The sequence below is a fragment of the Vigna umbellata genome, chromosome 1 (genome assembly GCF_029865625.1).
Source record: "Vigna umbellata cultivar VRB3 chromosome 1, Vumbellata_1.0, whole genome shotgun sequence".
Lineage (NCBI taxonomy): Eukaryota > Viridiplantae > Streptophyta > Magnoliopsida > Fabales > Fabaceae > Vigna > Vigna umbellata.
Genome location: NC_142165.1, coordinates 72671423 through 72743511, shown reverse-complemented (window position 1 = coordinate 72743511; position 72089 = coordinate 72671423). Strand labels below are relative to the sequence as shown.

Genomic DNA, 72089 nt, shown 5'->3' with positions numbered 1-72089 from the left:
TCCCAGGCACAACACTAAACCCACACTTTGCTCTCTTTTCTCTCACTTCCTTACATTTAGACTTCAATCTAAAAGAAAATACATCAAATTCTAACTCCATATAAAACATCCACTCTCTCACACTCACACACATCACTACAAACTCACCACCCTTCAAACTACTTTTCTATCCCTCGTCTCCATCGTGATTTTCCACCCACACACCATTGCATATTTTTCAACCCCACATGCATAACCATTTATAATATTTTCCCACGTAAATATTATACTCCTAAAGTTTCTTTACATTTCCTTTTCTCTTGTAACCCCTAAAACCTCTTCAACGAATACAACAACTTAAATATCATGCAACACGAAAAAAAGCACTCATTTCCCATTCATCATTTAAAATTTACATACATATCACCATATACCCAAGCTTTTTTTCTTCTATATAACATAATTGTAACTCTCTCTTTCACACACTCAAACTTACGTAAAAAAAAATCTCCATGCAACATCTTCTATCTTTTCTTCAACTTTGCTTACCTAAAACAACCCCAAATACAACAAAACCTAAAACTACCGAACCTGAACTCATACCTAATACATAAAATAGAGCATAATATATAAAATAACAAATATTAAAAAAAAGTATCATACAACATAATACATAAATTACAAAATATTTTAAAAAAATGCAGTACAAATAATTAAATCAAATTTGGAAGTGCGGATCCCCTTAACCGTAGCTCGAACTTCAGTTGGGGACAACCAAAATTTGAAGTTTGACACTATAGAACCGACATTCGGACGCCGTTGTACCCTTAACTGTAGCTTCAATGCTGGTTAAGGATGTTTACGTGAAATATTGAACTAATCTCGATGAGCTCTCTATCACCACCTTCGTCTATAATGAACTCTGATAACAATGCAATAATAAGGAAATAGATGGAAGAAGAAAGCTTTATATTGTCATATGAAATATGAAATCTGTCATATAAATGGAAATGATAGAGTCAAAACCTAATAGTGTAAAAATAACATAATGGGCAAAAGAATATCCTAAAAGAGTCAAGAGAGAGAAAGACACAATTCAAATCCTGCACACCCTTCTCATGTAGCAATATCTTTTCTTATACTCACGTAGTGCTCCACACAAAATCTTTCAATGTGAAATTGGCTATTCTTTTCCTGACACTTTTGCGGTTGCTCTTGTTTTCCTCCTTCTTTGTCATGTGTCCATTGGGTTCCACGTCACCTACCTGCTCACTACCCGTACCATTCATAACATTTCTTTTCCCATCACTACAAGAAAAATCACTATTACATACCGCCAAAATCCGTATATAACATCAAAAATCCGTATATAAAATGATTTTACATACGAATTATATACGGACAAAAATCCGTATATAAAAAAGGCGTAGCTAAATTACATACGGAAAAATCCGTATATAAATTACATACGGATATTACATACGGATAAATCCGTATGTAAATTACATACAGATATTATATACGGATAAATCCGTATGTAAATTACATACGGATATTATGTACGGATAAATCCGTATATAATTTACATACGGATATTATATACGAATAATTCTGTATGTAATTACATATAGTATGTACATATGTATCTATTGTTTATAACATATTTAATTAGATTGATTTTTTCTAATAGTTATATAATTAATATTAAAATTTTTACACATTAAAACTTCTCATAAAATTATAAATAATTACTACCAGATTATAAATGTTAAGAATTTATAATATATAATTGTGTTGAAAATCAAATAATTAAAACATGAAAATTTTATTTCAATACTCTATAAAGAGAGTTCAAAGAAATAAATACAACTCCTTAATATTAATATCTCATAACACTCAAATTTAATTTTTACAATAAAATATAAAATATTAAGAAAAATATGAAAAAGAGAAAAATATCTAAAAGAATGTTCATAACTACTAACACTAATATTTCAAAACTCCCCACCATGTCTTCTTGCTCTTCTAAGTAGTTGTTATTGATTCATTATGCTTCTCTTGCACATCACCATCTGATGTTGGAAGGAAAGGGCTTGCACCATGAAGAGAAAAAACTGAATACGAAAACCCTTTAACTTGTTCAATCATTGCCCCTGGTCCCTTCAACTCCCCAAATCTTAAAATTGTACCATCCATATAGAATTAACCTGCAGAAAATAAGTATGGTCAAACATGTTATGTATCAATTCGAAATGGCACAGAAGCATTAGAGAATTTCAAATAGTTGTTACCCGTTACCAAAAAATACACCATATTAAGTACTTTTCTAATTATTAAGAGAAGAAAGACAATTAAATCATAAATATATAACTAGAAAGTAACATGAAGGAAGATTACTCACCTGTTCTAATTACTTTTCTTAATAATCATGTTCAAACACAAAAGGAAGATTACTCACCTGTAAACTTGCCACTCATAAGGTGACCCTTAATTGCAACCCTTCAACCAGTTCTTTGTTTCTACAAACAAGCAAGGAATTTTTAGTAATTAAATACAAATGCAACACAAAAAGATGACAATCCCAAAATATTAAAATTAATAGTTTATACATATAACTATAAAACAGAAGTTAACATGAATAACCCAAAATATTTTAGGCAAGCATAGACTAAAATGGTAATATTCAACTAATATTTATATTATCCTAGGTTTTCTAGAGCTAAATACTCAAATCAAAATTCTATATTATCAGTAAATGTTAAGTGCTGAAGGTAAAAGCTTTACCATCTCCAAAACATAAAGAAGCTCCATAACAGTAGCTTTGAATTGGCGAGACAACATTATGAAATCTGGATCTTGTTCCAGCTCTAGATTATAAAAATGGAAGCAACTAGTCTTCAAAGATAATGAATTATATTTTATCAATGGTTGATTCATCATGAAAGAATTATAAAATTCTTTTTTTCCAGGTTATCATAATGCTAAAATGCCATACTATTAAGCTGAAAACAACAACAAAATTCTTAATTCATTAAACTATGTCAACTATATGGATTACACCATTGGGTACAGTCAAAAAACAAATCCTTAGAGAATTATTCCCTGTGACATCCCTTTTAACAACTTCTTCCAATGTTCTTCATGGTCCTCTACCCTCTTCCTCCAAAGAGACAAAATACCAAGTAATGGGTATTCCCTGTGCATGCACTCACACTCCTCTCCATCCATCACAGTGCACCTAATTTGGAGGGGACATCCGCAAAGGTAAAAGGAAAAGGTTAATATTAACCAATATAGTCTTTTGAGCATAACAGAGTAACCTTAATTAGTTAACAAGATTTAGCTACTTACCCAACTTCCACTATCTGAAGATCCCAAACTTTCTTGCATATGCCACAATAATGCTTTGATTTTGTTAACTGAAAAACAAAGTGATTTTAGAGACTGGAAAAAAATTCTAAACAAGTCCAGAACTTGAATTATGATGTTTTAGTTCCAGAACTAAATACAATCTATGAGAAGAAAATGATATACAAACTCTTTTATGTTCTACATAGGAATTGGCCCCCGACCCTTAAATCCTTTTTCTTCTTTAACATCTTATAAGGAATGTTCAACCCACAAGCTTCACAAGGCCACATCTCTTTCTTCTCAAATAAATCCTGCAATGGAATTCAAATAAATGAACCATTGAACTTTGGCAGAATTCGTTATTTATAGAGTAGTAATTACACAATCAAAGCTTACAGAAAAAGCATGCCAAGTCCATTTTGGGACTACAAATGAGAAAAAACTAACAGTGCTAGAGCCAATTTTCAGTGGAAAAATAAGTACTCTGAATTTACAGAAAAAGCATGATAAGTACAAATTTCAATTCTAAGTTTAAAATGTGAGAGTATACCTTTGTTGCTACTTCTACTAGATTACATAAAATTGCAAAGTGGTTTTGAATCAACATTAAAATCATCTTTTTCTAAATAAAATATCCACAAATTCTAAGTTAGGCCAAAAACTATCTTAATCCCAAAGCTTGTCACAGCTTAGTTAGAAATTGTTTGGGTTCTTGATCCCGAGGTATCAGAATTTTCAAACTATCTGAGAACTTTGCTTAACAATGAAATGTGCACATGTGACTGCCAAATTGTGAGATAACATCAACAAACTTTGCTTAACAATGAAACTTTGCTTGATGAAATTCCAACCTTGGTTATTTTCTGATAAATCATGCTTAAAATCATATTAAAAAGTCATGCTTAAAATCATACCAGATTGCTTGATGAAATCTGGAAACACCATTCCAAATTGTTTCATGGAAGTAGCTCATCCCTGGTCTCATCTCATCTTGTGGTCTTAGGGGGGTCCTCTTGATTTCATCTGTACGGAAGGCAGCTTGAATCTGCACAACATAGACAAAAGTAACAAAAGAAAATTGTCAACAATGTCATTGACTCAACGAAGCCTTTGTTTCTTTTCACCTTGAACATTTCTTCTTCTGCAGAATAAACTCCAAACAAAGGCGTGGTTAATGCAGTTTGCTAAACCAACAAAGATAATCCTAGTGTTTTGATACTTACTTCCCTTAGCAAGGCATCATCAAGCTCCTGCTTATCATCAGGAGTTATGTCTTTGGCATAAAATTTAGACAGAATTCCTTATCCTACAATGCAGATCAAAACCAGAAAGCTCAATTTTGGTGTCCTGAACCAACTTAAACAAAGAAAGTATAAAATTGAATAATGAAGCTGAAAAACACTATACTTTTGTAACAAACCTTGCGTGCTTTTGATGCAAAGATCTACGAATTCATTGAGTAGGATGAGTAGTAAGAACCAGATCAACAGTCTGGTTTTTCAGTGCATCAAAAACTTCCCGAGGAGACTTCTTCAAGCCAAATACAAGTTTCTTGAGAGTTTCTTCAATGTTTGATTCTGTAGTTGCATTGTTCTCATCTGCAAAATGTCCTTTCTTCACCTTTTTCCTTCGACGACGAGAAATCTGGACCTCATCAGCCAAGTTGGCCAAGTTAAGCATGTGGGAAAAGGACATGGCAACAACAATAGAGTCCCCTGCATCCAAACTAGTTATCATATTTCCAAATTCTTCCAGTTTCTTAGGGTCACGCTTTTCTTCATACTCAGCTGAAATTTCGTACACTTCTTGAACCTGCACAAAAACATTTACATAAATGTCGAAGAGAAGAGAAAGAACATAAATTCCGGAATATTTTCTGATAAATCACTATAGCCTTCTCCATCGAATCCACCGATTACATCCTCATTTTTGCACCATTTCACCGATTCAGCCGTTGAATCTTCCTTTTCCACCGAACACGTGACCTAATTCGCATTTCTCACCCAACAATCTTTCTATTTTTCACTCCTCTCCGAACCCTTCCCGCTCCTGGAGTATTATCACGAACCTAGGGTGGATGAAGGTACTCTCTCAGCGTCGAACTACGACTCCGAAACGAACGATGAAGGTGATTGCTTCATCAACGAAGGACAACGACATTGCTGTGTTATTATGCGACGACAGTTCGAGAGAGAAAGGGGGAAGAAGCAAGGGTTCGAGAGAGGGACAGCGACAGTGAAGAGGGCTCGGGAGAGGGACAGCGAGGCGAATAGGGCTTGAGAGAGGGACAATGAGAGCAAAGAGGGCTCCAGAGAGAGATGTGAAATCGTGAGGGTTTGAGAGAGAGATCAAATAGGGTTCGAGGGATAGAGAGAAGATCAGGGGTTTTGAGAAGAATAGGGTTCGAGGAAGAGAGAAAAGCTAGAGGGTTTTGAGAAGAATAGGCTTTGAGGTTCGGTTGGCTTCATTTTAATCAGAATTTTTTTAAGTAAATCATTTTTCCGTATGTAACATTGGTAGCTAAAACGTGGATAGAGTTACGTACAAATAATTGGAACTATATACGGATCTATCCTTAGATAACTTTTTCACCATCACGCGTCAACATTATATACGACTTTTATATACGGATTTGTCGTATGTAAAAATCCGTATATAATATCCGTATATAATTTTCTTTTTAAAATCCGTATATAATATCCGTATGTAATATATATATTATATACGGATTATAATCCGTATGTAATAGCCATATTTCTTGTAGTGCATGGAGATCAACCTTGTCCTCAAGGTTGAAGTTGGGATGCTCAATTTGCAATGTACGCACATCTTCCCAAGTAGCTTTGGAGATATCGAATCCTTCCCATTGGATCAGTACTTGAGGTATATGTTGATTTACGCGTAAGATGACTCTGAATTGTAACACCTTAAGCGATTGAATGAAAGGGCCACATTCATTAGTGAGAAAAGGCAAGGGCAAATATGGTTGTTGATTTTCTCCTTTGAATGGTTTCAATAAGGACACATGGAAAACTGGGTGGATCTTTGTTGTAGGAGGCAATGATAATTTGTGAGCAACAAGTCTAATTCATTGCATTACTAGGAAGAGACCAAAATAACGAAGGCCAAGTTTTTGTTTTTGTGAAGGGCTACTGAATGTTGCCGATATGGTTGGACTTTCACAAGCACAAGGTCTCCCACTTGGAACTCCACATGAACTCGTTCATGGTTCGCATATTTCTTCATTAGATTTTGTGCTTTCGCCAAATTCTAGTTGAGACATAGTAGTTTTTAATCACGATACAACAACAATTCCTATAAAGAAGGGGGTTATGTAGCATCCTTCACATAATTGGGAAGAGTAAGGGAGTCTCTCCCATAAACTGCTTTGAAGGGTGTCATGACAATGCTAATTTGGAAGAAAGTATTATACAGTATTCTACCCATGAAAATCTTACTCTAGCCTTTCGGGTCATCAATTGTGAAACATCTTAAATACATTTCCAAGCATCGATTAAGAGCTTCAGATTGACCATCAAATTGAGGATGGTAGGCATACTCATCCCTAAGCTAGTTCTACTGAGTTTACAAAGTTGTTGCGAAAATTTACTTGTAAAGACTTTGTCACGATTTGAAATTATTGATTTTGGTATCCCATGCAACTTCACCATGGATCACATGAAAACTTCAGCTACTTGCTTGCTTGAATAATCTACCTTAAGTGTGCAAAAATGTACATACTTAGAGAGACGGTCAATGACAACCATAATCACGGAGAAACCATAAGATGGGGGAAGGCCAACAATAAAATCCATGGTCAAGTCTTCCCAAATGTGGTGAGGGATAAGGAGGGGCTGTAAGAGTCCCGTGGGCAAAGTAGTGGAAGATTTGACTTGTTGGCATATCAAACATTGTTGTACATAAGATTTAATATCATTGTGCATACCCTGCTAGTAAAATTGAGAAGAAACACTTGTCAAGGTGCGCGCAATACCCAAGTGGCCGCCTATAGGAGAGCTATGGAACTCTTGTAAGATATTTTTAATCAAGGGATGTTGAGATGGTACCACAAGTCTATTTTGAGCTAGTACCATAAGTTTGTTCTTCCATAACAACAATTGATTATGAATGGAATAATGAGGACTTGGGGGGTTGCCAGCATTGAAGTCTGATAATATCAAAGAGTTGTGAATTTGAAGCAACTGCATCATGTGAGTTTATGATGAGATCCCACTTAGGTTGAGAAAAAGCCATGAAATAGGATCCAGATAAAGCATATGCAACTAGCTTCTCCGTGCCAAGCTTATACTCAATGGTAAAATATACCTTAATAACTTATGTAGCCAAGCTTGTTGCTCTAGAGTATGAATGACTTGTTCCATGAGACATTTTAAGCTTTTCTGATCGGTGCGTATGACGAACTTATGGCCAAGTATGTAGTGTCGGAATTTCGCTATAGCCTCGGTGACTACATGGAATTCTTGTGTATAGGCATATTGCTTCTACATGTGTGGTGACAATTTCTTGGATTAGAAAGCAATTGGGTGTTGGGATTGACTACTAATGACACTGATGTCTGTCCTTAATGCATCAGTTTCCAATATGAATGGATTGGAGAAGTTCGGCAATGCCAACACAGAGCCTTGGTGATGGCTGTCTTGAGGTTATCAAAAGCAAGATTGGCTTGAGAATCCCAATGGAAATTAGACTTTTTAAGCAAATTGGTTAAGGGAGCTGCGATGGAAGCATATCCCTTTATAAATCAATGATAGTATCCATTCAATTCCAAAAATCCTCGTAACTGCTTCACCGTTGTTGGGATTTACCAATCCAAAATTTCCTTCACCTTATTGTGGTCCATCGAGACACCTTACTCGAGACAATATGACCAAAGTATTCCACCTCTTGTATACCAAAATGACACTTGGACAATTTGGCAAATAACTGGTGTTGTTGTAAAATTCGAAGTACAACTTCCAAGTGGTGTAAATGAAGTGGCCAAGATACAATATAGATCAATATATCATAAAAAAAAACTAACACTGATTTTCTCAACAAGCCTTGAAAAATTGGATTCATTAAGCTTTGGAAGGTAACGAGGGCATTGGTGAGCCTAAAGGGCATAACTAACCAGTCGTAATGGCCTTGATGAGTTCGAAAAGTTGTTTTGAATCTATCCTCTTGTGCCACCAAAATTTGATGATATCCTGAGCAAATATCAAGCTTGGAAAAATATTAAGTGCCCCTCAATTCATCAAGTAATTCATCAACCGTAGGGATGGGAAAGTTGTTCTTAACGGTGATGGTGTTTAGAGCCTTATGATCGGTACAAAACCGTCATGTACCATCTCTTTTCTTGACTAAGAGTATTGGTGAAGAGAATAGGTTGTTGTTAGGAGAAATGATGCCTTCATTCAACATCTCAGCATTCATGTGCTCAATCAACGCCTTATGGCTAGGTGGATACCGATACGGCCAAACTTTCACAGGATTAGTACTTGGCAACAAGGGAATCCGGTGATTATGAGACCAATCAGGTGGTAAGCTCGAAGGTTTGTCGAAAACAAATATGTAATTATATAGGAGAAGGGATAGATCCAATTGTAAGTCAGTAGGGAAGTCAACCCTTGGATCCTTTGGCATCTCAAGAACTTGAAGTTGTAAAGTATATCATTCAATAATAGGATGTGTGTGAAACATTCTCCGTATATGATGGAATTGTGCTGGGGTTGGAGTCAAGATTTATCACCATGGAGAGTAACAAATTCACCATTTAAGTAAAATTTCAGAGTCAAAACACGACAATCTGAAATATGAGGGCCTAGTGTCGCCATCCAGGATGCGCCCAAAACCAAATTTGCTCCAGAAACCAATAATAAATAGATTGGAAGAGTGAATGTATGGCCTTGTACTGCCACCTTGAGTTATCTGATCAGGCCTTCCACTATCAAGGAGTTTTCATTTCCCACCATAATAGGAAAGCTAGAGATGGGTTCCACCAGTAATTTCAAGTAATTTGTAAGACGAGGTTGTAGAAAGTTATCGGAACTGTCATTGTCTAACAAAATATGAACAAGAATACCTAGAATAGAGCCTTGGAACCACATGCATAACCACGCCGTGAGAGCCTTTAAAAGTGTTAAAGGAGAGATGATGGTCCAAAAGTCCTCATCCTCCTCATATTACAGCAAAAGGTACTGTTTATTCAGACATCTATGGTTAAGGGTGAATTTGTCATCGCAAGTATAGCATAACCCTTTCTCTCTACGACTTTGCATTTCAGTTGGTGTGATGTTTTTAAAAGTGGGTGGTTTGAAAGGTTGACTAAATGGTTTCATGTTCAGTGGGGGGGGGGTAATAGGGGTGATAAGGCATTTGGTTTCAATTGTTGGCTTGTAATTGGTTTTGTGTTGGAGGGTTTAGGATAGTTAGAGGAAAATTAAGGTTTCGGTTGAGGAATGTATTTTTCTTCAAAAAGTTTGGCTAAGGACACAACTTTAAGAATATAATTAGGTGAATGAGTCAACACATCTCTTCTTATTTCAAGTTTGAGGCCACTCAAGAAATAATCCAATATGGCGTCGATTGTAGGTCCTGTAACACGATTAGCCAAAGCAATGAACTCTACATAATAATCACTTACAAATCCCAGTTGTGATAGTTTTTAAATAGAGTAGAGCATGGGCATGCATAAGGAGAAGGACCAGGTTTGAGTTCTAATACCTTAGTAAAAGCTTCCCAAGATTGGAAGGGGTTGTTTTTTTGCATCATCTGAAACCAGGGTACAACATCCTTCTCTAAATGGATCGCAACAATAGTGAACTGTTGGAGCTCAGGAATGGAGTAATACTCAAAAAATTGTTCAGCGTTAAAATTCACTGCAAAACATTTGTACCATCAAATTTAGGAAACTCAAGCTTAATATTCGTAACCTAAAATGACGGGTTGCTTCTAGAGTTCGAACCACCAGGATTATATTTCTTGGAAACGTCCTCGAGTTCCAACTTAAGCTTCTCAAAACGTTCAGTATAATGGAGGTCACGTTTCTCCATGAGGTTGAGGATTTTCTTCATGTTGGCGTCAAGTTCCTTAAGCTGTGTGTTTTCGGCCATGTGGTAATGAAAGCACCAAAATGTAATGAACTCTGGTAACAATACAATAATAAGGAAATAGATGGAAGAAGAAAACTTTATATTGTCATATGGAATATGAAATCTCTCATATAAATGGAAATGATAAACTCAAAAGCTAACAGTGTAAAATAATAGAATTGGCAGAGGAATATCCCAAAAGGGCCAAGAGAGAGAAAGGGACAATTCAAATCCTACACACCCTTCTCATGTAGCAATATATTTTCTTATACTCACGTAGTGCTCCACACAAAATCTTTCAGTGTGGAATTGGCTATTCTTTTCCTGACACTTTTGCGATTGCTCTTGTTTTCCTCCTTCTTTGCCATGTGTCTATTGGGTCCCACGTCCCCCACCTACTCACTACTCGTACCATTCATAACATCATCCTCCACCTTTCTCCTTCAATAACCAACACCATCACCACAGATCACAATCACCACTGTATAAGCTCTCGACTCTTAACTCAGGAAACAATCAAACAGTGAAAGTGAAGAAAATGTTACTGTAAAGAAAGTGAAAAAATGGAAGAGGAAAGGAGGTGCATGTAGGGTTTATACAATCAAAGGGGATTTAGGGTTGTTGGTTGTTAGGAAATTATTAACTCATCGTTAAATTTGTTTTGACTTTAATAAATGAAAGACAAATATGTAAAATAAAAGGTGTAGGATAAAATAGACGAGGGGCAGAAAACAACTTTCAGAAAACTTTTATGATTCAATTATTTTACTAACCAAACTAACAACTAACATTTCTCATTAAAAATATTTTTTATAGTAGGAAATTATTTGAGAGTTACTAAAAATCGAGGGTACTAAACATAATACTTTCGTGTATATGAACATACGTTTTCGTGTATGATCTCCAAGGTACTAAAACGTAATTTTCTTCTTTTCTGGATTGTCTACCTTGAAAACAAAACCATAATACTTTCGAATTGTTTAATTGAAAAGGGGAAGATGATGTTTAGGTAGGATTCTAAAAAATTTCTAGAAATTTTGTTTAAAAAAATGTTAGCCCATAAAATAAATCTTAATATATAAATTTTAATATATAAATGAATATAAATATCTTATAAAAATGTTCAATTAAATTTAAAGTTTATTAGAATGAATTGAAACCTGAAATCTATATGTAGTATCATAGTTACTTATTTTAATAAGATTTCTTATTTTTAGATATATTGATTTTATAGAATTAAATTAGATTTAAAACTAATTGTTGTTAAAAACTTGTTTCAATAACTTTATTTAAAAAATCTTGTTTAATAAAATTTATTTCGAAAGGTTTCGTAATAAAGAAAACATATCACAAAAATTAAAATGGTCATTTCAAAAATTATAGAACAGCAATTAATAATTGTGGGTGCAGCGAGGAAAAGCCTGACACGTATTACTATTCATAAACAATGTGCAGAAAGATCTGGATCACTCTTAATTTTGGGACAATTAAATGCTCTGTAATTAAGTTTCACACACCACCATTTATTCAATGTGGTTCTGTACGTACCTACATTTTAATACTTGAAAAAAAATTATATTCATTTGACATAATTTTTTATTTTTTTACTTTTTTACAAAATTTTATTTTTTTATAATTATTTTATTTTTATAATGTGTGTCACCAAGAATAAAAAGTGGGTTAGCATGGCCTTTGGTAAAGTTATAACATACTTGAGTGGTTGTCTTCCAAGCATGGTAAATGATGATCACTTTTTTGTAGTTTCATGTATTGAAGCTTACTTACATTGACCACATGCAAATTTTTTAAATTGGTATTGAAATTGCTTTCCTAGAAAGGTGTTGATTATTATATAATTAACATTTTAATAAGCATTGTTACTAGTGTAAATGTAAGAGCCTGAATATAATTTTTAGTATGGTATTTAAGATAGTTTTATTAAGGAATCTTTAAGGTAGTTGTTTAGAATTTAAGCAAATTTACTATGCATAATGAATTGAAGTGCATAATTATGAAAAAATATTTACACTTTCAACACATATATTTATTCTATAATTAAATGTTCACTAATTTCATAAATTAATTCACATGTTTGTCAATATGTGTATTATTTATTTATAATTAAATATTCATTAATTTGATGAATTAGTTCACAATTTGTCATTTGTCAATTTACTTGCCTTTTGAAATTTTGGCTAAGCTGAATAATTCTTCCAAAGATATAAAACTATTATGCATGATGCTTAGTCACTTTGTTCTATCTATATTGTAAGGAGTTATTATTAAAAGGAGTTATCATGGTTGTGTTGATAATGTGGCTGCTGGTGAAGTTTTCAAATAAAAACTAGAATGTTCCCATTACAGAGTGTATGTTGTGAGAGACTCATTGTGGTGTTCGTCTTCGTTTTCCTTCACAAAGTTTTCCAAGTCTGAGTCTCAATGCTGGCTAAAGCGTGGTGTCAGTGTTGGATGAAAAAGCCTCAGCTTCTCTCCTTTCTCAGACCCATAACAACTGTTCCACACACGTTTCTTCCCACTGATTATGTCTACCTAAAGAACCGCGAACTCCACGCTCTCATAAAACGCAGGGACCTCAAGGCTGCACTTTCACTGTTCCACAACATTCCATTGCGTGACACTGTCACCTACAACTTGATAATTTCCGGGTTCCGCGAGCAACCGGAACACGCTCTTCGTTTCTACGCTGAAATGGGTTCGCATGGAATAGGAGAAAGCTCGACCACCTTCTCCTCTGTTGTAGCGGTTTGCACCAAGGCCGCTTTTTTCAGAGAGGGTGTTCAGGTGCATTGCAGGGTGGTCAAGCTCGGATTTGCATGCAACGTGTTCGTTGGTGGTGCACTTGTTGGGTTTTACATGCGTATGGGGCTATGTGGGGTGGCACTGGAATTGTTTGATGAGTTGCCGGAACGAAATTTAGCTGTCTGGAATGTGTTGCTGCGTGGGTTGTGTGAGCTGGTTCGTGTGAAAGTAGAAGACTTGTTGGGGTTTTACTCTCGGATGCGTTTTGAAGGTGTGGAGCCAAATGGGGTTACGTTTTGTTATTTGCTTTGGGAGTGTGGTAATCAGAGACGGTTGCATGAAGGAAAGACGATTCATGGGTGCATTTGGAAGGTGGGTTTGGTGGAATCGAACGTTTTTGTTGCCAATGCTTTGGTGGATTTTTACTCTGCGTGTGGGTGTTTGGTTGGTGCAAGGAAGTGTTTTGAAGCCATAGAAAACGAGAATGTTATTTCGTGGAACTCGTTGGTTTATGTTTATGCTGAAAACAGTTTGTTGTGTGAGGCTTTTGAGGTGTTTAGTATCATGCAGTTATGGGGGCGAAAGCCATCAATTCGTTCATTGGTGGGTTTTTTGAATTTATGCAGTAGAAGTGGAGAGCTTTGTTTTGGGAAGCAGGTACATTGTCTTGTAATGAAGATGGGTTTTGATGAAGGGAGTGAGCATGTTCAGTCTGCTTTGATTGATATGTATGGAAAGTGCAGAGACATTGAGGGTTCTATGGCTGTATTTGAATGCCTTCCGAAGAGAACTTTGGAGTGTTTCAACTCATTGATGACCTCTTTGTCTCATTCTGAAGCCGTCGAGGACATGGTTGAATTGCTTCGTTTAATGGTCGATGAGGGTCTTGTGCCGGATGAAGTAACCATATCAACCACACTGAAGGCATTGTCAGTGTCTGCTTTATCAAGTTTTACGGGTTTCCAGTCACTGCATTGTTATGCATTAAAATCTGGACTTGGAGGAGATGCTGCAGTTGCCTGTTCCCTCATGGATGCATATTCAAGATGCGGGCATGTGGATCTTTCTCATCGAATTTTCGAGAGTCTTCCTTCTCCAAGTGCTATTTGCTTGACCTCCATGATCAATGCGTATGCTCGAAATGGAATGGGAAAGGAAGGAATTGCAGTGCTTCAGGCTATGATTGAGAGGGGACTAAAGCCAGATAAAGTTACCTTCTTATGTGCTCTAAGTGGTTGTAACCACACAGGACTAGTTGAGGAAGGAAGGGTAGTTTTTGAGTCGATGAAATCTCTTCATGGGGTCGATCCAGATCGCCGCCATTTTTCTTGCATGGTGGATCTTTTATGCCGCGCAGGACTTCTCTATGAAGCTGAGGAGTTGCTTCTACAGGCACCAGGAAAAAGAGACTGCTTTATGTGGAGCTCTTTGCTTAGAAGTTCCAGGGTCCACAAGAATGAAGAGGTTGGAACAAGAGCAGCACAAGTCTTACTTGAGCTAGATCCAGATGATCCTGCAGTGTGGTTGCAGGTTTCTAATTTTTATGCTGAAATAGGGAAATTTGACGAAGCAAGGCAAATCAGAGAAGTTGCTCTAGCAAGGAAGATGTCTAGGGAGATTGGTCATAGTTTAATTGAGATAAGACAGTGACAGGAAAATAGCGTTCCTGAATTGATGAAGCATTTGGCACATTATTCACACACGATAAGACAATCATGTCAATTTGCTGAACTGATGGAGATGTTTCCTGGGATAGTAAGGTCTTGTCTATTTGGGAAATCCTACAATCTAAGGGAAAGGTTTCCTTTGGGAGGAGTTCTTGGTGTGAGCATGCCAAATAAATGAAGGTCGGCATTTGCATTCCCATGTTTAGTGTAACTAACTGGCAGCTTCCAAAAATAGAAAAATATTTTCCCTCTTTCGTGTACCGCATGTTACTATGCCTTTATACTAGAGCAATTTGAGACAGTGGAATATGCAAAATAGAATCTTAGATTATATGTCATTCACTTCTCTTTCAGGGCGGCAAAGTGGGATAGTGCAACGGTGAATATTACTTGTGGCTTTTGTAATTGGTTGATGAGTAAAGCAAAATACTACAAAAATATTTTTCCTTGTACTTTAAGTGTGGGCATGTAGAAATTGTTGCACGTTCATCCACTTTCAAGCCAAGCCATAAAGCCCCTCCAAATCCTTCATTTTTCAGAGCTAATCTACGCGTATAAATTATAACCAAAGTATTCATTCGCATTAATCAAATCAACCAATCCTTGCAATACAACCAACAGGAGCAAAACATGGACAAATTTTTCCTTGTTTCTTTACTCGCTTTGCTCATTGCAGCTCATGGAGTTGCAGGAAGCATGACGTGTGGCAGCATTGGCATGCTTGAAGAACTTAAAAGCTTGGAGTCCTTTGACATAGAAGAAGAAACTGAGGTAGAAGAACTTTCTGACATCCCTTCATGGAGAAGCGAGCATGGTGGTAAAGTTCTTGTTAATATTGATAGCTTTGGTGCTGCTGGTGATGGAGAATCTGATGATACTGAGGTAACTTCTTTCATTACAGTTGTTGAAATATTTATTGTATACCAGGTCTTGCAAATGCATATCACTATTTTTTACTCTTCTGTTTTGCTCAAGAAGCACTTTCATTCATTTGACAACGTTGAACAGAGACAAATTGTTTTGTTGAGCTAATCAATCAGGTCAGGCATTATCGCAGACCAGACTAATCATTCTGTAATTATGTTTTGTCCATTGCTTTTCATGATTATCAGGCTTTGCAAAAAGCATGGGGAGTTGCATGCTCTACACCAAAATCTGTTTTGTTAATTCCTCAAGATCGCCGTTACCTAGTCAATGCAACAAAATTCAGAGGGCCTTGTGCAGACAAGCTCACCATCCAGGTAATCAAACACAAATATATTATAGATTTAACAATTGTCCTGTGATTATTGATGTAGTATCTGCATTTCCAGATTGACGGTACATTGGTTGCCCCAGATGAGCCTAAGAACTGGGATCCAAAACTTCCACGGGTTTGGCTTGATTTTTCCAAATTGGATAAAGCTGTTTTCCAAGGTTCTGGAGTTATTGATGGCTCAGGAAGTAAATGGTGGGCAGCATCTTGCAAAAAGAACAAATCAAATGTAATTTTTTGCAAAACGTGGTCTTGTTTATTTTACAAGTTTATGAAACCTTAATGATAACTTTCTGATTTTCCTCCTGTGTTTTGCCACAGCCTTGCAAAGGTGCACCAACAGTAAGAACCGCTTTCTTAACCTTGCTTGTAATCTATTTTCAAAGAGAAGGTTTTGCAAGATGTGAAATCAAGTTCATAAAATAATAAAGTAGTTTAACAGTGAGGAGATCATTGCAGGCGTTTACGATTGATACAAGTACATCCATAAAGGTTAAAGGACTGACAATCCAGAATAGCCAACAGATGCATTTTACCATATCACGATGTGATTCGGTTAGAATTAATGGAGTTAAAGTGTCAGCACCTGGAGACAGTCCAAACACTGATGGAATTCATATTAGTGAATCAACAAATGTCATAATCCAAGACAGTAAAATTGGAACAGGTTCTGAACTCGGTGTTCTTCCTCATCTTAAAGTTCCGTTTTGCTGAACAATAGAAACAGTAGTGTGGTTTACCCTTAACAGACTTTGAAACAAAGAAACAAAGTAGCTAACTTGGAAAAGGAATTTTAAAGACACAGAAAAAGAATAAAGAAAAATGAAAAGTGAACTTTACTCTTGTCCTTAGATTTCTGCCATTTATATAAAAATTAAAAACGAAGGATACTGACCAGTTATGTTTTTGCGCTTTCATCATAATCGCACGTACTATATTCAGGGGATGATTGCATATCGATTGTCAATGCCAGCTCTAATATCAAAATGAAGAGAATTTATTGTGGACCAGGACATGGAATCAGGTATCATCTATTCTTCATGCCCCCATTTAATTTAAAATTACACGGCACTCTTTCTCTGCTACATTGAAGTTTATATAGTATGGTTGTATAGCATACCTTCATCCACAAAATTGTCATAACCTTTTAATGAACAAATGAACTTTCTCTATCTATCGTTTCACTTTTCCCTTGTCTCTTGGACAAGCGTGAGTTACATGAAACATACATGATGATTTCATTATTTCAATCGGTTACGTTAAATATTTTTCCTATTCTTTCTTTGATCAAATCAAAGTGTCTGGAACACTTTAATGAGTAAGGTAGTTTATACCTTTTTCTAACTCTTTCTTTGTTTTTCAGCATTGGAAGTCTTGGGAAAGACAACTCAACTGGCATCGTCACGAAAGTGATTTTGGATACAGCAGTTCTTAGGGAGACTACCAATGGTCTCAGGATTAAGACTTGGCAGGTAAGTAGTATTCTTAGGTATTTAGATGTCAAAATGAATTTTATTCATGACCTAATCTAGCTTATCACATGTTCTGGTAAAAAAAAAATTAATTTTTGTAAATGTAGCTCTAATTGTATGTAACTCATTTAATTCTCAGATTTAATCTATTTTGATTGTACTGTGTTAAATATATGAAATAAATAAAATATCATTTGGTTAACTTATCAATTCATTATGGATCGGAATAAATTACAAAATTTTTAACTCATAATTAGGTTAGACTAATCCACTTTTAGCCCAACACACAGTAACCAGTCCGTGTGAGCTTCACTCACTTTTAACACCCCTAATTTCATAATAAAATTGTTTTAATCTTTCAATAATATTTTAATTTTTCTCAAGATTTTTTTTATTATACATTATTATCCTTATTTTTCATGTAGATATTAATTAATTGTCCATTCTAATTATTTAAAATTTTGAATAAAAATTGCAAAGTAATTAACCTTTGATACTTATTTTCATTTTTTTTGTAATGTAACCGTAAACAAAGCTGATAATTATCAATTATTAGTTTAGTAATATTATTATAAATGGTATGTCAGTTCCATAAAATAATACATGTGTGTATATACGTGCTTCAACTTTTATAGAAATTTATCTGAATTTAAGGACAGTACGTAGTCAAATTTAGAGACCAGGATTCTAAATTTTTTAAACCTATTATTTGTATATTTATTATTATATCTTTTGGTGGTTGCCAAGGCAATATGAAAATTAATAAAATTAATAGTCTTATTTGATAAATAGTTTTATATTTTTATTTAATCAGAAATAATGGTTAATATAACTTTTAAAATAATTATCACAATTTTTTCTCTGAAATGTCTTCACTCGGCCAAAAGAACAATGGCAAAAAAGCCACCTAACTTCTTTCGGAATAAAAGGAGTTAAGGGAAAAGGGAAAACAATTGATAATTTGATCATGTGACCTTAGTATTGGTAAGAGATTCTGAAAAGGAAAGTCAGTACATGACCTACAAAACAATTGATATTTTTTTAGAATAAACATTAGATGCATGCAAATATATGCGGTGGGAAAAATCCCCCTGCATTTGGAAATTGTGGAAAATACTATATTGGAGAATGCTCACTGATGTTTTTCTTTATTTTGCTGCCACATAGGGAGGTTCTGGATACGTTCGAGGCGTGCGTTTTCAGAATGTGAGAGTTGAAAATGTGTCCAACCCCATTCTCATAGACCAATTTTACTGTGATTCACCATCCACTTGTCCCAACCAGGTTTCAAAGCTTTTTATTTATATGCCAAAATTACACATTTCATAGATTAATTAGACTAATCGTATCATTATGAAATGATAAGTCACAGTTATGAACTGTTTGTGCAGACATCAGCTGTGGAGATAAGCGAGGTGATGTACCAGAACATTAGTGGCACTACAATGAGTGCTAAGGCCATTAAATTTGACTGCAGTGACACAACCCCCTGCAGCAATCTAGTCCTTAGCAACGTTGACTTAGATAAACAAGATGGCACTGTTGAAACTTATTGTCACTCGGCTCAAGGCTTTCCCTATGGGGTGGTGCACCCTTCTGCCGATTGTCTCAGTTCCACCGACAAAATCTCTCAAGTTGCAGACTCAACTATGGAGGAGGATATTCCTCACACCGAACTATAAATTTCGTATCAACCTCTCTAAACATGCATTATACTGTAACCCTTTTATTCTTATAATTTTATGTCATATGGGGTACGTAAGAGGCTTGTTTTATGTCACGTAGCAGTAGTATATGTGGAGGAGGCTTGAGGTGAGATCATAGACAAATCAAGGGATGTACTGGTTATTAAATAATTAGACATTATAACAAAATTGATTCCTAAGAGACATCGAATTTATAATATTGATTGACATTTTATCTTAACAGTCTTGTGTTCCATAGTGATGTTTTATGTTCTCTTGTTTCAAATTTGTCACTACTCTGTATTAACATGAATTTCTTTTTTCTTGGTCCTTGGAGGAAGTAAATATTTATAAATAACCACTTCAACTAAAAAATTGTGAACCTTTCATAAATGGTAGTAAGTCACAGTCTTCTTCTTTAATTATAGACAACTTTGTCCTTTCTCTGATTTAAAGATGCCAAAACTAGTTTACTTTTATATGATTTTTTAGAATACGCTCTACGTGCTTCGTAACATAATTAATAACCCTTATATCACATCTATTATTATCAAATAGTAAGTGTACGGTACATACTCTTATACCCTTTTAGTTAATAAGTTAAATTATCCATAAACCATTCACTTGTATTGATTACTTTTGAGCTGATCATCCATCATTATTGAGTATCATTATTGAGTATCATCGTTGGATCAATTATTCTTGGATCAATGACTTTTGGATCAATCAGTTAGAGCCTAACATTTTTGGATCGATCAGTCTGACTAAACAATTACAGAAAAAAAAGTGTTAGATAAATATTTAGTCACAACGAACCAACCAACTAATACTAATTAAAATATAATTGAACTGTGATTAAAAATAATAAATAAAAATTTATAACAACTGGTCTAAAATTATTCATACATATATCTAATATCCTTATAAGAAGTCACTTACTTTAACATAAGAATATCTAACCTTTTTAATATTAGACAAACGAAAACTTCAAAAACCAAGAAACATAAATGACGAGGACAAAACTAGCCAGAAATTAACAGTACTAGACCCGGGCACCACCGAAACAATAAGAAACCCTGTGATGACTGGCATGGACAAAAATAATGTTCATATTCGATTTCCAGTCACTGCAAAACGACAAACACATGAATTCTGCAGAACAGTTTTTACATGCCTGCAAGTGCAAGGTGATGACAGTGTGGTCCAAAGATCATGCAAAACAATCGAATGGGACAAAAAAGATACTGAAACGGGAAAAAGGCAAAGACGAAATTATTTGTTCATTACTCTCCGTTATATGGCTTTATTGATTTCTTTGCCAAGGCTATAAGCAAAAAGGCCAAGGGGTGCCGTCCTCGAAATAAAGTTGATTCTTTCAGTTGGTTCTCATAGACAATGGCATATCTATGATAGCAAAATGATGATACTAATAGAATGTGTTGTTGGTAGTGCTTCAAAACTTCAACTTTTTAAAGTCCCATGTTGTCCCAAAGAAAGTTCTTTTTGTTTTTTGTTTGATAACAAAAGATGTCCCTTGACATTCTTTTGTAATGTAAACCATTTCCATGGTATGGGCCATTTTTTATTGTGCAGGCTCTCGAAGGATATATTAATTTATTTTTTAAGAGTCTTATTCTTTTATGACAGAATTTCTTCTTTTTTTTTTTACTTTGATTTAGTGTCTTAAATTTTATGTGATTAAATTCATAATTTTGAACATGACTTTACAATGGAGATGAGACTAAGAAATTACCTTGTGTACGTTAAAATTTTATGATTGTGTTTATGTAAAATGATTGATTAGTTTATATGAATTACATTAAAAGCATTTGGTATAAAGTAGTGTATTTTTCATCAACAAATAAAATCGACTTAACCATAATTGTAGTAAATAAAAAATGTGATAGCAATTGTGTAATATGTGAGGAAGATATTATATCAAATTTACAACATTCTTTGTATTAATATGTCAGAACATAAAATCAATGGAATTTTATTTTAATTCAGATTTTGTATCGGTTGGTACAAACGATCGATATAATATATTTTTAAAACCCCAAAAATTACATGGGGCGCCTTAATTTTGTTTTTGCAGCTCACTTGTCTTGTTTTATATTCGAAATTGCAATTTTCTTTCTCTTAAGTTTTTTTTCTTTAGAAAATAAAGGAAAATAATTTAGTATAGTTTAATCATACAAGGCTTACATATTAAATACTCAACAAAAATATTGTTATTCAACGTTCATCTCAAGTTTATATCTACTAATATTTAACAAAAGTATTATTACTTGTATTTTTTCTAGTAAGATTTCCTTCCAATTTTTCATAATAGAATCGAAAATCTTTTCATATAATTTTTCTAAACAAAATTACAAACTATTTTCTACATACAAAAGATAAATTAGTTGATAGTTATAATATCCATGAATTATGTGTTAGTTATATATAAACATGGAAGGAGAGGAAAAGGGAGGTGAATTTTTGTAGATTAATTTTTAACTCTTTGTGAAAGAAAACCTTTGAAAGTGATAATGTTCTCCTAATTTTTGTTCTTTTCATTATATTCAATAAAAAATCTTTATTTTCTTTGTTTTTTAACTTTTAGTTCTTGACACAAACCTTTCAATGATACATGATTACTCAAGTCTTCAATATATCAAAGAACTTATTGAGTTGTCGTAACAACACTCAAATAACATATTATTTTTATAATAATTTATTAACTTTTACTTCTTATTAATTGTTTCTACTGGAACGGGACGAGAATGACTCCCTCGTAGTACTCTTGTCTAGACGAGCGTGCTCTTCCTCCGTGCTTGGGTGACCGATCGGTTTGAGGGAATGATCTATAAAAAACACTTTGCGCTTAAGTCAGAATTTTTCTCTGAAAGTGTAAAGTAATTCAATTATGAAAAATGTGTCTTTTACCTCGACATTAAACCTCTTTTTATAGAATTTACAAGAATCTGACCAATTAATTTACCTCTTAATGGTCATTAATGAGTGTCTTAACTAGTCATCAATAATAGTTACAGTATTGATTACACTTTAACTCTGTTCAACTGCTGTCTTGACCGAATGGTTATGAAATTTATTTTCGTATCCTGACCGTCCGATCCATTCTACACAGCCCATAGTCATACTCGATCGGTGAGGTGTACCCCTGTAGTAACATTAATCAATGTGAGATTTTGGTAACTAACTACTTTAGAACCAGCATATCCTTCTTTCACCAAAAGTTAAACATATAAAGAGATAACAACTTGGTATTGAAGTTTTATCATTAAATTTGGCATTATCCCTTCTTTTCATGCTTTGAATCGAATGACTAACATACTATCAATAGATTCACTTGAACCACTCTTCTCATCGGTGGCCTGAATGGACTCATTGATGGCAACAATGTTTTATTTGTCAATCCTTATCACCTTGTATATCACACTTATTATCGACAATTTTGCATCATTGTTGTTGACAAATCACTAATACTCAAGGTGAAATTTGTCACCACACTATCCCAATCAAGTTGAACCCCACCACACATATCAAGAAAGTCGTTGCTCAAAAAGTGATCAACACTAACTTTTCTTTAAAATGTGTAATATGCAACACTTTCTCAACATACAAAATTGTTGTTGTCTTCCCTTAATTAGAACCTTAGCTTTAACATTATGTAATAGTAAGTTAATATCTTTTAGTAAAAGCACACTTAGAAATAAAGCATAAAGTAGTATTATTACTTAAATGCCTCTCAAGACCTAAATTCATGAATACTAAATAAAGATATTATTACTCAATATATACTTCAAGGCCTAATTCACGAATGTTGGAGTATTATTACTCAACATGCAATTTTTCTAGTCAAAACTACAAACTTCTCGCACAATTTTTTTGAACAAAGTTGTAAACTTTCTCATACAATTTTTTTGAACAAAACTACAACCCCTTTAATGACACACAATTATTTAAGTTCTCCATATATACTTAAGGATTATTGATTTATGATGATAAAATTGAAATCAACTATTCACCTATATAGTACTTACTTAGTTTTCCCTTCTTCACATCACTAAATATGGAGCTTTGGTGAATAAACACTTTAGAACTAACATTCTTCACCATCCAATCCTGCCAATTTCGTAATGACAAACGTTAAATCATTGCTAGTTTGTCGTTCCTTGACCACTATGTTGCAACTTCGTTATAATGACACAATAATCCACACCACGAATTCTCACTATTGTCTCTTTGTCACAACTATCATCCCCTGTGACACCACCACTGTTGTTCATAATGAGATTTCTAGTGCAACCATAATGAGATTTCTAGTGTAACAACATTCAATTTAATAACATATTATATATATATATATATATATATATATATATATATTCTTGATTGAATTAGCAATAATTTTAATTAAAATGTTTATTAAAATTAGAAATAAGATAAGAATAATATTAGAAACACTAGTGCAGCGAGGGGCTTTTACCGCGGTTATTTTTGACTATACATCGCGGTTTACGAACTGCGGCATATTCAGCCGCGGTAGTAAGTCAGAGACTTTAGGCCGCGGTTATGACCGCGGTATATAGGTTGCGGAATATGCCGCGGTTGTCCAAGGAACCGCTGCCTAAATCCTTTTTTTTTTAAAAAAAATTTTGTCCACTATATGCCGCGGTTGTGGTTACAACCGCGGCATATTCCCCTGCAGTTTTTTAAAATTGCAGGTCTGTTTTTGTGATATCCACTACCACAAAAACAGACCTGCATATAAAAACATGTACACAAAAACAGACCTGCAAAAGAGAATTCATATTAATTAGTGTATATGAATTCAACATTTGGGAAAAAAATCAAAATTTTTTAAAGTTACCAAAACTATAGTAATTTCATACATTACCAAAACTATAGCAATTGTTATTATGCAAAAACTAATGAAGAAATCATGTTAAGAATGCAAAAGGGCATAAATACCTGGAACAGGGGCGGCGAAAAAGCTTGGTGCAACAAAGGGAAATGGCAGCGGAGAGGAATGACAGGCGTTTCAAACGATTTTGATCGGCTAAAACTGTTTCTTATCGTCAAAAATGGGAAATGACCGAACAATTTTGAGTTTAAACGGTGAAGAAACGAGGGAACTGAGATGGGTGGTCGGCGGGAGAAGAAAACTCGAAGTCCAGCGAGCGTCTGCGTGAACAAGACGATACGGTTCCAAAGTTTTATTTTTTAACTCTGACTGGGGAATCTACCGCGGTTCACTACTTAACCGCGGTATAAGATGGCATTTTTGAAATTATTTTTAAACTATATGCCGCGGTTCGGCGGGCAACCGCGGTATATTCCTCTAAATATTTCAAATTCATTTTAAATTTATTTCAGGTAGGAGAATAGGTTGCGGTTACTTTGAGAACCGCGGCATATACCCCTGTAACTTCTGAAATTCTCTGACTCAGTCAGCCCCTGCAATAAATTGGCAGGGGTATATGCCGCGGTTTTCCAGAGAACCGCGGCATATATGCTGTTATTTAATTTTTTTTTCAGACGTGGCGTCAAAGGGGATGGTTGACTGGCGTCAAAGGGGATGGTTCAGAGGGGAACCGCGGCATATTCCTTCGATTTATTTACAAAACTGCCACCGCGCACCATTATGCTGCGGTTTCTAGTGAACCGTGGCATAATGTGCGCTGTAAAAACCCAATTTTTTAGTAGTGAAATTATTGTAATAACATTAGATTTAAGATTTAAATCAAAGATTAAAATAACATTATAAAAATAGGATTATAATAACATCAACATTAAGATTAAAATTAATATAATTAGATTAGATTAAATAGTACAAAGATTATTAGTAATGTTAATATAAGTTATATTCTATGTTTAGTTATATTTATTTGGTTTTACTAAAAGTTTAACACTAGTGCAGTAAGAGGAAATAGCACTGGTTATTATTGTTTATAAGCACCGGTTTTGCAACCGAGACATTAACAGATGAGGTAAAAAAGATAGGTTTTATGCGTCGGTTATGAACTGAGACAAAAGTGGTAAGTGATAAGATTATGCCTCGAATTTTAGGTAACCGAGGCCGTAACATTTGTTTTTTAATTTTTTCTTACAGACAGCAACTTGGTAAACCAAATTTGCATATTTTGAGCTATCTCATCAAAATTTGTTTCAGTAAACTAGGTGAGTTGATCAAATTTATCTCTTGGAAACACTGAAAATTAAGAGGATTCATAACCCCTATAGAGGTCTTCAAACACAGTTCAAGCAATTACAGGCAATTACAGGAGGACCTATGGCCGAGATTGACAAAAAAGCAACTGCAAGAAGCAAAATCAGAGCAACAACCTTTGATCTCACTGTGAAACGTGGTTTTGGCAATTCTTTTGCTTCACCAAATATTTCTAGCATGAGAGTCTCCTTAACAGGACTCGATTCGGAGATTTGGCCACACTCTTCTTCCTTTACAATTTCATTCGAAGAAACATCTCATTCCTTTTGAGAGCCAGAACACTTTCCCTTTCCGCTCCACAACCGGACCACCATAACAGCAACCCAGAACCTAATTTGATTTCTTCGCGAGTTCGTCCTCCTTAATAGACGCAACCAGAAAGCAAATCACGCCTCCATGATTCAATCTTCTCCACCCCAACCTGCACACAGAAACACATAAATAATGTTCACAGCAAATCGCAGAAACCAAACGGGCTGGAGACGCTAGCCAAACTCAAAAATTGTAGAAACCAAACTCAAGAAACGCTTTCCCCTTTCCCCCTTTTGAAGAACCCTAATATGGACGCTAGCCAAGACGCGGGCTGGAGACGCAACTCGAGAGGATGGTAGGAGAGAAAATGGAGATGGTGAGGGAGATCGAGGAATTCTCGCCCCCGTCGCGTCCTTGCCGCCACCGCGTCCTTGCCGTCATCGCGTCCTCCCCGTGTCCACCGTCGTTGCTTTCTCGCCGCACCGTTGCACGCTCTCACCGTCGTCGCACATCGTAGGAGAATAGGAGATGTGCTAGGTTTTTGGGGAAAATTTTTCGCTACCCAGAGGCTATGTTTTTTTGGATTTAAGCTCCCAGTCCATGCTCAGTATGCCTCGGGTCCATCTGTCAACCGAGGCAGTATGATTATTGCATGAGGTTTATGCCTCGGGTTCACCTTGGCAACTGAGGCAGTATTTTCTTTAGACACCGGTTGCTTAACAACCAAGGTATAGTGTTTTTAAAATTATGAAACTGTCACTATGTTTTGATATCCTTCGGTTTCATAAAAATCGAAACGTAATGTACGAGTTAAAAATGTAATTTTTTACTAGTAAATTTCTTTAGTTAATTTGTGTTTGAAATATGTCAACATATATATTTACTAATATCTTTTGTTGTAATTTGATATTGTTTGTGATATGTTGATTGTAGCGGTAATAGGTTTGAAGGTGTTTGATTCTAGACAAATTTTAATATTTAATTTTAGAAGTTTAAATTTTAAGAGTTGTGTTGTCATAGGGAAATATATTATATTGATTTAACCTTAGTTTTTCACTTCAAGTTTGATGCAAAGATTGATTACTATTATGAGTATGAATTGTTCATATTTTCTTTTAAAATTTTGATGACAATCATTTTATTGAATCTTAAATCATCTAATTAAACACCTTAGGAAGTTTAAGCACATTTTTATTGCCCATTAATACGTACATGTTAATAACATTATATTTTTTTTATGAAATTTCAGCTGATTGCATTTTGTATTAATTTTTGGATACATAGTATCATTGTTTTAATCACATAAGTTATAGTACAGGGGCATGTTTCAATTAGAAAAATAACGTGTTTCTTAGTTCATCTTAAATTAATGATTTTTCTAGTGTTATTAATGTTTTAAATGATAATTACAATTCTTATTATTTTTTTCATAAATTAACTTAGACAAATTTCATATATCAGCAACAACAAGAAAGCTGAGTGTGTGATTCATATTATGCATTAGATTTGAATCACAGTTCATGTCAATATTATTGATTTTTAAAAACATATTATAAATTACTTCAAATATTTTGAAAATAACACGTATTTCAATTTTATATATGCTATTATTAAAAAATAATAGTTATTCTCGATTGTAGTTTTTTATTCAATGAGAAATCATTGAACACAAATACAATTGAAAAAAATTGTTATGAATGAAAACAACTATTTTTTACCTATTGTTGTTTATTTGTTTCTTACTTCACAAACACAAATACAAGATAAACACATAAGCATTCAGTTTTGAGTGGAAAATAGGTAAAATATTTGTCAAAAAATGATATAAAAGAGTGAAGATTATTTGTACCAAGTAATAAATATAATTTTATGATTTTCTGCTAGTTACCAAGTAAGATGGCAAGTAGGATTATTACTTATATACATATTTGTGGTAGACTCTTTCAATACAAGAATGTGAGTGTTTATGTTGTTGTTACTAGCATTGACAACATATCAAATGTAGGAAGAGTATGTAAAACATGTTTTACAAAATCACTTCCACCAATGGTACCGCATAAGAGGAAGAACAAACATATTTTGTTATGTTGAAGAACATGTATGCATGAAAACTTATCTAATGTTTATTAGCATTAGTAATACTTATACTAATTTATGTCTATATTAAGATGAATATAAAATATCAAAGAAGGATAGTTTTATCCTTTAATCCATTTCACTTGTAAAACTAAGAGTATTATGAATTTATTCAATGTAGATACATAGTTATAAGGAAGGTTGTTAAGAAAGCGATTATTGAGATTATAGAAACAACATTCAAGGAAAAAAAAATATTCAGATGGATGTTCAAGCAAGATGAATGGAACATGAAAATGACTTTTTATTGTTATAAAATAATAATAATTGCAAAAGAAAAGTTAGTTTTAAATGTTAGATTTCTCATTAACGTTTACAAGTGTGCAATTTTTTTCTCTCATTAAAGTTCATAAGTGTCAACGATCAGTTTTTATTATTCATTATTGTGACAACGGTTTTTGATCAAGTTTTTCTCTATAAATAGAGCATTACCTACATTCCAAAAAACACATCAAATCAAGCTATCAAGTGTAACATTCCAAATATAGCATAAAACCATATACAGGTGTCATCATTTAATAATATGGTAAAACAGTTACTAGAAATAAAGTTAACCTTACAGTTATTTCAAAATAACCATAAAAGTTCAAACTTTACAATAATTCTATACTATTACAAAACTAGGTACATAACCGAGCGGTCATTTCAAAACTAGAACTATAACCGCACGGTTAATACAAAACCACTCAGCTCTAGTACCGAACGGTCTTAATCTACACAACAAGATCCTCGTCATCCAACGCCTGCTCCAAAGAACACCCGTCTCCCTCTGCTCACACCCACAAGGTGATTATTGTAAAGAAGAATTTCCGAACAGAAAGAATAACAAAAGAAGGGTAAGCTAGTGTAATTTAATTAATCATACAAATAAAGCAAATACATAATCTTATAACCATTGAACACTCAAAGTTACAAAACCACTAACCACACAAGCATGCAATGACCGAATACTTGACTTTTACCATCCGGAGTGTATAAATTATCGAGTTCTAAGGATTTGTGCACTGGTGTGATGAAGTACTGGAAACTCCATCAACCATCACACCAGGTTAGTCCTACAAACGCCCTCTTGCCATACAGGCAGTTTGGACTCAAACCTCCTGCTATTCTCACCACATGACTCATCCCACTCTACTTGAGCATGGATAATCATTTAGAATGTCAGGATAAATCCCAACAAAACTCTGGCCATTTATACAGTAAACCACAAAAACAATCACCACCATGTAACCTCTCCTTGAGGATAATATTAATACCTCTATCAAACATACTTTTACTTTAACACCATCAGGATCGTGTGTACACATTCATCAAAGCAATTTGAACAATTAATTATCCTACACATTAGAATAAATATAAACCGAACCAAATTAACCAAACACATATGAATAAAACCGACCACTATATGTAGGCTGGAAACCGAACGGTTTCTAACTTTCCAAAAGACAGGATCGAACGATACATAATATATAAGGCTGAAGAATTGAACGAACGCTATTAAAAATTGCTCACTAGACTAGAAACCGAATGCTACCATCAGACCAAGTACTAAACTTAAACCAAATACTAAAACTCAAACCGAACACTTAATGTAAGACCGAGCATCTTTCCCTATCCACATAACAGAACCGAAAGGTCCATACTAGTTAATAAAGAGGAAGTAGCCGAACACTATTAAGGACCAACCCCCAAGAAAAGACCAAACACTAATACAAATACAAACACTACCAATACAATTACCCACATAAGCCGAACACCCTTTAGCTTAGATCTAACACCTAATGTCTAGGTCAACACTGAGAATTTATAACAAATGTTAATCATCACTTATTCAACACCTATCCTTAACCAAAACACAACATTCTCACCAACTTCTATATTTTTCCAAACTTGTATTATACTCCCTTCCCTGTCCAAGTTTACTGACCCAAAATAGAAAAACAAAAACACTCAAACCGATCACTATACAGAAGATTTCAACCGTTCCCCAGGTTCTAGCCGTATACAGAGTTTCAAACTCAATTCAATCAAACATTCACTTATTCATTCATGCAAACATCCAAACAGAAATTCCCAACACCGAAAAACATAATTAAATTACTAACTTCCCTTACCTCGAATAATCCAGACAATTCTACACTTCCACAACCTTGCCTAACCCGCAAATAACTTCTAAGGCAGCCTACAATTTCTGATCGGTGAAAAGGAACCAACCAGAGAATCATAGACAGAAAAACAGGTTCAGAGGAGTAGTTGATGAACACATGCAAGCTGAACAGTGCTTGCATGTAACAAAAAATGTAGAAACCTCAAAGAACGAAGGAATTGAACTTATCAACTCTAACACAGCAACTTGATCGGTGAAAAGAAAAGTTCTTGACACCAAGAAAGCTCAGGCACGACCTGATTGATGATCAAATGCAGAAAAAGTGAGAATTTTTAGAGAGAATTTGTAGAGAGAAGGAGGAGAAAAGGAAAACTCATAATTCGGAGAGAAGAAGTGCATGAAGAGAATGGCACGAAATTTTGAAAAGTTCATTTATATACTACTGTAAAAAACCGATCGGTCCACTCAGATGCATACACGTGTCCTCCCCACTTTCTTTGATTTTCACGGTTCTTACATCAAGCTTTATCTTATCCTTTCAAAAGGAAACTTTATTCCTCAAACTATCTTCTTAGTTTTTCTTCTTTCTTTTCTTATTCTCTTTATATCCTGAATTTATTCGTTTACTCTCTTTAGAGTTTCTTGCTAGTTCTGAGATTCTCGAATATTTTGAGAAATTCCTGTTGTATCTTAGGATATTTGCACAATACACCGCGGATAAGTCCTTAAGGACAATGAATTTACGTGCCTAAGAAAATACGATTATGTGATTTAGTTAGCAATTTCTACAACACTTATTACTAAGGTGTTACTTGGAAGAATGCATATTAACTATATACTAAGGTGTTACTTGGAAGAATGCATATTAACTACATACTATTAATTAAACTTAAAATAAATTATAAAACATGAAGTGAGATTAAATATTGATGATTGTAGAAAAAAATTAAAATTAAGCGTTGTCATATTGTTGGTATTTTAAAATAAGAGAGTTAGTCAGAAAAAAATATATAATATGAATATTCTTATGCTTAGACTTTATCACCATAATCTCTCGTTCTATTATCCTGTAAATTAAAGTTTTCTTCTTTTTCATTTTCATCAATTTGTATAATAAGAAGTTATACTAAAATCCTGAAGAGAAAACCACTCAATAGGATAAACTTGTATTATGTTGAAGAATTTAAAGATAATAAGTAACCATTCTCTGTTTCCATATGAATGATTTAGGGATTATGTTCTCTTAAGTCAAGAACGTATTCATGAGAATGTGAAGATTTCCATAGTCACACATAATGTATGGATGCAGCGGAATGATTAAAAGAAGATAAGGTGTTGGTGCAGTGGAATGTGAAAACAATGGTGGTGTGAGAAAGACTGGACCTATCTAGGAGAAGGCTTTAAGAGCTCTCAAGCAGGTGACTCTTGAAAACAAGAGGGGAAGCTTGGGCAGGTACATAAGAACTTAGCCAAGTGCAGAAGAACTCGTTAGCCAAGTGTAAGAAATATTTTGACATAAAGAAGTTTTCCAAACAAATCCGTAGCCTATATGTTTAATAATATTGTCACCATTTAGATAACATCAACAATACATAAGTTAATTTGAAGATGCCTTAAATTATTTAGAGTTATTTAATACTCCTTTTTAAGTAAAGCACACATCACAAAGCTAGTTTAATGATCTATAATGTATCCTAAAACTACCCTTACAATGCATCATTCACAATTTCTTTCTATTTTTTGTCACATCATATGGCCTATAGGAAATAAGAAGTTCAGCCATGACCGAAGATTCCAAGCCAACATGAGATTACTTAATAGAAACTACCTTCACAGTTCATCAACATCTCACACCTACAGATATTAGAATCACCCTCCTAATTTGAGAGCTTCTTTAATCTTTATAAAATTATTAACGTGAGCAATAAAATCAATATTACTAATTACACCAGATCAATCCTAAGTTTGGTGTTTGGGTTATGTTCTTAATTATGTGTGTAAAAAATGAAAAAAAAAAGTTATAATTTACTGACATATTTATCGAATCGTAAAATTATAATTTTGGTTTTATTTACCATTAATAATGAGACTGACAACAAATTGACGGTATATGATTTTTGATTTCTACCACTAGAATCATAAATTGGAGACATGTGATTAAAGAAAAGACTCTCGATTTAAGAAAATTTGAATTTCCCAGAGCATTTTGTCGAAACTGCAGCATTTGCTGACATGTGTATAGCTGCACTGGTTAGGCTTTAAAACCCTGGCCTTGGCTCCTCAGTTTCCAACAAAAAGTTTGTTTTGTGGCTTAGTTTTGAACTTTTGACTGAGCAGCAGAAAGCTCAAAGCAATAGACTGATGAGGCCTGAAATGTCCATGGTGGTCCCAGCCACATGGGTTTTCAACTAGATCCATGCTCATCGATTTGGGATCTCAGCATCTTCACTTAGGATCAGATTGGATAGATATGGCTGCACAGACAAAAAATCAATATTCCATGTGAAAATTTAAGGGTCCAGTTTTCTGTAACAGACGGATGCTACTTAGCTTTTCAGAATACCTTAGGGAAATCCTCTCTGGCTTTTTGACCACTTTATTTATATACACTTTTAATAATCCAGGTAGCAACTCACCAGCTAGAATGCAAAAGTATAAATCTAAATTCTTTAGGTTCCGAATATTTGAACACAGACTAGTAATTGATTCCTCATAAAACCAAACAACGAAAAATTTACAAACCTGTTCTCCTTTTTTTAACACAGATTTTTGGTTATTATTAGTATATCACACTAAGAGTCTAAAACTCATGGTCCCCTACTCTTTTCTTCTATAACAAGGTTTAAATCAGTGATGTAGGTACACTATGGTTTTAAAACAGAACAATTTGAACTGGTATGGTAGGTAAGTGTCGTATCCATGATTATTATGTAAGAAATGCTGTTCAACAGGACAAAAATCAGTATTAGTTCACAACGAGAAAGGAAGATATATCATTGATTAAACAATGATACCATGTTTTTTGTTAAAAAGTTTTGTTAATAAAAGAAGGCATTGTTGTTGTGCAGGTTCTTGAAAACGTACGGCATTTTCCTTTCTGCTGCATAATTCTAGAACATATGTTTGATGTCATACTTTACTTATTATTTATTATGGAAGCTTTATGATCTAAAGTGACACAATGAACATTCCACGGAAGAAAAACTAAAAGGGCACATGGATGTGCATAATGCACAGTGATGATAGCGAAAATGAAGTAATTGTGGGAGTGAGAGAGTGTGAGATTTTGAGCCGTGGGATAAGGGTGATGTTACAGGCCAAGAATTAAGAGATTAGATTTGCCTTTATGAAATTATTGAGAAAGGAAAAAGGTTTTGGGGCTCAAAGTGATCCGTGAATATATATTGCTAAAATAGCTTTTTGTATTCGATGAACAACACCGAGGCCTATTCGGATACAAACAAACCGATGGGGACAAAACACTTTTTTGTCTCTCCTTTTTCTTTTTTTATTTAATTAATATTTCCATCATCATTCACATGGACAAACCAGGCTTTCTTCCAACTAAAAACTCACATGCACCACAAACTATACCATCCCCACCAACACCTATAGGGTAAAATTAATACATTTTTCTTCCTATATTAAAAAACTTTAATATATTTTAAAAAGTTTAATTATGTTTTTAGTTTATTAAATCTTTTATATTTATTAGCTATATGAACTGAAGAGGTTTATTTGGAGACACATTATTAATAAAATTTAAGTTCAATCACATCAAAGATTAACACTATTTTTAATTTAAAATTTTAAAACAATAAATTTTTAAGTTTTTATATATATTTTACTTTCTCATTTTTATTTAGTATTTAGACTTACGTTTGAATTGTAAAAATATTTTGATCCTAAATTCTAAATCAATCGTATTAAATGTTTTTTTATCTTATTAAACTATGTTCTAAGTTGTTATTTGAATTGAAATAAATTAAATAACTCAAATTAAATAAAAAATTAAGAAAATTATATTTAGTTATTTTTTAAGTTTTAAAACCAATTTATATTTAAAATAAGTACAAATTTTAATTTTACTTAAAATTTAAAATGTAAAATCATATTTAATTATATTTTAAAATATCAAAATTAATATATATATCAGTGTATTACACAACAAAGAACAGTCCAAAAAGCTTCATCAGAAAATCCAAATTCTTATAATTTCAACCAGGATTGCCTTCTGCATTATATCTGATTTTTCGAAAACCAAATCGATTTAGTTAGTCTTCAAATTCTAGAAAGATCCGTGAAGCAAAAGCTAGAAATGGAAGTACCTTAACCGTAGCAAATATTACACAAACTTTTGCATTCGTTGTTTAGGGAATAAGGAATCGAATTGTTGTTATGGTGAACCGATTCCTGCGGTTTCCTTCTGAGAAAACCATGATCGCACCTTCATCTAATTAAGAATGATATTATGCATGAACTTTCCACATCTATGTATTTGGTTTCTTAACCAACCACACTCTCTGCATCCCAAGATCTTGGAAATGCAATGCTTACTAACTTTTTGTTTTTAGTTAATCAAATTTCATACCATGTTTTTAACACCATCTTAATTCTTGAGAATCCAAAACGAGTAGGTAGGGTGGTGAAAAGTGAGAAAGTTGAAAAAAAAAAAACAGAATGGAAAATCAAATTGTTTATGTTCAATAAAAAAAGTGGAAATGAGTAATAATTTTACTTTGTTTATTAATTTAATATCACTTTTAATTATTTATTATTATAATAAAAAATATAAATATTAATAGGGAGTGAAAAAAAAAGAGTTTTTTAAGATAGAAAATGGTATTGAATGTCATTATGATTTGCATTGATTGATTATGTATTGTTTAAATTCAAACAATAATGTACAATCAAGATCCTATAATTGTGATCATATAGACTAATACTTTTCTAAATAGGATACTGATGAATAATTGCAATAATTATTGTAATATTAAAAGCCATAAATGATAAGATATTTAATAGGATATTTGATTTTGTCTAACTTCCCCTCTCACACTGGTGGTGACACTGGTAGTGACATGGTCATGTTAAGTTTATCTCTTAACAAGTTGAATTGTGTATGAGTGAGAGGTTTAATCAAACAGTCTGCAATTTGATCAGTAGTAGGAACATAGGCCATAGTTACTTCATTTTGTAGGACTTGATCACGTATGTAGTGTACATCTATCTCAATATGTTTAGACCATGCATGCATGACTGGTTTAGAAGCAATTGACTTGGCACTTAGGTTATCACACCACAGAATTGGTTTTCTGAGCATTTGTAGTTTTAGTTTTGTCAACAAAGATCTGATCGAAGCTACTTCAGTAGCAAGATTAGCCAAGACTTTATATTCTAATTTTATGCTTGATCATAACACTACCTTTTTGTTTTCTTGAAGAATAAGAAACAAGAGTTTCTTCAAGAAATACACATTGTCCTACCGTGGATATTTTGTCATCAGTACTAGTTGCCCGATCTGCATCAGAATATCTCATTATGTCAAGATCATTTGAAAGTTTTATGTGTAAACATAGGTTCATTGTGCCTTGAAGATATCTTAGTATTCTTTTTATTCCTTGTCAGTGATCCATGGTCGGTGTGCTCATGTATTGACTAAGTTTGTTGATCGTAAAAGCAATGTATAGCCTTATGTTGGTCAAATATTGCAATACACATATGGCTTGTCAGTACAAAGTAGCATTGGTCATTGGTTCCCATTCTGTAGTGAATTGTCACCATTAGTGTTGGACAGACACAAATTGTCTCCATGTTGAACTTTTTCATAATATCTTTTATGTACTTAGTTTGCCTTAGGTACATTCCACTATCATTTCTTTCTACTTCGATGACAATAAAGTAGTGTATATGCCTTCCAGTGAGAAAGCAACATTCAGTTGATTGATGAATGTTTTTAAATATTAGTAGATCCTTCCTGTTATAATAATGTCATCAACATAAATAAGAAGGAACGTGGTATGATTTGTACCTCTAAGAATGAATAGAGAAGAATCACTTTTTGTGTTTTGAAAACCCCAATTCAGAAGCGTGTCTCAAATCAAGCCCTTAGTGCCTGCTTCAAACCATATATGGTCTTGGACAATCTACATATATAATTCGGTTTGGTTGAGTCTATGTAGTCTTCAAGTTTATACATAAAAATTATTTCCTTCAGATTTCCATTTAGGAAGGCATTGTTTATGTCAAGCTGACTAACATCTCAATTGAAATGTATTGTAATGACTAATATGATTCTGAAAAAGATGGACTTGATCACAGGACTGAAAGTTTCATCAAAGTTTATGTTTTTTGTTTGCTATAAACCTCTTGCAACAAGTCTTGCCTTTCTTCTTTTGATAGAACCATCTATTTTATACTTGGTTTTGAAGACTCGTATTGAGTCTATGAGATGTTTTCTTGACCCTTGAATGATATTAATGTACAAGTTTGATTAGACATTAGAAACTTGAATTCTGCATCCATGGTTTCTTTCCATTTTGTCTTGATTAGAGGCCTTTACTTTCAGTCTTTCACCATTCCTAACAAGTAAAGAATTTGTACCATTATTTTCACCAATTTCTTGAATTTTTTCACTTTGGTGAGTGATGAGTCAATATTTTATCGATTCACTTAGCTTATTGTACTAGATTTAATTAGGGAATTGTGTTTGAATGTCCATTATTTCCTCAATTTTGCTAATTGTGCTTAATTTGACTAGAAATTCTTATTTTAATTAATTTGAATTATCTCAGCCGATTTATTTTCATTATTAATTGTAGGGAAATTTTTGAAATATTATTTTGGGACTTCAAGAAGGAGACCATGTCATTTGCTGCATCATTTTCGTTCATCCACATCAGCATTGTAGTTTAAATTAAAATGTAATTTCATTTTTAGGCATTTTTTGGGCATATTTAGGGTTAGGCCCATTTTAGAATTCTGACCTAGTTTTGTGTGCAAAGGGGGGAAACCCATTCACTCTCCTTCATTATGCATATTACGTTTTCTTTCTTCTTGGAGAGCTCCCATGGAGGTTTTTTCTTTTTCCTTTTCTTTGTACTGAATTTGTGTTTTAAATTCTCAATGATATTTCGTTTCTCTTTTGCTTCCACTAGCCATTTTCGTTTTCTGCACTTTGGGTTATCTTCGATTTTTTTTTTTGTTTTGCTAGCTTGTTGCGTTGGTGCTTGTCATTTTGTTTTCCTCTTTTCAATTTGATTTCAAACTTAAGTTTCGTATTGAATATGAACTTCTGATTATAGTTTTGTTGGTGTGTTTTTGGGTTTGCATAATGATTTCATTTTTGCATTCATTTTGGTTTGTAGGTTGCATTTGGTTTTGCAAGTAGGTATTCATTTTCCAGTGCAGTTTCGTGCTTTTCCAACTCTCTGTTTTGCGTTTTTAATGCTTGGTTGCAGTTTCAATTCATTCATAATGGTAGCTTAATCGGTTTGGGTTGGTCATTAGTGATTTTGCAATGTTTTCCATTAGATTTTGTGTTGTTATTGCGATTTTGTTACTATCACTTTGCATCACATTCAATTTGTTGTGCACTTGTGATTAGGAAACGCTTAGTGGTCTAATTTGGGTTAATTATCGCTTAGTTAATTAATATATTCGGTGCAGAATTGATTGAACAAGGTACATTTCGTTTGCTTAATTCGACTTTAGGAAAACCTAATTGATCTTCGCTTAGTTGGTTGATTGGTGTTGGAATAGAGTGAAGCAACATTTAATTAATTGTTAATCAAAGATTGGAAGTGTTTTAATTGAGCTGATGACAAACTTGTCTCTAGTCAGTGTTTTAATTTAGTTCGTTTCAAGTCATAAAATTGTCACATAACCACCTCCACCACGTGTTCGACCTAATTTCTGAACCACATTTGGTCCTTGAGAGACAACTTAGGGATCAATTCACCTAGTATACTGCACTTTAAATGCACATTAATTTGATTCGGCTACGGCCTCCATTAGTGACTCACATGGTTGTTGGCTCCACTGTCAACATACAATTCATAATCTTGATCTTGATTAAGTGAAGCTATGAATGCACTGTGTGTTCCTTGTTTTTCACTTTCAACAGATTGAGTTTTCCCTATATAGGACTTATCAAATCGATAATAACATTGTATAGTAGTGTGATCAATCCTTCTTCATACATGATGTACTAGTTTTGACATTCTACTTCTTCTTATGCCACATCTCATGCCTCTGAAATTAGAGTCTCTCCAATTACCTTGGGATCCAAAACTGTTGTCTTTGGACTCCTTCTTGGCAAAAAGTTTGTAGAGACATTCAGGTTAAGGTTGCCGAAATTATTAAGTTGATCTAATCTGCTTTCAAAGGTTAACAATTGAGTTTTCAATTCAACCAAACTAATGTTATTCTGGTAAGACAGCTTGACAACCACTGGATTGTAATCAAAATCCAAACCATATAGTGTTTAAATCACTAAATCAAAGTTAGAGATTGGTGAACCTTCCAACTTTAACTTGTCAACAAGATTTTTCATCTTGCCAAGATATTGCTCCATCTTCATGTCTCCTTTGCGTATGTTGTGAAATTCAGATTTGAGATCGATGATTCTAGATCTGGTGTGTGCATCAGCAAGACTTTAAGCTTCATCCCAAAGTTGTTTGGATGTTTCACAATAAAGCAATTTAGTTGCAATGTCAATTGACATAAAATTCATCAGCCATCAAGATTGACTTTTGTTGTCATGTTCTTCGTAACAATGAATTGGTCTGGACATTCTATTGTCCCTAGTATATAACCATCAATTTTACATCTTCTAACCATTAGTAAGACTAGAGATTTTCATAATGAATAATTGTCTCTGTCCAACTTGACAGAGATTGTAGAAAGTAGGTCATTTTTTTATTGATAATGGATTATATGATCGTTGTGGTTATGAATAAAGAGATGTTTGTTTGAAAGCTCTGATACAAAAAAAAAATAGTATTAAATGTATTGATCATATATTGTTTAAATACAAAGAGTAATATACAATCAAGATTATGTACTTATGATAATACATACAAATACTTTTTTAAATAAGATGTTAATAAATAATTACAATAATTACTATAATATTATATAATAAAAGAATAATATAAAAATAATAATACTATGAATCTTCAAAGTTAAGAATAATAAATAAGATATATCACATAATATTTGATTCTGTTTAATTTTTTATTAATTTTTATAAGTAGAACAGGATTAATTAGATTATTACCTTAGAAAATCTTTAAAAGAAAGGAAATTTTATGTTAAAATAATACATTTATGATTAAAGCCGCCAAATTTGTCACATTATAGGTTTTTTCTGTCTCGAAATTATGTATTTGGATTACCCACCAAAATTAAAAACAAAAGGTTGGTGGAGGTATATGTATAGTGTCTTTTACCTTCTAATTTTCTTCATTAAAATTATTGTGCATTATTTAGGATAGAAAACGACAACGTGGCCCTACCATTAACGAGTTGCACAGTATCTAATGAATATGTATATATGTATACTATACTTAGATGCATAATTAAAAAACTTCAACCCAGGAAACAATAAGAGACAAAAATTTTATTTTTAATATGTATGTGTGCATTATATTCAATTAAACGACATATTTTTGTTAGAAGGATACGAACAAGTTGTACTAAATTTCAAGAACATTAACAATTAAAATAATTAATAGCAGTTATGAGTGTTAACATACTGTTACTTAATTAGTTTTAAAATCTGTTTTGGTAATAGATTTGAGTATTTTTCAATGTTAATTTATTCAGTACTTAAAATATTCATATTTTCCAATTAAGATTTTATTATTTAAATGTGGGTGATATAAGTGTAATATTATCCTGTTATCTCTATAATCAAGTAACTCTTTTTTCACAATCAGATTATATTGTTTTTAAAAACAATAGAAATTATATTTGTCTTACCTTAACTGAAATATCATTTTATATTAAAAAAATTATTTGTTAACATATCACGTCAACCAATTAATGATAAATTAAATAATAAAAACTCAATAAAAAAAATACAAAAGTTTTAAACACTTAACATTTACAAATTTTAGTAAAAAATTATTGAAAATATTCAAATTTATTAAGTCTTAAAACTTAATTAAATAAATAGTATATTATTTTATCATCCTTAAAGGCTGCATGTAGCAATTTCTAAGTATTTTAATTAACTTAATAAAGTTATAGTTTGTTAGCTTAATATTCCTAAAGTTATGTGAATGAATTATTAATTTAACTATTGAATGGGTGATGGAATGATAATTGAGTTACTAAAAATCAGTCTGAGTTAGTACTTAAAAAGTATAACTTTAACAATGAAATGATCTCGCCAAAGTTAACATTATAACTTTTACATAATTAAGTTAAATTTTCCATTCTTATTAAATTGTATTGTTCTCTTACACTATTAAAGTACATTTATTTTTTTTTAATTTAACCTGTATATTTATTTGTTTTAAGTTAATTTGTGGTATATGAAATTATCTTATAGATTTAAATCCATTTAGAAAGATCTAATAGTAATATGGAAGTAATAATATTAATAAAATGGGTAGACATTTGACATTAATTTAGTAATAAAAAGAAATTAGTTTATAGGCATATAAGTTTTGAAGAGGTTGGTGAAAGGTGGTATGGGAAGGAATAGAAGTAGTATTTTGTTTGAGGCATATTATGAATGATAAAGGGATGAGGAGAGTTGGAAGCATGAAATTGTTTATATATTGAGAAATAATGGAATGGAAGCAAAGCTAATGATGAAGTTCACGAGAAGACTTTATAGTTCACGAGCACACAACTCACAAAAGACGGCTAAGAATCTTATGTGGTACTCCTTCTTCCCTCCTCCCTCTCTCATCTTTCTCCTCACATATAAATTATCTCCTTTTCTCACCACAGATAATACAGCTCAAAATAAATGCAAATATTTACAAACTAAAATTCAAAATTAACATAATTAATACTAAGTCTCACTTAGATATATAACATATCTTTATATCCCACATGCCATCTCCACAGACATAACTATTAACAATTTTTACATACAAGACCTTATCGAATTTCAAATTATATAATAAAGATTCAATTTAGGTACGTTAATAATGTGAGATTGTTCTTCGTATTTAAAGGTTATGAACAATGTTATTGTCGTAGAAAACTACAAAAACATTTGTTTATCTCCTATTGTATATAGAATTATTCCTCTTTTTCTCACAAAATTTTTTATAACCATCTTTTTCAACTATGAATACGTTTAAGATTTGCACTTCACTACAAAAAAATAATTTAGTAAATATCCAAATTAATTCTTAAAAGAATGAGTGTGTTAAGTTATTCGTCTTTGATTAAAATTTTTATGTCAATAAGTCTTTGATAAATGTTTTAAAAATAAGTACTTACAAATTCAATGAATAATTTATCAGTCAACACATTCATTTCTCATATGTTTTGTATGATAATATTTATTGATGAAAAAAAATGAAAAGTTTAAAGTAGGTTCAAATATAATAATTTATGCATTTTACTAAATGTTTAAGTAATTAACACTTTGAAAATAACACTTCTCTTACAATGTCCTCATGTTTAGGAAACATGTTACAATTGCATACGAGGGCACAGTCAAGTTGTGCATTTTGGGTATTAGTAAAAAAGTAATATATTTTTGCGGATAAAATAAAAAATAAACAGTTGAAAGTTTTGAATTTTACCAAAGTATATATATAATGCATATTTTCGAAAGCAGCAAAAATTTGTCACCATAGTTGGTGATGGTTGAATATTATAATGTGGTTGAACTCAAGTTCATTGTGAGTTGTCAAATAGGAGAAATGTACCTAAGTTTTCTTTGCTTATATTATACCTTTAGTTTTTGGGGTCATATTGTTTGTAGAATTTATTCACAATGTAAGTTCTTCTGCATTGTCGTTATGTCAGATGAATTTTCATGTATAATAAGATCATTCGTTTTATAATAATAATTTCTTCAAAAAGAAACCAAAACTGATTAATAACAACACATCAAAATTTAATCTCTGTTTATCATATATTCAACAGTGAATTAGTTAACTTAAGCAATACTGATTGATGAAACATTATAAGATTAAATGGTGATGTGAGAATAAAGAAATGGTTGGAAGCAAAAGAATACAAGTTGTGGACGAAAAGGTCAATGAAATCACAGAAAAACACTGTTGAGTAACATTATGATGTGGTGGTATTTGTGTAAATGTGTCACTGCCAGTTTACTGTACAAAGAAACTCACAGGGAATGAAGCAAACACATTTAAATAACAGAAACCCATATTTGATGTTTGATGATTGCATATGATAGTCCAATGCACCTCGTGCCCATCATTGTCACCCAAAAGAAAAAAAACATACATATTTTATATTCTAATTTTGATCCAAACGTAATTTTTAATTTATCAAATAACTTATAAAACGGTATACCAAATGTGGTTGAATGGTAATTAATAATATGACTACAGTAACATAATATTTCAGTGCACTTGTTGCCAAGCATTCTCAGTACTTTACTTCAATCTCACTTTTCACGTGACTTTGTAGTTTACATTAATCAGAATTTTCCCTTACACCCAGTTAAAGATACGCAGAAGATAATTTCTCTGCTATGTGACTCTTGCTGGTTATGTAAAGTGAAATTGATCCTGAATTATCTTTGCAATGGTAACAGTTTACAGACTAAAATTCAATATAAGTGGAAAAGTGATTATGCAGAAGAGGTAGAGATGGAGGGTGTGAAAGAAAAAGAGAAAGAGAAACTTGGGTGGTGTAGTTCCTTAAATTGAGCAACAGTGAAAACAAATGAATGAAAACTGATTACCAGATCCAACTCTGAATTAGGTTCAGTAATTGATACATTAAACTAATGTGACCCCCACTCACATTGGGATTTTGACATATGATCTAATGAAAGTGAATTTTCTTGTTCACTTGTCTGATTTTAGTGAACCTTTTTCTATGCAATATATTTCACTTTTTGCTGTTTTGGGGGCCTCAACAGATATGAGAACCTCACGCACAGAAATTCGTGCAGGAGGAGCATGATATGGTACTTTTTCTTTTGTTGTTATTCATGTGTGTGTACAGAAAATGTTGTCTAGCATAAACATGAAAAAAATGCTGCAAATCAGTGGGCGTGAAGGATGGTTTCTCACAAATCCATCCTTGCTGGTACAATGGCTTGCTTCTTTTTATTTTATTCATTCACTTCACTTCCCTCAATCTCTCGTGCTTCGGCACAATTTTTTTCTCTTTCGGTTAAATAAGGAAAAGAGAAACACAAAATTCTTAATTGGAGGGTCTTTCTGACCACAATAGCTGTGGCTCATGGCTTAACAAGACAAAGTGACAGAACTCTTGGCCCGTGAAGGTTGCACGTGATCATAAAAGACCTGTGACAATTTGTGTGCCATTGACACCTTATAGACCCATTCACGTGGAGTTTTTTGGTTTGGATTTCCACAAAATCTTGATTTATGACATTAACAATGATACATGTTAAAAAATTAAAGCACAATTTGAGGGGAGGAAGAATCAAACAAGTTGAATGTGATTGATAATCTCCTAGACTCTTACCATTGAAAAAAAAATTTGAGAAGGGTGGTAAATAAAATCCACATCAAGTTCTGAACTTTATCTTTGGCTGGTGTGTGAAGCTCCCATCTACCTTTAACTTGTCTGGTTACCTAGTGTCATTCTGTGATGCTGAAACATGCCGAGGAATATCTTTGTTTGTGTTCACTTTTGTAATTTGGATTCAATCTAGTCACAATAATGGTACTGTTATGAGGTTAAGCTAAGAAAGTTTGACAGATAGAGCAGGTAGATTTGGCCTGAGAGTTTCTCCTATAGAGTAATAATGAAGGGCATGCACAAGCCATGGTTAAAAAACAATATAGTCCCCTTAACTGTCGCTTTGTATGATCACATGCAATGACATTGTTGTGTATGTGGCAAGAGAATAGCAGCTCAATAAACAAATTCTAACCAAAATTCACAAAAAGGAAAAGAGACTAATAAATGAAAGATAAAAGGAAGAAGAATGGGGAATGAAATCATAAATGCCTGACATTTTCAAGAATATTTTAATACACTTGTTTTTGCCTGCACAATTATTATTAGCCTTCAAGTGTTCTCCTTATATAAACAGAGCCGTCACTTGTTTTTTTGGCAACAACACAAAGAAGCTCTCTCTGTTGGTCTCTCATCTCTCTCTCTCTCTCTGTCTCTCTCAGCCCTCTGCTGAATTTCTATTCACATTTCACCAGAAGCTACCAACATGAGTGCCTTGAGTTTCAGGGGCTTCACATACATGTTTCTCATTGTATTTCTCATTTGGTCTTCCAATTTTGAAGCCTGCATTGCAAGAAGAGGCAAGCACTGGAGACATAGTAGCAGGGATGCATCGGCTGCTTTGTATAAGAAAAAAGGAAAAAGTTATGGAAATGGTCACAACAAAAACCATGGTGGAGGATCAAAACCAAAGCCTCCATCACATAAAGGCACCCCAACATTACCAAAGCCTCCACCTCATAAAAACATTCCCTCACCACCGTATCCACCACCATCAAACGAAGATAACCCCTCAACTCCCCCACCAAAACCTTACATTGGAGGCCATTCTTCCTCCACCACCTTCAATGTGCTAGATTTTGGTGCCAAGGGAGATGGGAAAACTGATGACACAAAGGTAACTCTTTCAACCTCTTAATGTAACTTCTGCTAACTGGTTAACATGTAAGACTGAGAATTTTCAGTTCATTACAGAATTCAATGTTCCTTGTAGAATTCAAGGAACATCATAGTATGATGAAATTTACTGGAAAAGTGAGTAGAGGCCAAGGGGGATACAGCTTAGGTGGTTTGTGGTTAAAATTTTCTGAAATATTATGTTATTCAAAACTACTTTTGTGCTCACAGTTATGCTCATGTAATTACAAATGTCAGAAAAAGTGAACTGGCCCAAGTACTAATAATGCAGCAATTACATAAATCTTGAAAATTAAGGTTATAGATTTCAATTCGAAACCTTCCCCATTTAACAAGTAATTTTGGGATTTGACTACGGTTTATGTGAGAATTTTCCTTTTTCTAACTTGAAATGATCTGGGTCCAACTAAACAAGTTCATGGTAATTGGTAAACATAATAGGCCATGCGGAGCATAGAAAATTGCTTTCCCTGTCTTTTCTGTTTGTGATCTTGCTCTTCACTCTTCAGTTAGTAATATACCCATTAAACAAAGTTTACAGTGACGTAAAATTAGAGCAAAATATATAGTGAAAAATACAGAAAAGTGAAGACGCCAGAACAAGCCAAATGGGTGGGACCTACTTAAAAAATTATTCTCGTTACGACAGTTGAATCACATTTTCTACTATAATTTTTAGTTTATAGAACACACACACCAGTGATCACAATTCCACCTATTATTTAATATAGTGATTTTATTAACCCAGAGAAAAATTATTTAAATTTTGAAACTATTGAGTTAAAATTCAATAACGACACACATTAATAAAGTTAAGAAAATATTATGAATCCATCAGAAATCGTTCAGGCATTATGACATTTTTATAATGTTAGTGCATTTTAATTAAATTGCTATCTTGAGTTGGTAGTCGAAAATATATATATTTTTATTATACTCATTATTTTATGTGGAAGTTGGTCCTGTAACTGAAACAACTATACATTGAAATTGAATGCAGGCATTTCAAGCAGCTTGGACTGAAGCTTGCAAAGTAGAGGCATCAACCATGGTGGTTCCATCGGACTACGTCTTCTTTGTGGGGCCCATTTCATTCTCAGGCCCATACTGTAAACCCAACATCGTTTTCCAGGTAACATATCTACATAGAGTGAAAGTAGCAGGAATGAACAGAGAGAAAAAAAGAGAAAATAACAGCAAAATAAAAAAAAATGGAATTAAAATGCCAAAAAAAAGTAAAAAAAAAAAAAACATGATACCCCACTAGTATGTTCATGAGCCGAATGTGATGTGGCATCAGAAAATAACATCAACATTTCTGTCATTCTGGTAAAGACAGAACACATGCCTGTCATTTTCGTATGTTGTAAATGTAGTTAAAATTAAACAAAAATATACGACCATGATGATGAAGAAGATATATGTAGTTTATTTAAAAGAGTCAAGAAAATTAATTACAAATAACATGTACATTTTCAGGAAAAATAAATTGAGTAGTTTCCTGGAGAGTTGTCTAATCAGTTTCGAAAAATAAACAGAGTTGATTTTTCGAAAAATTATAATAATTGATACAACTTGTAAAACTTTACATTCGTAAATAAAACTTAAGTTAATAGTTATGAGCTTTAGCCAAGAAACCGTACATATGATGGAAAAATATGGTTAAAAAGCTTAGCATAAACGACAGAATTATGTGACCTAGGACAAACTCTTGACCACCACCACAAAATAAAATAGAAATAAACTGCCTCTTACTTTATATCTTCACAAATTTACCTTTTCACGTGATTGTCCCTGTTTATTATGCATACTGTATCAACCGACAATTCAGTTGAAGTGATGCTAATAAGGTTTGTTATGATGTGTCAGCTTGATGGCACCATTGTTGCACCAACAAACCCCAATGCCTGGGGCAGAGGACTACTACAGTGGTTAGAATTTACCAAGTTGGTGGGAATTACCATTCAAGGAAATGGTGTCATTGATGGAAAAGGCTCTGTGTGGTGGCAAGATCATCAATATGATGATCCTATAGATGATGAAGAAAAGCTCATAGTCCCTTTAAACCAGACAGTACCAAGTCCCCCACTGCCGGTAATTTGTAGTTTTCTGTAAATTTTAAGTAACAATATGAGAAGAATGCCTTGCTAGTATTGTTCATACAGTTCTTGCTTTGTAATTTCTTACGTTACAATTTTGTTACTCACCTGACCTGAGCCTTTTATAATTACATGATTGTACTAGATTCAAAGTGAGCTGGGAGGAAAAATGCCATCTGTCAAGCCAACTGTGAGGACCATTTTAAACCTTTCACAGAACCAATTTGATTCATGTTTAGGAGTTATTATTGGAATATAATGGAGGTGATTTCTTTATGCACAGGCACTGCGCTTCTATGGGAGTTTTAACCCAACAGTTACAGGCATAACAATTGTAAATAGCCCACAATGCCACCTCAAGTTTGACAACTGCAATGGGGTCATGGTCCACAATGTTAGCATATCATCCCCTGGGAACAGTCCTAACACAGATGGAATTCACCTTCAGAACTCCAAAGATGTACTGATATATGGCAGCACTATGGCATGCGGTAAAATTTCATTAACTTGTGCCACATTTCCTTTTCATTTGAAAATTTATTAAGAGGACAATGTGGTTGATAGGGACAAAATTAAAGTGAAAATGAAAACTCAAGACAAAAAAGAAGAAAACTAAAATAACAGTTACATGCATGTTCTATGATTCTTAAAAGAGCACGGCATTATCTTATCCTATCCACAACCAGATTGGACACGTAGCTACAAAAGGAAAATACCAATGCCTGCTAGTCATAAGCTACATGGCACGTGTCAACAGCAAAATCCACACTGCATCATCCAATTGTAGAGTACTCAGTTCCATAAACAAGAGCTTTTTGTTTTTGCAGTTCTTCCATCACTCTTGTCTTATTGGAATTATAACTTCTGCCTCACATTCCTCTTCAGTCCTCCACACACAATTTAGGCTGGATGAAAATAGCATATCGAGTGGTCCATTACAAGCTACCAAAACTTTGGGGTGGGGAGGGGGGATGATTGCAAATGGACAAAAAACAGAAGTAAAACAAACTATGTAGACTTACTGACATATATGGTCCAAGTTGGCTCACTGTATTTGAATTCCAACTATTGTGCAGGAGATGACTGTATTTCCATACAAACTGGATGCTCAAACGTTTATGTTCACAATGTCAACTGTGGACCAGGGCATGGAATCAGCATTGGAAGTCTAGGAAAGGATAACACCAGAGCCTGTGTTTCGAACATTACTGTCAGGGATGTCATCATGCACAACACAATGACTGGCGTCAGAATCAAAACATGGCAGGTAAAATATAAGAAACCCAATGCACTTTAGCTCACAAAACAAAGTATATGTTCCTAAGTCAAACGGAAAACTTGACTTCAAAATCATTTTATACCATGAAGTGGTTATCATTTTAAAGAATGGTCATGACAGTGAAATCAATAATCTGTTAACTGAATTACTTCTGGGAGCATAAATGAGTACACTGGAAATCAATTTTAAACCTTCAACTGCATTTTACATGATTTTTCAGGTAACATGAGAAATTGCCAAACTTAATAGCTATTCTAAGATGCAGTGAAAATTGTCTTTTCTTGTAGCCTACGATCCAATTGAGCAAACACTTGTGTTTCTTTTAGCAACGCTGAATATATCCAAGTTCTGCCATCATTTCCAGCTCTAGAACACGATGAAAATTATGATCTCTTACAAACTAACATGTACATCTGCACTGTAGGGTGGGTCAGGCTCTGTACAAGGAATACTATTCTCAAATATACAAGTCTCTGAAGTTCAATTCCCAATTGTGATCGATCAATTCTATTGCGATAAAAGAACCTGCAAAAACCAAACATCGGCTGTTTCTCTGGCTGGAATAAACTATGAAAGGATAAGGGGGACATACACAGTTATGCCAGTGCACTTTGCCTGCAGTGATAGCCTTCCTTGTGTAGATGTTTCTTTAACCTCTGTTGAGTTGAAACCAATTCAAGAACAAAACCATCTATATGATCCTTTCTGCTGGCAGACTTATGGTGAATTGAAAACTCCAACAGTCCCACCAATTGGTTGTCTACAGATTGGGAAGCCCACAAACAATCGGATTCAGACAGATCATGATGTATGTTGATCAGATATAAATTAAAATGCTTAGCCTGCTAGATAAAGTATGTATATTGTAAAAATCCTACTATATAGGAAATTTTCTTCATTAGGGTGATACTGATTTATCATTGTGAGAATATACCGGCCCTGCGATTAGCAAGAGGTCTAGAATAGTATAATAGGTAGCCTTGTAGCTGTGGCATATGCAAGAGCTTGAGATATTATTATACGAGTGTTAGCATTTCTGAATAAAACTATCGTTTTTTATACAATGTCAGCACCATGGAATTTCAATCAGAGGACAAATCAATAAAACATAAAATGCTGCAGTCAATCAGTATTTTGTGTTGCAGTCCAAAATACAATTGCGTGCGCAGTTGCCAAGGTTACATTGGCCATATTTGTCTGCAAGTTTTCACAAATTCAAACTACGGCAGCTAAATACAGATTTAGAAATACACTCACTCAGTTTTCTGAAGTGTTTTTAAAGCAAAGAAAAATTAGTCATGCATAAACAAACACGCACAAATAACATCGAACATGAGTAGTGCATACTTAGAAGATTTCAACATATAGAAAAGGAGGTATCTTTCTCTATTGTAGCATATATCTGCTAAATAATTAAAATTTTGACCTGAAAACATATCCTTCATTTGGTTCTCCTTCCTTCCCATGCTTCTCTTCTTTTCCTTCCTCCAATGAATGTGAAGAGGTGTGATGCCGCTGGTACAGGGCTTGACATGGAGGAAGAAAGCGAGGTTAATATTGTCATTTCATCAAGCTTATAGGGTGCAGGAAGAAAAAATCCCTCCACTGTTGCCTTTAATTTTCTTGGATCCCAAATTTGTCCTCTTCTAACAAAAAACCTATACCATTGTAGTAAGAACGTCTCAAACTCAAATAAACATTTTTATAAATATTTTTCTTCTCTAAATATTTAATGATTTAGTTTTGTATGATTTAAGGGTATAAATAAATATTTGGAAATTACATTAATTGAATACATTTAATTAAATCTATTATTGTTATGGAACCATAGAAATTCCAATTACTTTCTACTGTTGAATATTGAACATGGTAACATTTAAGGTTGAAATATTATTTGCAACCTTCATAGACATTGGTGCATTAATTTTGCAGAAATTATTCCCTGTTTGACATACATTGTGAATAGTATAGAAATTGAAAATCACCTTCTTTTATTTACATATCAAATAAATAATCTATAAAAATTAATTCGTACATAGTTGGTGTTTTATTATTATATTTTTTTTCATCTTCAAAGTGTATATTTTATATTAGGTTTTATCATTCAAGTGGTTTTCATTTGTTGTTGGAAATAGTATATCGGTCTTTCAATTTTTTTTTTCAATTTGAGTTTTTATTTTAGAAAATTTGAGTTTTTATTTTAGAAAATTTGATACAATCAAGTTCTTATCGTTAATTTCATACTAACCCTGTTAAACATGATGTCATGTGTTAGTTCATGATTTTTTTTATTCTTTTAAATATTTTTTTTTATTTTTTATCTTTTTATATATTAAAAAAATTGTCACGTGTCAAACTACATTGTGTCATGTGACAATAATAGTGTGATGAGGCAATAATAATACCAAGTGTCATTGGATTAGTTTCAATTTGGTCTCTCTATTCTTATTTTGTTTCAATTTAGTTCTAACTTTTTTAAAATTAAATAATTTTATTCCTTTTCAAATTCAAACAAAATTTAATTTGTACTTAAATATTATATAAATATTTTTATCAAAATTGATTATTTTTATTAATACTTTTAACAAATTAGAGAAAATTTCGTGGAGAAAATAATTTAACCTTTAGTTTTTTTAGTAGAGTGCAAGCATGTAAACTATTATTAGTTGATAGGATTTAAATAAAATCATTGTTCAATTCAATAAAAAAGTTAAGTTGGGTAAAGTTTGTGTAGTTTTGTGATTATTAATAAAATTGGATTGCATTACTCAATTGAATCACATCTTTTAAATATTTTTATTAAAATTTGTAACTTTCAAACTCTTTTAAATTTTTTAAAAGATAAAACATATTGAATAGTTTAATATATTAGAAATGAAGTTAATTAAATATTTTTAACAAAGATTAAGTGTACTTATTGTTTTTTCCACATAATTTACTCTAATTTTTTAAAAATATTTAATAAAAATATCAATTTTAAATTTATATATTAATTAAAGTCCGTTTGAATTATAGAGAGACAAAATTGTTTAATTTTTTAAGAAGTTAAAACTAAGTTTAGATAAAATAAAAATACACAGATTAAATTGAGACTAATATAATGACATGGGGTATAACATTCACACGTAGAACTACCACTGCCACGTCACACTGTCATTGTCATGTAGTATAATGTTAATTTGATACGTGGTAAAAAATATTATTTAAGAAAAATAAAAAAGTATTTAAAAAAAACTCTTATACATTTTTAATGATGTTAGTATGAAACTAATGACAACCCTAATTGTAACAATTTTTCAAAATAAAAACTCAATCGAGAAAAAAAATATTAAGAAACCAATTTGTAATTTCTAAAAAATTATTATCTTTTAAGTTATTATTATCTTTTGTTTTCGGTTAATAAATAAGTTGAATTGAGAAGGAAAATACTATATATTTGATTCTTTTCAGTCCATTCTTCTACCACCATCACACATGTTAAACAAAGTCGTGTACATCAGTTACGACTTTTTATTTAAAAAAATAAGAAAAATACGATTTTTGAGAATTTTTTCACTGGTTAATTTGTTTTTGAAATGATGTTTCTCAGTTGATTTTTTAAAATACTTATATTCATGATTAAGTTGTGTCGGTTGACACAACTTTATTGTAAAGAAGTTGTCAGCATTTTTTACAATTTCTGACTTGTGAAATTAAAGTTGTGAAAGTACATAATGACTTTTGTATAACTATTGAAGTGGCAGAGATAAAAGACAACTTCTATTAGGATTAAATGTAATTAGTCGTACACTAATCAAAATTGTGGAAGGTTTGAACAATTTTTAGTGAATCAAAAGTTGTGTTTAGGTTAAGTGACTTCTTCAAAAAAAAAACCAAGCTTCCATAATCGTATAAGGATTGAATGACATTTTCCAAAAATAAATTATACTGAAGTTGTAAAATGCTTTTACAATTTCTACATAAATGAGTTATACTTACATACACCGAAATCATACAGACGATTTTCATAAAATTATTAAAATAGAAATGTATTTATATGAAATAAAGTAAATAAATTTATAATATAAAAAAATTGAAAAAGTTAAAATGATATGTTTTAGGTACGGCTTTATTATAAAAAATAAATAAATAATAAAAAATCATACTTAAAACATACACTTCTAAATATTTTTAATTGGTTTATATTATAAATTTATTTATTTTATAAAAAAAAGTATGTGTATTAAGAATAGGAGTTTTCAATGTAGTATATTTTAGAACGAGTAAATTTTTACTCATTTTTATCCTTTTTCGCTTTGATCTATGACCTGTATGGATCTATGACCTGCATGGAACCTCTTTTGCATGTATCATTTAGCTCCTTTTCTTGTTCTTGGTGGATTTAGAGTTCTAAGGACTTTGTCCGTTTCCAATTTGGTGTCTCGTAGGTTCGTCTTGCGTTTCAAGTGATTTGCGAAACGTTTCTGAGTTGAGTTGTTATTTTGAGATAATGGAAGCTAGACCTTGTTTTAGTTGTGATTGTAGTGTAAATTTAGTATTTTTGTAATTTATAGACGTTTAAGTAAAAATTGGTGTGTTTGGGTAAATTGGATGTATGTTAAATTAGTATTTTAATGCTAATGTAAACCATATGAGTGAATAATACGAAATGATTATATCGTAATAGTTTATTTTCCTTTCACAACTTTACATTTTCAACATATAACAAATACGAAACTTGCTGAGATCACTGAAGCCACTCTGAATTTGTTGAATTGTTAAAAGATCTGCGTAATTATGGTTTCAATAAGGATTGGCTGAATGATGTTGAAAAACTCAAAAACGTGCTTTGATTCCGCATTTGGAGGATCTTAAACATTAAGTGGCGAAAAGTCTTAAAAAAGTAGTCAAGCTAAACTACATATGTATTGTATGATTACCTTGTAACTAATGTGTTCTGTAATGACTGAGTAGTGTAGCCAAATAAGTTTTGTAGATTTGTGTTGAGAATGAATAGAGAAGTTTGATTGTCAATACAAGGTTTATGCTTTATGATTAATATGTATGAACAATTGTATGAATCATGTTAATACGATGAATAATATAATTTATTTTATATAATAATATTCAATTTTAGTTTATATTATTTGATTGTTTATTTTGTTATCAAAATTAATTTTATCACAATCAATAAAAAAAAAGTTAATTTATACACATTTTCGGCAGTTTGAGTGGAACCTTTACTTATCCCGTCGGTTTTTACAAAACTCTTGTCAATTCCGACGGTTTTTGCAAAACCCTTATCAATCCCGGCAGTTTTTGCAAAACCATGTTACTTCTCACGGTTTATGTAAACCCTTGCCAATCTCGACAATTTTTGCGAAACTCCTGCAAATCCGGACAGTTTTTGTAAAACTTCTGCCAATCCCTACAGTTTTTGCAAAACCTCTGCCAATCCCAACTATTTTTGCAAAACCTCTACTAATTCCAGCAGTTTTGAAAAAATAAAATCGTCAATAATTATTTACCTCTACAGCTTCTTCTAGGGTTTTTTCAATTATGAGAATTATATTTTTCGAGGATTAAACCCCGATGACATAAAAAATAATCCTACTAAAATTGCATATATTTTTGTAGTAGAAAATGTCTTGTGTTAAACTTTCATTAGGTGTTATTTTCTTGCTTGATTATTTCTTCTTCAATTTTTCCGTGGAACCCACTCAGTGGGAAGAGAGAGAAAATTAATTGCTAAATGGATGTTGGCATTAAATGAAGGAAGAGAAATTGAAGAATTGGAAAAGCAAAAAGATTCGCAGATTTACTTTGGATGAAAAGGGGAGTGAATATGAAAGAGAAAATGGCGTTTTTATTATTCTTTTTATTTTGCATTAATAATGGATATGGTGAGAATTGATGCAGGGAGAGACTTCACGTGAGATTCTTTCTTTTTCTTTTAACACAGGTAGTTTCATTTGGTGTAGAAAGGGTTTTATTTTTTTTAATAACAAATTATTTAGTTTATTTTGGGTTAAAAGTGGGAAGTTTTAGGATGTTTAAAAAGGGTAACGGGTATTTTAAGAGGAGAGTAGATCGTGGGATATTCAAGATTTTCTGGTGGTTTTTGTTTTAAACTATATCCAGATTTCAAAAAGGAATATAAGAAGATAACCAACCCTAGGCAAGGCACATTTTAACCTAGGGAACGTGAGAGCTAGCGGCAGCGGTAGGAAGAAGAGAAATTTGAAGACCAAATATAGGCTTGAGGAGGGAGATCTTGAAGTTGCAACGTGAGGGAAAAGAGAAAGCTTATTAAACTTTACTTTGATTTGTATTGGGTTATAATCTATAATATGAGTATCTGTTTGGGTAAACGTGTAAGGGATATTACGATGGTTTCATGCTCTCGGTTCTTTTTGTATGCGTGCACGTAAAAAGAAGGAAAGGAAGTGTAGGGGTAGTTAACTAAGTTTATTTCTAAAAGTTTGGGTGTTGTTCTAATACATGTTATGTTTGTTTCCATTTCTCGGTACAATGGTGGTATGCTATATGTTTGTCTTGGTTTCCTTTATTTGTGAATTTGTTTTGGATATGATGGTATGAGAGATGTTGTTTCCATTCAGAATTACTTAGGGTATGTACAATGGGAGTTTTCATGAAAAATATGTTTCATTTTGTGTATATATACGTATATTACCGTGGATGCAGTGTGTATATTATTATATGTGAAAGTTTAACTTGAGCATGAAACTCCTTTCTTGGTACATGTCCATGTTATTGTTTTCATTTTCACGTGAACAATGTTAGGGATAGTAAGTGTACAGTGCAGATTTTATTTAAAGGAAAGTGGTCTTTGTTTTCTTGTGTAGCATCGGACCTTTTGTGGTTGCATGCATTTGCTTGTTCTTGTTTTACCCAAGTTTAAATTATAATATATTACTTATGTTTTGATACTCCCTTTTGGATTGCCAAAGAATGGTTGCAGGGGTACTTTCACGTAATGTATGGTTTTATGAATGCATGATTTGCTTTTGAGAATTATTTTTAGGGGTGGACCAACGAATTAAAAAGGGAGTGTGTTTAATATAACTTGAACTATTTATGTGTTTGGGTTGATTTGTTATTGTTTTGTTGTTGCTTAATAATTGTCTTGAGCACGTTGGGTATATGCGGGTTTATAGGGTGGGAGTGAGAGTATGGTACGTTTTTTTTTTCCTTATGGAATTGGGTTTTATATTTGTGTTGTGCCTAGTAAAGTTTCTGAAAGAGTGGTGGGAGTAGCATTAGTACTTGTCCAGTGAAGTTATCTGAGAATAGAGTGGTGGAGGGTGTATACTTCCCTGGTGAAGTTTTAGAAGAGTGGTGGGAAGTGATATACTTGCCCGGTAAAGCTCTAAAAGAGTGGTGGGAAGTGGTGTATTGTCGATGAAGTCTTCTAGAGAGTGGTGGGAGGTGACACTTGACCTTATGGGTGCATGCAATCCGGTAGTGATTTAATATATAGTGAATGGTTTTGAAGAACTTGAGGTATGAGTTGGTGAATGACTGAGTGAGTTTGAGTGAGTTGGTTATTGTGATGAAATAATGGTATGATTATATGTGGGTGACTTGGAATTCTAATAGTGGGGTGGTTAATGATTTGATGATTTATGACGTATGTGGTGTCACTATTCGGAAATATTATTCTAAGTTGATGTTTAATACTTATGTGTGTTTATATGTCTTCTTTCTGTTAGTTCACCCTTGCATGTTGTGATTGTGGTTTCCACCTACGACGATCGTACTTGTAGGGAAGTAGATGTTGTTACAGATGTTGCTAAAATGAGGTTGAGCGGCGAGATACATGGGAGAATTATGAGATTTTAATTTTGATCCTAATAGTTTTGTAATGGGATTCTATGAACATTGTGTTATTCAATTTGATTTATGAAGTTTTCTAAATTCAGTTATGATAAATGAAAGTTTTTATTTAAAACCATATCTCGCAATCAGAGTTAAGTTTTGAAAAGTTTTGTAAATCTGTGACATCCCAAAATTTGGGGTGTTACATGCAAAGTGAGAAAAAATGAATTTTATATCTTCTGATAGCGCTAAACGCCCAAACAGGGCACTGAGCGCTCATTTTCCAATGGCCGTTCAATGTCACTTGGCGTAGTTGGGCACCATTGAACTAGTTTCAGGGGTTCAGGATTTTGGACATTCTTTTGTTAGCATTATTTTAAATATAAAATAAATATTATAGCATTTTCAGTTTTTAAGGAACAAAAAGTGGTCCATTAAGCCATTATTTTTATTATTTTAACTGCATAAAGGTTATAAAGCAGTTATTAATTTTGTTTAAACGTAAAACCCATTAATTTTGAACCTGTGATGGCCAGACTTTATATAAGGGAATGTGTTACTCTCAGTTTTGATTACTAAGCATACTCCTCTATTCAGAAAATACACCATGTTTTTGGATTACAAAATTGCAATGGCAGGAGGTACGCACATTATTCTTTCATTTTGCTTCCGCTGTTTTTGATCAGGTGTTACTGTGATGTTAATATAACATGTTTAGGTCAATTTTATACTCTGCTATTTTATCATTTGGTATCAGAGCCTGGTTTATTCCTCTGCCTTGCATGTTTTCGTTGATTTTGATTTTTAGATTTATGGGTTTTATTATTTTGATTCATTTAATCCAAACAAAATTCCCAAATTAATGTTAAACCTGATTACAATTTTTTTTTTGTAATCTTAAATGGAGCTTTTATATTTAAAAGCGAAAATAAAATTGAAATCGGGTCAAGAGGATCTGTCTAAAGCTTGAAGACGATGAACAATTTCTGTCTGTTCGTTTTTTCTCTCTCTCACGTTTCAGGATTTTTTTTTATCCATTGAAAAATTCTTTTGCTTTTCTTCATTTGTTTAGGGTGTGTTCACTTGGGGGTGATTGAGAGAGATGATTTGAGGGAGAGTGATTGAGTGGATTTGAGGAGATTTGAAGGTAATTTTTTTTGTGTTTATTTGAGTGAATTTGGAGGTAATTGAGAGTGGATTTAGAGATAAAGTTTGTAAGAATTAGTGTAAGATTTGATTGATGTGACCGTTTTAAAAAATTTGTTTAATTGGTAGAAAATAAATATTACCAAAATGCTCCTAGAAATTAAAGTAATATAAAATGATATTTGTTAATGTTATATTTAATTGTAAATGTGTTTATGAAGAGTAAAAAATTAAAAATAATTATTATAAATATTTTTTATAAGTAATTAAATTAAATTTGAGTAAAATGAATTTATTTGAAACAATAGTATTTGTTTGTAATATAATTTATTTCCAAGTAGTATGAATTTATTTGTTATGGAGGTGAGATTTATTAATTTTGAATACAACCGATAATTAGACGAAGTTATAATATATTACATGACATAATATAAAAACTGCGAACATAATAACATACAAATATATTTGGTATAGATCATGATGAAGTTGCTTTAGTGAGGTATGTAAGCAATCTATTGAAACGATATTGTGTCGGCATCCCTATTAAACGTCTTGTATGGGATGAATGTGAAGATAGAAAGTTGAAACACTGTCTGAATAAATTGTCATCGTGAATGTTCATCGCCCGTAATAAGTTATGAATTTCTTCCGAAGTTGGATTAGATGATTGATTCCTAGCCATTAATAGTGAATTTTGACGCTCTATGGCCTGTATTTGGCGTTCAAGAGCCGCATTGAGTCTTGTTGTTTGAGTAATTACTTCTTCCACTTCATCAATTATTCGTTTAACCATCTGATATGCAGTTAATTAAGTTGACAATAAATAGAAGTATGCAAATTGATGTGAAAGCAAGTACAATTCAAAAATAGGTAATGTAAGAAATCAATCACATAAGTGAAGTACAGGAAAAAAGTCATGTAATGCAGTAACGGAATACTAAGCAACTTAATCATCTAAATGGTGAAGAATTAAGTTAACATTTTGATTCAAGTGAGCAAATTGTCGGTTCATGTCGAGAGATAGGTTTGATAAGTTATCTTCAATACGTTGAACCCGCACCTGCATTTGTTCCATTCCCTGCATTCTGTGTTGAAAATCTACCCCCTCCCACATTTGAGTCATCATATTAGGATGTGAAAGATGTGGAGGAGGTTGCACAGGGTTGTCATGATGGTGTGGTTGTTGTTCTTCTTCATCATCGCCAACATCGTGTTGCCAAACACCGTTGACATTAACAATATTCAACCTCTTCAAAGAATTAATTGAAAAATGATGTATTGTCCCAATATGAGTGCTGGCATCGGCCTTAACATGTACTCCACAATATTGCATGATTTGGGTGATAAGGACATCGTACGGAAGGGGTGTGTCACCGACCTTACATTTAAGCGTGTGTTGCATTATGTGATGAGGCCAATTGATAGCTATATTATTTTTAAGCACCCATATCATAAAGATATCCTCCTACAATAACCTTGCAAAATTTCCAGGTTGTGGAGTCAACATGTGGACAATAACATAATGCAGAAGTCTATCATTAATATTCAAAGATCCAACTGTTTTAATTCGTTCACCTTGCATGTCCGGTCTAACCATAGTAGCTAATGTCATATCCCTATCATAGGGAAAGTCGTATGGGATAGTAGAATAACACAATTTTTGACCCTCATACTTCAAATTAGCAACATTCAACCAATCAGCAGGTTTCAATTTAATTCTTCTCTTGTTGACCTCACTGAGCAAATATCCATTTGTAGAAATCTTAAGATTTGAATAGAAAACTTTGATCAAATCTGGATAGAAGGTTCCCTGCAATGTCAAAAATTCAACCACTCCTTGAAATAGAAGATGATGTTGAAAATATAAGTTCGAACCGGCAAATGATTCGAAATTCATTATTTTAGGAACGACAATATTCCTTGTGTAGAAATCAGTTGCGTAGTTTTCCATCTGATGGTATGACTGAAGAAACAACGCTGATCTAATTGTTCTACAAGAGATGGTCTGACATAGGCTCCATCTTCTGGCTCAGTTACGGTTTCTTTTCCCTTACGACTTTTTCTAGGCCTTTTGCTTGATGATGAGGCCATTTAACAATTTCTTCAACAAAACCATACATAAAAACATGCACAAGTTAAGTCATAACAAATTAAAGAATATTAATAATAAGAATAATTAAAGACAAATAATTAAATCATAACCATAACCTTAACTTCAATATTAAACATGGATGAGGGCCAAGATGTAATAGTATAATTGAGAAACAGAACTACAAAGTAAGCAAAACATTATAACATTCACCACCCGATATCATTTTACATAACTTGTTACACCTCTTGTGCGGTGGAAGTCCCATTAACCTCTTTGTACATGTGGGGTTTGAACATAAGAAATCATAACATTGATCGAGCAAGTTTTCATCAGCAATATTCGTAGCACTCAACATTTTGTAAATGTCGCCCTCTGTGTATGTGTATGTGGACCTACGACGGAGTATTTGATTTCTATCTTCCATTGCTGAGACTTGACGCACGACAGCACCAGAAATTACACCGAAGTGAACATTTGTAGAGTCAAGTACATTTGTGAAACCATCGAGGCTGGTGGTCAACTTATCAAATTGCGCATCTATCACATCGACCATAGGTGCCTTCCTTTTGGAACCTCGTGAGGATGATGTTCCTCCAGATGGAACGGATGGCACAGATTGAGTTTGCCCTGGACTATACTCATCCACGGATGGAGGAGGTGATGGTGGAGTTGGGTCTCTATACTCCTGATAGGTAGGCTCTTCAGGAATGTACTCCATATTCTGATTCAGATCAACCTGTACACGACGCCCAACCCGTTGACGACGCGCTTGTCGACCGGTCCTTACACCACTCCCAGTTGCTCGATCTGCAGCCCATAACTCCACCATTAAATCGTAGTGTTTGATGCTATTCACTCTCCACTTTGTTGCACTTGACCTTAACTGAAACATTATACATGAAACAGATAGTGGTTGAACTTATGTATTTGAAAAATCTATCATGTCTGAATATTTAACAAATACTTGAATGAGGTCAGCCCACACTTCGTCCTCAACTTCAAATCTCATAGTTACAGCGTTCCAACCAAATCCGCTCAATCCACCGAAGAGGTCATGAATCTCACGCCATCTGTCTTTCAATACCTTTTGACGATTTTTGACATTATTCTTACTAACATTAACATAACCACAACTATGAAGGTATTGAACCATGTTATTATACGCTTGGGTGGTCCAGCTGCCATCAATCCTATTACCCAAACGAGTCTCCTCGATCATAGAATGCAAAAGCCTAGCATCCATGTCCTCAGTCCATTTAATGAACTCTCGTGTACCAGCAGATGACTCAATGGTTGTTCCCTTACCCCTGTCCATATTATTCCTATTTCATAAAGAAAATGGTAACAAGTGAAGTTCAGTTAATCATAAAACCAAGTACATGTCATATTCAAAGAACAGAGTCATAAAAAACTATCAATTACAATAACTATGAATTTTGATAATCTCATCACATTTCATCAGCAATGGCATCCCTAATAGTACTACCAACCCTATAATCATCTTCTCGAACTTGAGAAGATGACACATTATGCTCTTCCCTTTCATTTAACTCATTATCAACCACATTAAGCAATGGGTCATCGTTATCAACTCCACGAATAAAGTTGTGTAGGATACAACAAGCTAAAATAATGTCTGTCATTGTCTCCAATCCATAATGTGGTTCAATGCCACTTGCAATGATAGGAAACCTTTTCTTCAACACACCGAATGTTCTTTCAATAACATTTCTCAATGATGAATGTCTATGGTTAAAGAGCTCGTGTGCATTTTGTGGTCCTCTGCGTGTGAATTCTTTAAGATGATATCTGACGCCTCTGTATGGTGTCATAACCGTACTTTTAACCATAAATCTAGCGTTGCCAAGATAGTACTGTCCTACAATAATGCATAACATCAGCATTTACTAACTAATAAACAACCAATCATAACATCCCAATGGGATAAAATTACCTTGGGGATGACCAACGGATCATCTCTATCAAGAGCATTTTTTAAGATTCTAGAATCAGATGATGTGCCTTCCCACCTAGTTAGAACGTATGTGAAGTTCATTTCAAAGTCACATGCGGCAAAAACATTTTGAGTTGGCCAATCTTTTCTTCCACGAAATCTCGGAGCATCTGTTCTTGGTACCCTTACACGAACATGAGTACCATCTATGGCCCCTAAGCAATCCTAAACATCCAATTAAGAAGTCATCATACAACTACATAACATAAACATCATTTCGTAAATTTACATCAAAACTGACAGATTCATATGATTACCTTAAAGTAAGGATAAAACTGATTATTGTTTAAGACATATGGATGAACCTCGTCTCCTGATGGCTGAGTTAAAAATTCTGATTCTAGAGATAAAATAGCATCCAACACATTGTGAGAGTGTTTGCTAACCGTCACCCTAGATCGATGGACGAAAAATGCGACACTTCGATTCTTAACATTATGCCCAATTATATGAAGAAATTGCGCTACTTGTTCCTCCATTGTCGAGCGAATGGCGTCTTTAACTAACTCAGTTGTCCTTAGTCTCTCACAAAGATTAATAAACGCCTCTGGACCCATCCGAATAATGTCACGACATCGATTAGTATGCACCAAATACGACATTAATTGTTGCCTCCGACAGTCTTTGTCGGGAAGGAAAGTGCTAACACTACTTAGATCACTCGAGCACATATTCAATATATTCAAGGCATTACAAACAATACATAACATTGTTAGTGCAGCCAGTGACGTCGTTATTTGTAATTGTTGATGTAGCATTGCGACTATATTAAAGTCTACACCAACCACATCATCATCTATATCTTCACGGTCTAAGTACGAAAAATCTAATTCTTCTTCCATCTATTTTTACTTAAACAAATAATCATACTATAATTAAAATCATGCATTCATATATTCATGAAACATATCTTATTCATATTATCATATATTCATATATAAACAAATTTAACTAATACATTCATATAGGCTTAATACCCTATTTTGTCTCCAGTTTCGCTCGACAATGTCAAATTAGTCCATCCGTTAAAAAGTGCATCAATTACGTCCTTACTTAATAAAATTTATATCAATGAAATCCTTTCCGTTAAATCCGTACAAACGGTGTTAACTATTTTTCTCTCTCTTCTATTGACATTGTCGAGCGAAACTGGGGACAAAATAGGGTATTAAGCCCATTCATATATTACTAAAATTAAAGGACATATATTTAACTAACACATTAAAAACGCATTCTTATATTAATTAAAAATGAACAAACAATCACACTTATCTGTTGAAGATCTGTGTATGTGGATTTCCAAGTATGAATTAGCCAAAACACTCAAACCCCAACCATAAATATACTAAAAGATTCACTGATTCTTGACTTGCCAAGTTGGGTGATAATTATCTATGTTTTTCAACTATGTAACACGAAACCTGTGAATATGATAATATTAGATCATGGTTCAAAAGCAATGTGTAAAAAATTTTTAATTCATAATCTACCTTGAACAAAGTAGAACCAATTCATGAACCAGGTGCAGAGAAATGAATACAGATAAACGAGTCAAAATCTTCAATGTTCAATGAATACAGAGAAATGAGTCAAAATCTTCAATGTTCAACTAAGAAACTGAATTATCTTGGTTGCCCAAACAACATTCACACATAAGCTTCTTCAACCAAAGAAATAACTCGTGCTTGGTGGACAAAAACATGCACAAAGAACCTTCTTCACCAAAAGCAACAACTCCGGTCCAACACCTTCAAAATACTAAAAGAAAGCATGACCAACTTCTTCCCTACACACAACACACATGGTGCTTCATGAACTTACACGACGGAAGAGCTTGCAATTGAATGTTCAAGCTTGTCCTTCACCACTCTAACAAGACCTGCATCACAAACCATCACAAACAAATCGTTAGTCCTATCATATTTGAACCAATAACACCAGATCTGCGTTCTTCTCAACATCCTCATGTGTACCCATCCTCCTCCTTCGTCCACTGCTTCACCTGTCAAAGCAACCTCGGTGCATGCTTCACCAATCACAAACTGTCATTGCTGGTTGAAGGACCATCAAATGTTGCCTCCATCCTCCATCATCACGGACAACTTCGTCCACTGGTTAAACCTGCATCAGATGCGCGCTGCGACCTTCTCCACGCCAAACTTTGCCAACGACGAACCAAACCGGAGGACTTGCAAGGAACGACGATGGGCTGTGTAATCAGATCCAAGCCACAACGTTCAAACCATGTCGTATCCGAATACGCATGACTATAACCGGATACGATTTGGCATCAATTTCTTCATTCATCGTGTAACCGGATACTCCATCTCTGATCCGAATACGTTGAAATCGTTCTTGTTCTCCACCTTCGCGCACACTCATCTTCTTCATCAACGACTTTGTTCTTCATCACCTCCACCAATCCAGCTGATGTCTTCATCTACCTCTATCACTTGCAACATAAAAACGATAGACAGAAGCTCTAAACAACTACAATCAAAGCTCACCTTAGCTTTCTCTCTTCCAAAAGCACTGAAACACACTTGCACTTGCAGCTCATGAACTTGCACAACCTAATGCTATTCTTGCTTCTTCAATTAACACAACCACACAATGCTCTTGTAGGTTCTGCAATTAACACAACAACAACCACACCTGCCACTATTTAATCCTTCTTCGACATGGTCAAAAGTTATTGAAAAGTGTGTACTGTGACTAATGCATGCGCGAATCTTCACTGTTGAACGTCTGTTTGAAGCACAGGCGCATGGTTGAACGTCTGTTTGAATCTCTTCTGCAAATTACAGCTTTTGAGTTACTCGTGTGAGTGCATAGTAGCTTGCAGCTTCCAATATTATATAAAACATGCAACAGTGGACGTGGAAATTTTTTAAATGTGGGGGGTACATGAGTAATTATGCTACGGATCCCTCCAAATCTTCTCAACATAGCTGGTGACCAAAAAGATGCACATCCCGCAATTCAATCGTGTTCCTTACGCGCAAATTCCATCAAGTGAACACGACTTTCATTGCTTTCCATCGCTCGCTGATACTCATAAACAATAAATTACGTCCAAATAAACACAACGTTAGTTATATGAAGAAGAAACCATGTTTCTGCGTTTCAGTTTTTGGGTCAATTCATGATCTGTAACTTTTCTTGACGCGTGTCTCCATGTTAATAGCTGAGCTTAGGAAAATTCTCAGTTTTCCCCTTTACAGAATTGCAGGCGCAATTAATGATTGAACATTGACTTGCGCCTATTAAGTCAAGGGATCTTACACACGTGTATTTATTAGAGTCGTTAGATTTGACATGCACACATAAGCATATTGATTAAAAGGGTTTCTACAGTCTCTAAACCCTATTCTTTTTCTTGATTTTTGCGCGTTGCAAAATTATAAAGAAAGTGAGGGTTAATCCTCTCTGCCACGCACTGGAGAATTCAACCATTCTCAAATTGTTTTTTATTATTTTATAGGTCATTTTAATAACCTGACGCAGCATTATTTCTTAATGCATTGCAGCTTTATTCTTTTTTTAGTCAAACTTTAATGGCTATACGAGAATGATGTTATATGTTTAATTGATATTTAATTAATTTTTTGTTTTATATTTATTTAACATATAAATTCAATACGTAACATATATAATATATGTTTAAATGTTTTTAGATTAATTAAATATTAATTAAACATATTAAGAATTTTATGTAAATATTTATATATTATTAATGTTTTAGTAGTAATATATATTTAATAAATTAAAGAGTAGCCACAACATCTTTAATCAATTAAAATTGTATATAAAGTTTTGCTACATGATAAACATTAGTTGTAAATAATTATATTTAATATGATAAAATCTACCCACATGAATTTTTTCATATTTATATGATTAATTAGAATAAAATATCAAATTATATTTCTTAATTTACCCACATGAATTAAGAAAAAGGAACATAATTTGATAGTTTTATCATTAAGATAATGAGTCTAATTGAGTAAGACTTTAGTCCATAGACAAGTTTTATGTTAATAAACTCATTGGTAAAGACATGTTTGCATTGGTAAAACATGACATTTAGTTTAGTCTCAAATTATATAATAAGCATGTAACTTTGAATTTGCAGTTTCTCAATCTGTGAATTCTTCTGATATCAAGTGTGGTATTCCCAAGTTGAAAGGAGATAATTATAAGGTTTGGAAGGAAAAAGTTCTTCTTCATTTAGGCTGGATGGACATTGACTATGCTATTAGAAAACCAGAATCATCGGGTATTACTGAGACTAGCACTTCAGATGCCATTGATCTTTATGAAAAATGGGAGAGGTCAAATCGTCTCTCCGTAACGTTCATAAAAACCAACATTTTCGCTGGGATCTGAGGTTCAGTTGACCAATATGAGAATGTCAAAGATTTACTAAGGGCTATTGATGAGCAGTTTACGACATCTGATAAATCTCCATTTGTGTTTGTCTGTTATGAATCTAATTTGACTAGTTTTAATCATAACACATGGTGGATTGATTCTGGTTCTACAATCCATGTTTCTAATACCTTATAGGCTATGCAAAACCTAAGGAGGCCAGTGGGAAGTAAGCAATACATCTACTCAGGGAGTAAGATGAGCTCACATATGGAGGCCATTGGAACGTGCAACTTAGTTTTAAGTAGTGGTTTTGTTTTGCGTTTGGAAAAGACATTTTATGTTCCTTGTTTTTCTAAGAATTTGATTTTTGTTTCAAGACTTATACCTTTGGGTTTTTCTTTTAATTTTTCATATTCTGGTTTTACCTTAATGAATAAATCTAAAGTTGTTGGTTTTGGTGAATTGTGTGATGGTCTTTATTCCATTATTTTGCAAAACAATATCGCTTATGATTCTATGCACGTTACTGCCGGGTTAAAAAGATGTGTTATGAATGAGGATTCTTCTGTTTTATGGCACCGTAGATTGGTACATATCTCCATTGAGAGAATTAAGCAATTAGTAAATGAAGGAGCACTTAGTACTTTGGATTTTACTGATTTTGAGACTTGCGTGGATTGCATAAAGGGTAAGCAAACTAACAAGTCCAAAAGAGGTGCTAAGAGGAGTTCAAGTTTACTAGAAATTATTCATACAAATATTTGTTGTCCGGATATGGACGCAAGCAGTCCGAAATACTTCATCACCTTTATAGATGACTACTCACGTTATATGTATCTCTACTTACTTCGTTCTAAGGATGAAGCTTTGGATGCCTTTAAAATTTTTAAGGCTGAAGTTGAGCTACAATGCAGAAAACAAATCAAGATTGTGAGATCAGATAGAGGTGGAGAGTATTATGGTAGATACACGGAGAATGGACAAACACCTGGTCCGTTTGCGAAGTTTCTTCAAGAACATGGAATTGTTGCCCAATACACTATGCTTGGTTCTCCAGATCAGAATGATGTGACAAAAAGAAGGAACATAACTTTAATGGACATGGTGTGAAGTATGAGGAGTAATTCAAAACTTCCTCAATTATTGTGGACTGAAGCACTGAAGATGGATGCGTATATATTAAACCGAGTCCCAACCAAGGTCGTCTTAAAGACACCGTTTGAGTTATTCAAAGGTTGGATGTCCGTCTGAAGTGAGAATTTATAATCCACAAGAGAAGAAACTAGACCCAAGGACTATTAGTGGGTATTTCATTGGATATGCTGAAAAGTCTAAGGGATATATATTCTATTGTCCATCGCATAACACTAGGATTGTGGAGTCAAGAAATGCAAAATTTCTTGAGAATGACTTAATTAGTGGGAGTGATCGGTTTCCAAACATTCGGAATGAAAGGGATCACTATGAAGCTCAACCCTCTAGCTCAAGTGATAGATTGGTTGTCATTCACACCCCTCAAACACAAATGGGTGTTAGGCAAACAATAATTGAAGCTTCACAACCTACTGAAAATTACCTTACAGATCAAGTTGCTAATGAGGAACAACAAGATGATATTGATCAACCTACTGAACAGTTGCTTGAGCAACAATTTCCTCAAGAAAATAATGAGGCAACATTAAGAAGATCTACTAGAGTTAAAACGCCAGCAATTCCTACTGATTATGTAGTGTATTTGCAAGAAGTTGACTACAATATTGGAGCTGCAAATGATCCTAAAACATTTTCACAAGCCATAAGTTCTAAAGAATCAGACCTATGGTCTGATGCCATGAAAGATGAGATGGATTTTATGGCATCCAACAAAGTCTGGGATCTCATTCAGTTGCCTAAATGTGTAAAATCCATTGGATGTAGATGGGTCTTTAAAACCAAGAAAGACTCAAAAGGCAACATTGAGAGACATAAGGCAAGACTTGTTGCCAAAGGGTTTACTTAGAGAGAAGGAATTGACTACACAAAGATCTTTTCTCCTATATCTAAGAAAGATTCCTTCCGAGTAATTATGGCATAAGTAGCTCATTTTGATTTTGAGTTACATCAAATGGATGTGAAAACAACATTCCTTAATGGTCATCTAGAAGAAGAGGTTTACATGAAACAACCTTAAGGATTCTCTTATAAAGACAATGAGCACTTAGTTTGCAAGCTTAATAAATCCATCTATGGATTAAAACAAGCATCTCGCCAATGGTATCTAAAATTTCATGATGTTATCACTTCATTCGATTTTGAAGAAAATGTCATGGATCAATGTATATACCAAAAGGTCAGTGGGAGTAAGATTTGTTTCCTTGTATTATATGTGGATGATATTTTGCTTGCAACCAACGATAAGGGTTTGCTATATGAAGTGAAACAATTTCTCTCAAAGAACTTTGACATGAAGGATATGGGAGAGACACTTATGTCATTAGCATTAAGATCCATAGGGAAAGATCTCGAGGCATTTTGGGTTTGTCTCAAGAGACCTATATCAATAAAGTTTTAGAGAGGTTTAACATGAAGGATTGTTCACCAAGTGTAGCTCCCATCGTGAAGGGTGATAAACTCAATTTGAATCAATGTCCGAAAAATGATTTTGAGCGGGAACACATGAAGAATATTCCATATGCTTCAACTATTGGAAGCCTTATGTATGCTCAGGTTTGCACTAGACCTGACATTGCATATGTTGTTGGAGTTTTGGGAAGATATCAGAGTAATCCAAGTGTTGACCACTGGAAAGTTGCAAAGAAGGTAATGAGATATCTTCAAGGGACAAAATATTACATGCTGATATATAGACGAACTGAATGTTTGGAAGTGATTGACTACTCCGATTCAGACTATGCTGGCTGCGTTGATTCACGAAAATCAACATCTGGTTATATTTTTATGTTAGCTAGTGGAGCTATATCTTGGAGAAGTGCCAAGCAGACATTGACTGCTACTTCTACTATGGAAGCTGAGTTCGTTTCTTGTTTTGAGGCTACCTCGCATGGTGTATGGTTAAAGAGTTTCATTTATGGGCTTAGAGTTGTGGACTCTATTTCTAGGCCATTAAATTTGTACTGTAACAACTCTGTTGCCGTGTTTATGGCTAAGAACAATAAAAGTGGATGTCGAAGTAAGCACATTGACATCAAATACTTAGCCATCAGAGAACGTGTTAAGGAAAAGAAAGTGGTCATTGAACACATAAGCACTGAGTTGATGATTGTTGATCCTTTAACTAAAGGCATGCCACCAAAGAATTTTAAGGATCATGTAGTGCAAATGGGACTTGGTTCCATGATGTAATTTCATTATCAGTACATTTATTATTTTCAATTAAACTCTTATTCAGTTTGATGTTTTTCTCATATGTTTTTGTGCACATTTATTTTGAGAAGATATCATTTAGTTTTGATCTAGCATAAACATATGGTTTATGCATTAAGTTGAGAGCTAATGTTGAGAGAAATATATATTGTGGTACATGGAAGATAACACTCACTATCATAGGACCTATCGTCATGACTCATATATATTATGTCACTTATTGTGGTTAATAATTGGATAAATGGACCAAGTGGGAGAAGGTTATCATTATTTTAAATATAAAATAAATATTATAGCATTTTCAGTTCCTATTTTTAAGGAACATAAAGTGGTCCATTAAGCCATTATTTTTATTCTTTTAACTGCATAGAGGTTATGGAGCAGATATTAATTTTGTTTAAACGTAAAGCCCATTTATTTTTAACCTGTGATGGCTAGACTTTATATAAGGGAATGTGTTACTCTCAGTTTTGATCACTAAGCCTACTCCTCTATTCAAAAAACACACCATCGAGTTCGAGTGAGTTAAGGTTTAGAAACCAAAGCGCGACCTCCGTTCATCTTCTCCCTTCTCGAAACCAAAGCGCGACATCCATGGCCGCCGCGACACCAACTTCTTCTCCCTCATTTCCCGTCAGACCGCCACCATCTCCAACCTTGCCGTCAACCTTCAAGCCACCGCAACCACCCTCACCGACGAGCGCCGCAACTGCAAGATCGTCCGCGAGCACTTCCTCTCCATTCGCGACGCCTTTCGCATCTTCGTCTCCACAGAAATCGCAGCAAAGCTTCTCCTTTCTCGCCGGACAGCCACCACCATTCACGCTCATCACCATTAAGACCAGACGCGAGTTCTCCATGACCGCCGCGTGCCGCAAGCTTCTCGGAACCTAATCGCGCCTCCATCAACGCCAATCTCCATCCACCATTACCGTAGCACCATCGAACCTGCATCAAAGCCAGACCTGCAAGAAAAGAAACCAAACAATCCAGCAGGCCGAAGCCTCCATGGTCTCGCGCAGAGAAGAATGGGTTCTCTTTTTCGCGGCAGCGGCAAGCCCTTTCCCCCAATTTGCAAAACCCTAATTTTGGGTGGAAAAGGGCTGACACGTGGCAAGCTCTCATTGGTCGCGCCCTTCCTCAGTCAAAGCTGGTCAACACTGCTTAAGTCTGGTCAAAACTGGTCAACATGGGTTCTGGTGCAATTTTGGAGAATTTAGTTGGGGCTAAAGCGCCGATAGAGAAAATTTCAGGGCATTAGTGCAATTTTGGAAAGTCAAAAAAGATAAAAAAATAAAATTCAGTTGTTGAATTAATTTAATTTGGGAATATCAACAGAAAATATCTTCCAAATAATGTTACAATCTTTTAGTTATTTGGAAGATATAAGATAAAAGATTCTATCAACTGAATACTCAGAGTCCAAGCCCAATCAACCCCTATTTAAAGAGACCCAGAGGACTTCAATTCATTTTTTCTCTCATACTCCTCTCACTTTTCTTTCATCTTGTATTCAACTCCATTCATGGAGAGCTAAGCATCTAGGGCTATGTTCAATTAATGCAATTGTTTACTTTGATTATTGATTTAAGTTATTCTCTCTATGTCTTTTATCTCTCTATCTTGTTAAAAACAAATATTTTTGCATCATAATATGTTTGAATCTACATGCATATTGATTATATGAGTTCTAGGGTTTCTAGGTTTAAATTGAGAATCTACTTTAATTTAATTTAGGAACTTTCATATGATTAAATGGTTTTTACTATCAATTGAGAATGTACTTTGGTTGGTAGTAATAATTTCAACTATAATCAATTGAGAATTTACTTTGATTGATTAACTTTTAACTTGGTTAGGAGATTTAAGAATAGACATGATTAAACACAATAGAATTTGATTGAGAATGTACTTTGGTTGAATTTATTGTGAATAATCTAGAAAGGTTTTGCATTTGATTGAGAATTTACTTTGATTAAATGCATGATCGCCCTCAAATTAATTAAGAATGTACTTTAATTAATTTGAAACTTAAACAATAATCAATTGAACAATTATCCGTGAATAACCGATGATGAATCTATCTTGGAAAAGTAGTGGAATTAGCCTATTTAATCATAACTGTTTTTAAGTTTATTATTTGTTCTTTAAACATTCTCCAAACATCATTTTTATTCATAAGCATTGCATAGCATTCGTAAGAGTCACAGATATTCAAAAGCAATTCCGTGTTCGTTGGGAGACGACTCAGGGTTACTTCAACCCTGTCTACTTTCTTGAATACTACTTGGCAATACTGAAGTTGCCTTGAAAAGTAGTATTAATTTGATAGCTTCAACGACAACCTATCAATATGGAATGGTTTCATGTGATTTTTGATGACTTGTGGGGTTGTTTATGGTCATTTGAAGCATAATCAGTGTTATATATGTTTGTATGCAATGTAAAAGTGAAGGTTATGTGTATATGGTATCATATGTTTTCAAATGGTTTCACGGTTGGTAAAATGGGTTCCACAGAGGGACTCCTTCGGTATGGTTTCAAGTATCTTTAGAATGAATGTAGGGAGCTCAATCTTGGGGGTTATCCTAACACTCTAATGATCTTTCATTCTCAAGTAGAGAAGATTGATACATGTGGTGAGAGTAGTAGGAGGTCCTAGTTTAGGTGTTTCTCGTATGGTTTACGACGCGGTAACAGACTAACCTTGTGTGGGTGGTAAGGTAAAATCCATTAACAATGGCTTTGCAAAGCAATAGAGGCCACCACAAGTGCACAAACCGCCATAGCTCGACATTCATTCTAAGTTCGTGCAGTACGGTTTAGGTCATTGCATGTTAAGATGTTTGGGATTTGATTAAATTATATATAATTCTTATATGAGTTGCTTTAGAATTATGATGTATGATTTTGTATCTAGCTTACCCTTACTTTTATATTGTTTGTCTTTGTGTTGTTTTTGTCCTTTGCAATGATCACCTAAATGGTGTGAACTTAGGGAGACATTCTTTCCAATTGTTCCAACGATAGGTGAGGGAGATGCAGATGAGTTGTTAGATGATTTTATAGAGATAGATATTTCTCGTTTTTAGTAGGTTTGTATTCAAGTATATGT

At 33.5% G+C, this 72089-nt stretch overlaps 3 protein-coding genes and 3 pseudogenes across 4 annotated transcripts; 4 read left to right on the top strand and 2 right to left on the bottom strand.

Annotated features, from left to right (window-relative positions):
- Positions 1–2982: 2982 nt before the first annotated feature.
- Positions 2983–10442, bottom strand: LOC148206253 (phosphoenolpyruvate carboxylase-like; annotated as a pseudogene). Its single transcript, XR_015784474.1, has 8 exons — positions 10295–10442; positions 10054–10208; positions 4751–5214; positions 4554–4636; positions 4245–4375; positions 3518–3641; positions 3331–3398; positions 2983–3217 (listed from the first exon to the last, which is right to left on the bottom strand). The product of XR_015784474.1 is annotated as a phosphoenolpyruvate carboxylase-like (transcript).
- A 2309-nt stretch (positions 10443–12751) lies between these two features.
- LOC124821647 (PPR superfamily protein) lies at positions 12752–14831 on the top strand. Its single transcript, XM_047293563.2, has one exon. The coding sequence runs from the start codon at positions 12861–12863 to the stop codon at positions 14829–14831; it is 1971 nt and encodes a 656-aa protein (XP_047149519.1). The 5' UTR covers positions 12752–12860.
- Positions 14832–15375: 544 nt separating this feature from the next.
- Positions 15376–19501, top strand: LOC124821648 (Pectin lyase-like superfamily protein). Its single transcript, XM_047293564.2, has 9 exons — positions 15376–15730; positions 15961–16089; positions 16162–16332; positions 16425–16445; positions 16563–16770; positions 17046–17127; positions 17467–17575; positions 18743–18859; positions 18967–19501. Exons 1-9 carry the CDS (start codon positions 15479–15481, stop codon positions 19255–19257), a joined length of 1380 nt encoding a protein of 459 aa, XP_047149520.2. The 5' UTR covers positions 15376–15478; the 3' UTR covers positions 19258–19501.
- Positions 19502–38002: 18501 nt separating this feature from the next.
- LOC148206252 (uncharacterized) lies at positions 38003–38906 on the bottom strand (annotated as a pseudogene).
- Positions 38907–44232: 5326 nt separating this feature from the next.
- On the top strand, positions 44233–49115 carry LOC124821649 (Pectin lyase-like superfamily protein). Its single transcript, XM_047293565.2, has 7 exons — positions 44233–44769; positions 45790–45921; positions 46659–46883; positions 47034–47078; positions 47172–47379; positions 47965–48155; positions 48592–49115. The coding sequence occupies exons 1-7, from the start codon at positions 44359–44361 to the stop codon at positions 48982–48984; spliced, it is 1605 nt and encodes a 534-aa protein (XP_047149521.1). The 5' UTR covers positions 44233–44358; the 3' UTR covers positions 48985–49115.
- Positions 49116–68173: 19058 nt separating this feature from the next.
- On the top strand, positions 68174–68953 carry LOC148206251 (secreted RxLR effector protein 161 pseudogene; annotated as a pseudogene).
- Positions 68954–72089: the final 3136 nt, after the last annotated feature.

What these genes read in the sequence shown, in the direction of transcription:
- LOC124821647 (XM_047293563.2), top strand. Translation starts at nt 12,861, where the DNA reads ATGCTGGCTAAAGCGTGGTGTCAGTGTTGGATGAAAAAGCCTCAGCTT.
- LOC124821648 (XM_047293564.2), top strand. Translation starts at nt 15,479, where the DNA reads ATGGACAAATTTTTCCTTGTTTCTTTACTCGCTTTGCTCATTGCAGCT. An exon ending in GAGAATCTGATGATACTGAG is followed by an intron (nt 15,731 to 15,960) that starts GTAACTTCTTTC and finishes CATGATTATCAG; the next exon opens with GCTTTGCAAAAAGCATGGGG. An exon ending in GCAAAAAGAACAAATCAAAT is followed by an intron (nt 16,333 to 16,424) that starts GTAATTTTTTGC and finishes GTTTTGCCACAG; the next exon opens with CCTTGCAAAGGTGCACCAAC.
- LOC124821649 (XM_047293565.2), top strand. Translation starts at nt 44,359, where the DNA reads ATGAGTGCCTTGAGTTTCAGGGGCTTCACATACATGTTTCTCATTGTA. An exon ending in AACCCAACATCGTTTTCCAG is followed by an intron (nt 45,922 to 46,658) that starts GTAACATATCTA and finishes ATGATGTGTCAG; the next exon opens with CTTGATGGCACCATTGTTGC. An exon ending in TGGCAGCACTATGGCATGCG is followed by an intron (nt 47,380 to 47,964) that starts GTAAAATTTCAT and finishes ACTATTGTGCAG; the next exon opens with GAGATGACTGTATTTCCATA.